Source organism: Loxodonta africana, chromosome 5 (assembly GCF_030014295.1).
Source record: "Loxodonta africana isolate mLoxAfr1 chromosome 5, mLoxAfr1.hap2, whole genome shotgun sequence".
Lineage (NCBI taxonomy): Eukaryota > Metazoa > Chordata > Mammalia > Proboscidea > Elephantidae > Loxodonta > Loxodonta africana.
The window spans coordinates 27944226-28016314 of NC_087346.1; the positions used below are offsets into that span (position 1 = coordinate 27944226).

A 72089-nucleotide genomic window follows, 5' to 3' on the forward strand; every position below is an offset into this window, starting at 1 on the left:
CTGAATTTCTGTTTCTCATAAATTTTCACATATCAACCCATTGAAAGATTTTTCACATCATTCCTGAGCTTGAACTATTTGTGTGGGTGTAATAGACTAGCAATTTCTGGATTACTGAGCTGCTTTAGTTAGAATGAGTCACTATTGTAGCCAACTCTGGCTTTTTCTGCTTTACTCTTTTAGAAAAACACGTTATTATACATCTTCCATTACTATGTCCTCCTTCACTTTAGGTTTCTCCATTTTGGGAGAATTTCAGAATGGAGATAATAATATAGTGCCACATAAAACTACTTCTTCAGCTGCCAATGACCTCACCTCTGTCTGTAGAACAGGAAGGGAGGAGGCAGGTGAACGCAGGCCAGGTCTGGAACAATGTTGGCTCAGGACTATACATCAAGCACCTTAATAACTTAAAAGGGAATGAAAAGTACAGCAACATTAATGTTTGAAAATGGCATTGTATCAAAAGTGGGGATAATGTTGCCATCCTAAATCTATCAGATTTTGGGTTACAAAAAAAAATCTCTGTAATTAATCCTTTGAAGAAAGAACACAACATTGAAGGAAAAGAGTAGCCAGTGCTCATTCCGGCTTTACCCCTCCTGTATTTGGTTACATGGTCTCTAGTTTCCCGTCCAGTTTTAACAGTCTGTGTGTTTAAAAACCTACCAAAAGAAGTTCCGATTTGAGTTCTTAATCTTTTAAAAATAATTTTCGGTACCAAAGCGTTTTTGTGGCATATTTAATTTTAAATTCTTTAGAGTCAAGATTAGCTAGTAAAGGCTAAAATCTTAGATTATGGGGTAGGAAAAGCAGCTGATCATTTCACTTTTCTGAGGCTATATTACTTCATCTGCCAAATGCAAATTCCAAAAAAAAAAAAGACTAATATTCCTGTCAACCGGAAAATAAACTTTCTAAAGATTGTAACCACATCTGTTACTTGTATTGACAGCTTGGAGTAACAACAAGGTCAATCCTAATGGTCAGTCAGCCTTCAGTCTTCCCAGGATTGGGGGAAGTGGGACTGCTGTGGGTCACCATTTCAGCACAATTGCCTCCTGTCTGTTCTGAGGAAAGAGTTTTAAGGATGTGACCAGTTGGCAACCATGGTGTGTGTTTGGGGAGGCGGGAATGAGAAAAGGAGAAGGGCAAAGTGGGAGGAGAAAGCCTAGTGGCAGAAAGGTACAGTAATGGGAGGACGAAAAGACAGTTTAGGAATATCCTGGTGTTGACTGATTTATGAGAGTGTGTTCTAGGAGGCAAAACACGCCCACCTTTTCACATGGAAAGGATCCGACAGCTTTCTGTGGCCTCTCTTCCTCTTGTCCTATCTTCTCAAAACTGTCTTCCACAGTGCTGCCAGAGTGAACTTCCTACAACAAGGCCTTGATCATGCCAATTTCCTGTTTAAAATCACCACAGCCAAACCTGTGGTGTTGATTATGACTCATAGTGAGCCTACAGGACAGAGCAGAACTGCCCCATAGGGTTTCCTAAGGCTATAATCTTTACAGAAGCAGACTGCCACATTTTTCTCCCAAGAAGCTGCTGGTGGGTTAGAACTGCTGACTTTTCAGTTAACAGCCAAGCACTTTAACCACTGCACCACCAGGGTTCCTCCTACCCTACAGTAGAGATGGTCAAGGGTCAATTCGCCCCATGCCTGTGTTTGTACTCATGGCGAGTTACAAATGGTTTTTCCATTAAAAAAAAAAAAAAAATGGAAATAGTTGAAAGAACCAAAAGAACAATATTTCATGACATGTGAAAATTACATGAAATTTAGGTATCAATGTACATAAATGAAGTTTTATTGAAGCACGCAACATTCGTTTTTGTATTGTCCATGGCTGCTTTCGTGCTACAACAGCAGAGTTGAGTTGAGATCATATGGATCTCTAAACCTGAAGAGTTTACTGCCTGGCCCTTTACAGAAAAATTTACCCGCTCCTGCCATATAGGATAAAATCCACTATTCTTTAATATTCTAAATATAGGGCCTCTCCTTGTCTCTCTCCCATTAGTTTCTGATTCTCACTTTATTACCTAATAACACAGAGCTGCCTGGAGTTTATTGGCACTGTGCTGTTCCTTTGGTCTGGAATGGCCTCCCTCTTGGCTATATCCACCTCTATCAGCTACTCTTACTCAGCCTTTAAGAATCAACCGTGCCATAAATTCTTCCAAAAAGTCTTCTTCAATGACGCTTCCACCCTTTATGCACCAATCCTCCCACCCTTAAGGCTGGGTGTTTTTTCTGCTATGTTCTCATAATACCCTATAATAATCCTATTCTTGCTTCCTCACACTGTACCCTCCCTTAGAACTATGAGCTCCTTGGAGACAGAGGCCACATTTACTCACTAATATATCCCTGATGTTGAATAGACACATGATAAAGGATTGCTGACTGACTGAATAAATGAATGAACCAATCTCCCTCCGGACTGCCACCAAAAGGGTTCTATTGAGCCCTTGTCAAAAGTGACAGATCCAAAAGGAATTACTAAGTGTTCATAGACTGGCATTCGATTCCCCTTCCTAGGGCTTATTCTTAAGCTCTACCACAGAGTGTATACCCATGGCCTGTGTGAAGCACATTTATATTAGCTTTCCGCTCTGGGGAAAGATTTGGGTTTGTTGTCATATTAAATCCAATTTCAGGTATATTCATTATGACATATTCATTCATATAATCATTATGACATATTATTAGGAGGGATCAGTCCCTGGAGAAGGACATCATGCTTGGTAAAGTAGAGAGTCAGCCAAAGAGAGGAAGACCCTCAATAAAATGTATTGACACAGCAGCTGCACAATAGGCTGAAGCATAACAACGATTTTGAGGATGGCACAAGACCAGGCAGCGTTTCGTTCTGTTGTACTGAGGGTCACTATGGGTCAGAACTGACTGCACAGCACCTAACAACAAGAACAAAAAAAAAGTCTAGGGCAGCAAAAAGAAAATATATATATATATATATATAATTTAATCGTTATTAAACCTACCAACCACTCATGCTGATAACGTTTCATGTCTCGCTTTGCCAGAGAAATTAAAAATAAGGGTGAGCATTACCTGTGAACTTTCATTCTGATGCCTTCACGAAAGCCCCAGTTTTCTCAGATTAAAATCAAATCTTTCCATAAAAATCTTTCCATAGATAACTTCAAATGATAAAAATTTGGGGAAAATGCTAAGTTCTGGCCATTTTTGCCTGAAATAAGATTTCTTAAAGTGAATGCAATGCACAGGTTTTATGAAAATATTCGTGCTACAGATATCAATGTCTTCATGATAGTAAAAATATTTGTTTTATATTTCCAGCAAAAATTCACTCTTTCTCAGCCCTTCCTGCCCCCTCCAATTTTTTTGATCTTCAAATGACCCTCTTTTAATGTGCTTTGTTTTAACAACCCTTTTCATAGCAGTGTAATGGTGAAATAAAAACACTTTATAAAGTCACACGAGACTTATTTTTGAGAAAAATATTTATACATACTATAAAATGTGAAAGCTAAATGCATTCTTTCGTGGCTTCCTCAGGCAAAATATTTGTAGAATTTCTTCACCCACGTGGTTTTTTTTTTTCCTGGGTGATAACATTTCAGACCTCGAACTGTTTAATTCTTCAGGTAATTTTTTTCATGTCTTCCTTTTCATGCAAAATGAGCAATTCAGATACATTGCTTATTCAAACATATTTTGGAAGAACCAGCTGAGTCTCTATTACAAATACAAGATTTTCAAACACTGCAACCTGGGAACACCACAGGACATGAACCCTCTGTCCCCTTTTTCCGGATGTGGATTTGGCTTAGCTGTGCAGTGAACTTTGGCTCTTTTATGATAAGATCAGTGTTCTTTTTCCTCTTCTCAACCCTCTAGTAAGTAGCAGCTTTAATAAATCATAGTATTGTGTAATAATCATAGCCATAAGAGCTGTAGAGAGAAACCAGAGTGATCATCTGAATTTAAGGATAAAGAGGTGTTTAGCTGGCATTAAGGTCCAAATAATACCAAGTTCTGGGTAAATACATGCTTCCCCCCTTATTCTTTTTAATATTCTTCTCCTTGTCTTATGTACTGGTCTGGCAGAAAACTGTGGTATGAATGACATGTGGGTCAACAGGAAAAGCTACCAAACCAACCTCTTGAAATGAGGCTAGTCTTGACGGGTCAGGGGTTAGCCTTGGCTGCTGCAAAGTTTCAGCAGACTCCTGTATCATGACTCCCCATGCTGCTGAAAATGGTGGCTCCATCCAAGTGGGTGGGGTTGGAGTGAAGGTGGGGTACAAACAGTGCACCTTCCCTAGTTTAAGGATGGCACTTCACTTTCTAACGTATGTACTATTCCTGGGTTGAAGAAATCTCTCTTAAGAATACACCTATAGTTTGTCTCAGTGAATACATTTTTCTAGAAAATGTGATGCTAAATAAAGAAAGGGTAAGCAGGAGATCCTGTCTCTACTTTTATATGTTCATAGTAACATAGACCAGGATCTTCAGGGGGAATTTGGACTTGAATAAGATTGTGCCTTTGTCTACATATGTTATTGTTGTTAGGTGCTGTTGAGTTGATTTCCACACTTAGTGACCCCATTTGACAGTACAACTGCCCCATGGGTTTTCTAGGGTATAATCTTTACGGGAGTGGATTACCAGGTCTTCCTCTCACAGAACTGCTGGGTGGGTTCTAACCACCAACCTTTTGGTTAGCAGCCGAGTGCTTAACTATTGTCCCACCCTGGCTCTTTTTGCCTACATATACCCTGTTATAATTTACTCGGTTATTTAGAGTAAACATCACACTTATTCAAATCATCATGGTTAGGCAGTCCTTCTTCATGATGTCTTTTCAGACACTCAACTAAAAAATATAAATCTCAAAATGCTGAAGAAATGAGTGAAGCTTTTTCCTCTTGGTGAGGGGTGGAGGAGGTGGGAGTGGAGGAAAGTTTATGAAGGAGGGTGACAGAAAAGTCAAGGAAAGTATAATATAGCAAACCTTTGCTACAATTTTAGAGATGAACACGCACGTCAGAGAAAGATACACGGGAGGCATTTCCTCTTTAAGTATGATTCATAATATTACTTTGTTTTTGTGAGGGGGGATTGCCAAATCCTTTCTGGAAATATAAACTGTTACATTTCAAAAGGGTATAAATAATGAAATGCCCCTTCATGAAAAATACTACTCTATTAAGTTTGAGAAGTCACAGATCTTGTGATTTTCCAAAGCTGCTGAGGAAAAAGGAGCACTCTGTACTAAATACTTCTTTTATTATTTGAACTAGGGAAACACTGGCTGGTCTTCTAGCGTTTCTGTTACTGTCTTCCTGGGTGACTAGCCAGGGAATTGAACTCTCCTTGACTCAGGGTGCCTGTTAGCTACGTGTAGGGATAACACTACCTACCTCTCAGTGTGTTTTAACATTTACTGTTTTACCAAACCAAACCCGTTGCCATCTAGTTGATTTCAACTCGTAGTGACCCTATAAAACAGAGTAGAACTGACCCATAGTGTTTCCAAGGAGTGCCTGGTGGAGTTGAACTGCGGACCTTTTGGTTAGCAGCCCTGGGACTTAACCATTATGCCATCAGGGTTTCCTACTGTTTACTAAGCACTAGGAATTCCTCAGAGGAAAGGTGCTTTTTATACAGCATTAATACCTTAAGACAGTATAGTGCTATTATTTCTTAAGTCGTTTTAACCTTTGAAACAGTCTTCATCTTTGAAGTATGCTCTTAAGTGTTGGCCATTAAAAAAAAAAATCTTTTTCATCAGAATGCCAGAAACAGTCATTTAAACACAGTTTTTTTTTTTTTAAGTGTCAAATAGCTATGCAGCATGTTATAGAGGAAACAACCTATCAATTGATTAGGGAGCTCACATTCCAGCTGATAGTTTTAATTTTTTTTTTTTATGGACAAAGTCTTTTCTTTCTTTCTTTTTTTTTTTTTTTTTTAAGTTTCACTTAAATATCCATTGCCATGGAGTCACTTCTGACTCATGGCAACCCCACGTGTTTACTATGCCTTATTATAACCAAGACTTCTTTAACAGAGGTCAGCTCTGGACCAATCTAAAAAAGACAAGTAATTGGAAGTACTAGAATGACAGACATAGCAGATTAGAGTGAGAGTCCAGAATGGTTTTAGAAAGTCAACCAACATAATGTTAATTCATATCACCACTGGACGAACTTGTGTTTAGGGCTAATTTTCAATATACCAAAATGGAAAGAATTAAAAAAGAATAATATTAAAATATAAGTGTATCCCAAACTTCTTAACTTATATGTGACATGATCGTATTTTTAGGTAAGTAAATAAAAATATTTTAAATGCTACAGTTAAAATGTTGCTATTCAGCATGAAATTCTTTTGATGTGGCTGAAAGCTGATCTCATGGAAAATAAAAATTAAAAAATATGTAGTAGGTAAGATTTCATCTTCTTTGGGGGAAAGAGTAACTCAAAACAATTTTTATAAGGAAAAATCAAAAGGCTCTTCAACTTGATTTTCAAGTTATTTTATTCCTAATACAATTTTGATTTTCAGTATGCATCTTTCAAATACAGTCTTGGAAGGAGCACAGGTGGAAATGTTAATCTGACTGGCAAGAGAAAATAGTCTTTTTTCCCTTTGTTTTTAATAGAAAGGTGTGGCAAGGGGAGATACTTCACTTTTAATAGAACTAAATGTGAAAATCTACTTTTTCTTTAAAAACATCTCTGCAGTTCCTGTCTAATAACTAAGCCTATTTATTCAAAGTTTCATTTCATAAATATATATACATGAATTTATATGTTGTTAGGTGCCGGTGAGTTGATTCTGATCCATGGTGACCCCATGTTTGCAGAGTAGAACTGCTCCATAAGGTTTTCAAGGCTGTGACCTTCCAAAAGCAGATCGTCAGGCTGTCTTACAAGGCACCTCCTGGTAGGTTCCAACTGCCAAGCTTAAGGCTACGAGCGCATAACTGTTTGTGCCACCCAGGGACTCATATGTATATATATAGAGAGAGAGAGAGACCTGATAGGGTAGCCCTTTTCAATATGAGTAATGGCGCCAAAATATAAGAGACCCATTTAGAGAGAGATAAACGGAATAGAATCTGTGCATTTAAAAAACTTAAAATACAAGACAGAATTGAAAGTAACTTAATAATGGACAGTTCACACACATGCAGTGATTTTGGTTTTTAAATTCAAGATGGAAGAAAGGTGTCAAATTAGCGTTCCTATACCTGGCGTACGAAACTTTTAGACAATGCTTAGTAATCCAGAGTAAAACAGAAACGCTTCCTATCCACGTGATTTCTACTAGTACAAAAATTTCTTACAACAAATGTGGTATGTATTTATAAAGCAACAGTTTTCCCTAAACAGGCTATTACTTGCTTTATGAGTCCAACTCATTTTATTTTTGCGAGAACAATAGTTTCTAGACCGTCTCATCCATAGCAACCATACTTCAGGGGCCGGGCATCCTGTCTCAATCATTAGCTTGAATGTAAGCAATCTAACGTTTTCATTTCCAGGTAAATGAAGTTAAATACTCATAACACACTTTGTGAAGATTTGACTATGGCACTCTTGCTTTCAGAACCATCTGCAAAGTATGACTTCCTGAAACATTCATTGCCATTAAAAACACAAGACGCTTTCATTTCCTCCTGAGTAAAAAAAAAAATGTACAATTTTCCTACATTATCTTTGTCTTGATGTCTAGAATAAATCCAGAGAGCATGCTTCAAACAATAAATTTGATCTAGTACATGAAAAGGTGACGAAGTCTGTTTTATGATGATAGTATTTAAGTTTAAAATGTCTGCTTTTCTCTATTTTGAGTCTAGTGAAAATTTCAGTGAATAATATAATGTTATTATGTGATGAAAATAACTCCTAGCACTTATAAAGGAAAGCAACAAAACAGGATATGATCTCAACAGGCATGGTATTTCTACTAAATTCCTCATATCTTAAAACATCCAAATCTAGGATGATTTAATCACTGTAATAAACTTTGAATCATGCAAATATATTATGTGTGGAATTCCTGAGAATTTGTTGACAGAATAATCAATATGCCAGACATTACTTTTTAACATGCCATAGGAAGTCTTAGAAGTCATTGATTGTATCTTATGATTTCAGAGAGTTAAGATTATATCAATTGAAAAAATGATTTAAAAATATGATTTTGGAACATATTCATCATTTAGTTTCTCCATAACTGAACAAATTTTCTGGGTAGTTCCATCAGTAATAGAACTTACTTTAATATCTCTAATTTTTTATTTATTTCTAAGATGAGAGCTCCTTATGCCCTGGTATTTTTTTCTTTAAAGTTTTATTCTTTGAAAGAGACCATCATAATGATAAATTTAAGAGTTAAAAAGTAAAACAAAACAAAAATAGGCACATTTTTAAAACTAGCAGTTTTGAATACTCAAGTTCTTTTTTTTTATTCTCACTACTCACTTATCACGTAAAATACTTGGAATTCCCTTTTATTTAACACTCTGTGGGCATGGCAGTAAGTAGTATAGTTGTGTTTGACCCGTTTCCTGGTCGTACTAATAAGGCATGGGTCATGGGATTGATGAAGCAACTATTTCACTTCCTCTGAACATCCTAATGATGGCTATCTAAAGAAGCACCACTAGGTGTGTAGGCTCCTGTGGCATGTTTTCTATAGCTACATAAATGGCTGTGACCAACAGTTGCATAAGACACATCCATCTACCACTTCCTCAACCCTCACTCCATGTAACACGTAACACAAAACCTGCCACCCAACAATTCCCTTTGAGACCTTTAATGATACATGCAGTGATACCAATTACCTAATCCACTTCTAAACTTAATCTGATATTTACATGATGAGCAACAAACATTAGCAATGCAGCAAACGGTCATTCTACTGAAGAGAGAATTTTAGAATATCAGAGCTGTTAAGGATCTAAGAGATTAGATAACTCAATCTTCTCATTTGACAAATGAGGACACCTGAACCCAGGCTCTATTTCTGTCTTTGTGTACCAGCTTTAAATAGATTAGGAATAAATCCTGTACTGAAATCTTTCTACTCCCTACACATCACACCATTTACCTCAAAATCCTTCTGAAACGTATAACTATCTTATTCTCACACATTGTTCCTTTCTGGGAACTCCTATATTTTACTTTCAAAAAAAAAAAAAAAATCTGAACTTTAATAGGTTTATTTTTAACATTTCGGAGAAATACTTAAAATAACACCAAGGAAATTCCTTTCTAGATAATCATTATGCACTGGTTTGGTCCTACTGAACACTTCTCTGGTGTTATATTCTTTGCTATTACCGCAAATGACAATTAGCACATCATATCTCATTTCTTCCTTCCTGAACTAAGGCACATGCAGAAAAAACAGTTTTATCTTAACTGAGCAGAGTTTAGTTGTCTAGACTACCCCATATAAAGGACATTAAGAATATGAACTACATATAAGTGTCAACACATCAATGCAGAAAATGAAAGTTTTCTTCAAATATATTCTCTGTGTATCAGCGGACAAGGCAGTGATTCACACTCATGCGTGCACATGTACACACACACTCAGATAAATGACCTTTGAGAACAGGCCAAGACCAAAAGTGAATCTATTAGAAAAATCAAAAACCTTACAAAGGAGCATTTTCTTTTGTTGTTGTTGCTCTTATGCGTAATACATAATCAGGTTCTTTTAACTTTCATGTTTGGCGCCTCCACCCCCTAGGGTGTGGGTTATAGTTGCAATCTCTGACTGACAAACAGTAATCAGACCTGGTTTCCATGGACATTATCTCAGAATCATTTCTGGAAGGCTGCCTATAATATGCATATTGTAACTGTGAACCATATTGGGAGTTGGTGGACATACTATTATCGGGTAGGGATGTGACACTATACTCTTGCCTTCCAGATGAGCTCATGTTGGCCTTCTGGGTTTGAGGGACGTAAGACACTTTCTCTTTCCAACTCTCTGAGGGCCCTGAGAGCACCTTCCTCCGAGCTGCTGAGACCACGTTTGCCACGATGGATTCCTGGATGTTTCTGGGTCTGAAAGCATCATCCACTAGGCCAAGAGGAGACTTTGCTGCTGCTTCCCAAGGAGTTAGTCTCTTGTTTGCTTTCTCTAGCCCATCAGTTGATTTGCTAGAGTAGCTATAAGCAGGCTGGAACATCCAAGGAGGTATTGTGGAGATGGTGGGTGGGATTGATCTTCCAGGAAGAGAAAGGGAGCGTCCACTCTCCTGGAAACAAAGAAAATGTTAATATAACTCATTCGTTTTCCCTTGTGTCTATTACTGCAATTTTCATGGCATCTTGGGTGGTACAAATAATTAACATGCTTAGATGCTCACCAAAAGTTGGTTGGAGGTTCCAGTCCACCCAGAGATGATTCACAAGGAAAGCCTGGCAATCTACTTCCAAAACTTCAGCCATTGAAAAACCTATGGAGCACAGTTCTACTCTGACATACATGGGGTTACCATAAGCCGGAGCTGACTTGACAGCAAAAACAAAAACCCCACAATGCTTAGTTGTAGAGCCCAGACCATCAGCCTGTTGTATTATTAGCACTGGGCTGCCACTTGGCCCTCACTTAGGATCTCCTTGTTGCCCACCCCTCTCTGAGCCCATAGTTCCAATTCCTATCATCTTTCTTATGCATAATCACCATGTCAGGAGTCCTGCCATCATTGGGAACCACTCTTACTTTTATCACCCCTCCACACATTCATATCTACATCCAAAGCTCAACCTAGAAAATAAACAAAACACGTTGATAACCCTAAAAACAGATCATATGCTACTGATTTTTTTTTTTTTTTTTACTTTTCTCAAGTCACTTTTAATCTACCCTCTCATTTTGGTCTACTGAGAATAGCAAAAACACATAAGAACTATTTAGGTGTACTTAGCATTGCTTGTGTTAGGGAGTGAATGGGATTTAGGCCCTTTTTCCTCTCAAAATCTATTTAGAGTGGTGATAATCACATGAATCTTTATTTTCTAAGTGTGGTATATTGCCCATGTCTCTGAGGGAAACACTCCTGTGACTTGTTTCATTTGAGTTTTGTTTCCTTTTCTATGTATGCTTTCCTTTTATCCTTCAGAGTTTGTGTCCCTGCAGCAATCTCTTGTGTATGCGGGAAGTTCCACCTGTCTAATATGCAGGAACATAATTTATTGAAGCCCCACACATTCTCTCCTTATACCTCTTCAGCATTTCCAGGGATCTTGATGACTGGGTATCTATCTTACTTTCTCACAAATTCCCATTTGTACCACGCTCCCTTAGAACAAGCTCCTGGGAAAAAGTAGCCAAGGTACACCAAGAGGAAATGAGTCAACTTTGAAAGGATCATCCATTGTGTTTCTTAAACAAAAGGCACTGACATGCTTAATAATGTGTTCAAATTTTATAAATCATTCCAACAACTTTAATTTTTTAAGTTCTTAACTTTAAAGTAAATAGCAACACCTGGGTTTGGGCAAAATACCTCTGGTTCAAATGTTTTGTTTTTTGTTAGGCACACAAAGAGGGTGGATGGTTCTTGGCTTACATATGAAGAATACCAAAGCCAGTTGCTCTCAAGTCATTTCTGACTAATGGTAAATCCATGTGTGTCAGGGCAGAACTGAGTGAGCTCCATAGGGTTTTCATGGCTTATTTTTGAGAAGTAGACCACCAGGCTTTTCTTCTGAGGTTCCTCTGGGTGGACGCAAACCTCCATTCAAACTTTTGGTTAGCAGCTGAGCATGTTAACCATTTGCACCACCCCGGGATTCCATATGAAGAATAAGGGGGATCAGTGTAATAGAAGATGGTCAATGAAATAGATCTCACTTCTCTCTTTTTAATCATTAAAACTTTAATGATAATGATTGAATCCCAGCAAAAACTTTCCATTAATCTGCTTATCTTCACTCCAAACTAGTAATAAACCCTTGTCATTATATAGTCACACATATACACACACACAAAGCCTTCCTTATAGCCAGCATTTAAGGACTTGGTTTCTATTCCACATTATTTTTATGTGGGTTTCATTGATCCATTTAAAAAAATTTTATTGAACATATAGTAGTTCCAGGCACACTGTGTTAAGGGCAGAAAGATGATTCAGATAGAGCCCTGCCTCAGGAATATTACAATCTAGTCCTGTCTTTAGCTTTGCAGTGACAAGTTAGCTATACATAGAAGGCCAGGTTAGAGAAATGTCTCTTTACTTATCTTGATAGGAGATATGGGAAAATTTCTGAACTATGAGAAGTGTTAAGCTCCAGTATGATAAAGAGAAATTTAGCCCTTGTCTCCTGTGGTTTATGTCTATGTTTTCCATTTGTCGTTTTTTTTAAGGAACCCTGGTAAAATAATAGTTAAGTGCTAGGCTCCTAACTAAAAGGTCTATGGTTCGAATGCACCAGTGGCTCTATGGGAGAAAAGACCTGGCAATCTGCTCCATAAAGATTACAGCCTAGGAAACCCTATGGGACAATTCTACTCTGTTGTATAGAACTTCTATGTGCTGGAATTGACTCAATGTCACACAACAATAGCAACATGGAAGGCAGAGAAAAACATTGGTTTGTACAGTCAGTGTGACAGCTTTCAGATACCAGTGATATCTGCCTTATGTGGTCTTTGATCAGATGTAACTCCTCAAGGGCCTCCTTTCATCAGGTGTTTAAATCAACAAAGAGTTGAAGGGATGTTTAGAGATAAAGGGATCCAAGATTGTACAGAAATATAGGTATATATAAACAGGTGACGGGTAGGTTTAATGTCACTGGATAGTAGGTTTAATGTCACTGGATAGTAACTGGAAAAAAAATCATTGAAATACACTTGGAAGTGTGAAGGACTATGTGAATGTATGCACTTCAGTGAGAGGATATCCAACACACTGGAACAAAGATAGAAATTTATTTTCTGGTATCCCTCCCACCAGCTTAATTTGAAAATCTTCAGAAGAATTGACACTTGGTAGAAACCAGGAAGTTCAAAACATTGCTAAATGTTCAAAGGGCGGGATGCAGAACAGATTTAAAATTCTCAATGGAATCCAGACTTTCTGGTTCCATTGAGGCTAGATGAGCCCCCAAAGCTATTGCCCTGAGATAATCGTTAAACTTTAAACCAAAACTATCCCCTGAAGTCTTCTTTGAACCACAAAATGGCTTATTTTAATGAATAAAGTATGTCTGCTTTGAGCATCGTGTTCTTTTAAAGAATCATCTTTGTGAGATCAAATTGACAACAGCAACACAAAAGGCTGGATAGGAAGCTTAGGGGGCAATGAGTTTAAGATAATGGTGGTGGAATAATGTGGCAAAGGAGAGTGAGAATGGTGTACAACTTGAAGAATGTAAGCACTGACACTGAATTGTACATGTAGAAATTGTTGAAATGGTGTCTCTTCGGCTGTGTATACTTTCACCAAAATTAAAAAACTCTGAAGCAAAGGAAACCCTAAAAATAAAAATAAATAAATAGCATTGAAGTTAAAAAAAAAAAAAAAAACTTCTTATGTAGAATAAACAGATGCCAAATATAGCAATAATACTGGTTGTGAGGAAAGAAGAGCAATTATCTCAACGAACAAAATGACTGTTGCTGTGTACATATACCGGAAACTGTCGAACATGCCTTCAAGTCTGTTCACATGTGAAGAGGATAAAATTATAAATTGACTCAGGTTAGCAATTCAACTGTGGTATAAATAAGTAGTTCTTTAAGTGCATTGTTGTTTCTGTTTATGCCAAAAATATTGCAGTCCTTTGGTTTCTGCCTGTACCCAAACCCCTAATTTTAACATATTTCCCCAAAGCAATTTTCACATCATGTTCTTTCGTGTTATTTCTTTCTGTCAATCTCTGACCCAACCAAGGCTCATGCTGTTCTCTGCTCGGTTAGCTAAATGGAGCCACATTACATAGCCTGAGCCAGAAACGACCAAAAAACCCAAACCCATCGCTGTCAAGTTGATCCTGACTCACAGTAACCCTACAGAACACAGTAGAGCTGCCCCAAAGGGTTCTCAGGACTGCGGTGTTTACAGAAGCAGACTGCCACATCTTTTTCCCTCAGAGCGTCTGGTGGGTTCAAATCACTGACCTTTTGGTTGGCAACTGAGTACTTAACTACTGTGCCACCAGGGCTTCTGAAATGACCAAAAAAGTGACCAAAGGGACCTGAGAATAACAGAGGTGTTTCTTTTATTTTGGAACTCGAATATCTGATGGCAGAATCGTAGCATAACAGGAGTTAGATCCTGGGTGGTAGTTCCATCATGGATTTTATCATTATTAAAGGAGTTAAAAATTTCAACATGTGAGAGCTTAACTTTAGCCAATTGTTAAATTGACATTATGCGTGATGTGCCATTATATTCCCTCTTTCTTTGTGTTTCCTTACTCAAACTCAAACCCACTGCTGTGGAGTCAATTCTGACTCACAGCAATCCTATAGGACAGAGTAGAACTGCCCCATAGGGTTTCCAAGACTGTAAATCTTTACAGACGCAGACTGCCACATCTTGCTCCCATGGAGTGGCTGGTGGGTTTGAACTGCTGAACTTTTGGTTAGCAGCTTAGCACTTAACCATTGTGCCACCAGGGTTCCTGTCTCCTTACTATTTCTTTAAAAGTTATTGAATGAAATAAGCTTTTCCTTGCCGCTGGATGAAAACGTAGCAAATTCTTTGACTGTCTCTTCACTCTTAAGTAATAATCCACTGCTGTTGAGTCGATTCCGACTCAGAGTCGATTCCGACTCATAGCGACCCTATAGGACAGAGTAGAACTGCCCCATCGAGTTTCCAGGGAGTGCCTGGGGGATTTGAACTGCCGACTTTTGGTTAGCAGCCGTAACTCTTGACCACTACGCCACCAGTGTTTCCGTAATAGTTCTTCCTTAAATTACCCAAACCAGTCTTATGCTCCGCTCCTGTAATAACAAGCTCCAATCTCAACTTAGAGTTGAAGCTGTTCCCCTACCCTAGCTGTACCGTTTCAGGAGGATCCCCTTCCTCAGGGAATGAACTGTGGTCAGTTTCTTCACTCTTTTCTCTCCCTTCCCCCTTGCTAACTGTGACATCTGGCTCCTCTGAAGTCGGATCATGAAGACGGAGAAATAAAAAGAACGTAAAAATGCTTTTACTTGACTTGGTAACATCATATTCTGGATTCTAGATCTCGGGGCCAGGCAGAGCCAGAGGAAGACACTTTGGTGGGTTTTTGGGTTCTTATCACTGGGGAGATCTTGCCTGCAGTCCTCGATTTGCACCAATTCATTCTATTGTAGAGAATAGCTTGTGATCCCTTCTGCACTCCTTTAGGAAGTTGTTACCTGCCTACAGCCTATAGCTGCTAGGGTCCATTAGGGCCCTTGGAGAGGCCCCAAGACCACCCCATCCAGCCCTCCCTTACTCATGGTCTGCCTCTGGTCCATGGGAAACACTCATTCACCTGTGAGGGTACAACAGCACCTTTCCCGACTACTTGACAAAACAGGTTGCCAGCCCATCTCTCGCTCTCTAGATTTCCTGGGAAGGAGTCAGAACCTGGTCCACTCTGACTCCCATCCACCCCCATGCAGGTATCTCACATCAAGTTCCCTAAGCAGATGCTTTGAAACTCTTTTCTTACTAGGTGTTAGGTGGGGGGACAGGGACTCATGTTCCTCCTTGAGCTCCCGCCCCCTACACACAAACAGCGATCTGCCACACTCCAAAATTCCTCCTCACAAAATCCACTCTCCTTGCCATACTCTGAATCCCTTTAAATAACCTCGACCTGACTGAGGAGTTCAAGAATGTGATAATAGTTTACTATCATTTTCTTTGTAAAGTCTGTATTTTAATCTGGAACCTAACTTCATTCAGCGTGTAGCACCTCTTATATCTGGGGGTCTTGGATGAAACGTCAACTTGAATATCCTGTTATATAACATTATCATCTTCAGTAGAGCACAAAGCTCTCTCTCATATTTCCCTTTTTAAAATGAAATATAGGCTAAACATAGAATGGGAAGTGTTTTTTCTAGTAATTAACTTCAAGGAATTTCCATAATAACTTCAAATAGCATTAAAGAGTTCAAACACTATTCCTTACTAAGGCCTTGCTGTGGAGAAGGGGGTTTACTTGCTTTCAGGGCATCTCGGTCAATCCTCAAACTGTAGTTGGGAATTTCGTCTTACATTGAACCAAACTTGCCACCCATAGCTTTACCCCAGTGAGCTTGGCTACAGAGACTACATCTACTTCTACTTCTATACAGCAATTTCTTTATATGTTCTAGTTTCTTCCACTCTGTTTGAACACCTTCACCATCCTGTTGCTACCCTTTGTTTTTTGAACTAAGGAGAAATAATATCTACAGTGTTCATTCGCTCAAGTTTTCTACATCCTTATTCTGCCAGCTTGTTAGGTTAGGCTAACACAGTATAATATCTTGATCTTCTTAAGCAGATACATATACAAAAACACAAACACCAGAAACAAACCCATGTCCTGACATCATTTAAACTAACGGAGGGACAGTGTCACCTGGAAGATGGCATAGTTAATATTGCATGTGGAACATTCTGCCTGTATGTATTTAGAGCAGTTTGTTCTTCAAGTGTTCAACCCATGACAGTACATGTCAGTCTTTAGCCAGTCCAATATAATGCATGCATTCAAGGCTGCAAATTACGTAGTGTCATATATTCCCACTAAAGGGCTAAACACTAACATTTTCTTATCTCTGCCTCTAATAAATAGCCAACATTAATGGATCACTTACTGTGTGTCAGGTGATGCTGGTTACTTTACATGGAATATTTCATATAATCCTTATAACAACCTCATAAAGTAGCTACTGTAATTATCCCTACGTTCCAGATGAAGACAGTGAGATTTATAGAATTTAAGTAACTTCCCCAATGATAGAAAGCTAATGAGTGCTGGAGTGGAGATTCAAACCCAGGCAGTCTCTTACTCAAGTTCTTAGTTTAATATTAGACTGTACTTTCAATGGGAGTCCTGCTGGCACAGTGGTTAAGTGTTCAGCTGCTAACCAAAAGGACAGCAGTTCAAATCCACCGGGTGCTCCTTGGAAACCCTATGGGGCAGTTCTACTCCATCCTGTAGGGTTGCCATGAGTCGGAATTGACTAGAGTGCAATGGGTTTGGTTTGGTTTTATACTTTCAATGAAACTATTTACAGAAAACATCTTTCTAAAAAAAGATCCAAACTCAACCAAAGTAAATAGAATACGATTTTATCAAATATTTTGGAAAGGTCATATAACTTTGGATTAAATTTGCATTAATTAATACTGGCATCTTGACATTTTTCACAAGAACAACTAGGTGACCAGTGTATGGGGAACACAGACATCACAATTAGATGCACTCATTCCCTCCATGTCAGGGTGAGACACACATGTGCCTCTGTGTTCGTGTCAACTGAAAAGTTCAGAGGAGCTGAGGGCCTTTCTCTGCTTAACAGAAGCCATTTTTTCATGTTAATTGAATGTTTATTTATCTGCAAACCTAGTTAATGAAGCAGCCTAGTTAACTTCCTTGTTAAACTGTCTGGTAACCAATTTAACTGGCAGGGAACATGACATTTAAAAAAGAAGTACACTTTGTGATTTACTTAGGACAAAGAAATGAATTCTAAAGCAAATATAAATAGTTCTAGAAGCCAAGGAAATTTAAGGTGATATATGTTTTGAAATTAAACTATTTCATACCATAAACTTTGAAAGCTAAAAATTTTTCTTGGCTGAAACCCTGCTTACACATGTAGAGAAAGGGTCTCCAGTTGACAAATATTATTTCATCTGTTTTGACTCCTTTCTCTCTTAGACGTGTGATTAATAAATATTCATCACAAACATATACTTTATCAGGAGCAGATTCCAGGAAGCCCAAGAAAAGCAAACAGGAATAAATGGCATTTCTTCTGCTTTTTAAATCACTGATTAAAACTTTTAGAAAGCAGAGGTCGATGAAGGGGCACATGAATAGAAAGAAGCAAGCATACAGGAAGCACAGTTTTCCAGTTGCTCAGGTCAAAAACTTTGGAGTCATTCTTGACTCCCTTCCTTCTCTCACACTCTACACCTGATGTCAGCATAAATTCTGTCAGCACGGACACCAAAATACACCCAGCATCCCAGTATTTCTTACCACCTCCACTGGTACCATCCTGGGCTGTTATCCCTGCCTGGGCTATTGCTATCATCTAACTGGTTGCCCCGGTACCTTGCTCCCTTCAGTTTATTCTCAACATGGTAGTGAGAATTAGCCTGTTAAAATTTAAGTCACCTCCAACCCTTAAGTCATCTGGTTTCACATTTCAAAAAAGGGAAAGCCAAAGCTCTTTCACTGACCTACAAGGATCTGCAAAATCTGCCGCCTTGCCCTTTCTTACATCTTGGATCTCATCACCTACTGCTCTCTCCTTCTCACTTGGCATTGAGGCCTCTTTGCTGTTCCTTTAACACACCAGGCACACTCATGCCTCAGGGCCTTTATACTTGCTGATGCCTCTGTCTGTAACACAATACCCCAGGTATCATCATGACTCCTTACCTCATTTCCTTCAGGCCTTACTTAAATATCATACCCATACCAGTACCAGTGGCTGTCAAGTCAATTCTGACTCATGGCTACCCCATGTGTGACAGAGGAACTGTGTTCCATAGGGTTTTCAATGGCTCTTGGAAGTAAATTACCAGTCTTTTCTTCCGAGGTGCCCTCCAGGGGGATGTGAACCTTCAACTGTTTGATTAGCAGGTGAGCACGTTAACTGTCTGCACCATACCTTTCTATTTGGCAGTTCCCTCCTTCCCTCAAAATTCCCCCTCTCCGTTCCCTGCTTTAAATCCCCCTTACACTTACAGCCATCTAACATATGTTTTACTTAATCTTTGTTATTTATCTACCTCTTCACACTAGAATGTAAGTGCCATCTAGGTGTAAGTGTGTTTGTTTTATTCACTGAGACAAGTCTACCTAGAATAGCACCTGACACCAGAATAGTAGGTGCTCAGTAACTATTTGTTGAATGAATGAAAGATAACTTCTGTATCAGAATGCTATAAGCAGAAAATTTGGTTATCTTCACCAAAATTTTTAGTCGGCTTCCAAGATGTAGCCCTCGTAACACATCAGTTACATACGGCGGGGGACTCACACCAACACATTTCTCCCACTCCCTATGTCCACACAACACTATGCATTCCAAGCCATGTTTGGTAGAATGAATAGAATTAGTCAATATTTACGTTAAAATCAATTTTTCTTAAACAGGTGGAAGATTTTAACTCGCAAGTAAAATGACTTGTGTTCAGGTCATTAGAAGATTGAAGGTTTTAAACTGCTTTGAGAAAGATCTTAGAAGATGAAGCATGAATCCTAGAGAGCTAAAATGTGTTTGCAGGTTTTAAAGAGTAAGGCCTAAGAAGAAAAAGACAACAGAGATTAGAATTACTCAGGGTTGGAGAAGAGACGGTTGACAGTTGGTTTACCATTTATCATGTGAGCCAGTGCTAGGAAATGGAAGCCTCTACTAATCTCTCAGGGTGACTTGCAGCTTGAACGAGTCTTCAGTGACAGTTTTATTGACCGTGGAAGCAGTTCCACATTGGAAGACATTTCCTAATAGAGGTATCTACCACTGCCACCACCAGTTGCCATCAAGTCGACTTTAATTCACGGTGACCCCATGTGCGTCAGAACAGAACTGTGCTCCACAGGGTGTTCAATGGCTGACTCTTCAGGAATAGATTGCCAGGCCGTTCTTTTGAGGCAACTTTGAATGGATTTGAACCTCCATCCTTTCGGTTAGCAGCCAAGCACATTAACTGTTTGCACCACCCAGGGACTCCAAATAGAGCTGCAGAATCTCTTTATCCAGAGGTCTTTAAATACCAAAACCAAAAACCCACTGTTGTTGAGTAGATTCCAACTCATAGTGACCCTGTAGGACAAAGTAGAACTGCACCCTGGGGTTTCTAAGGCTGTAAATCTTTACAGAAGCAGACTGCCATGTCTTTCTCCCATGGAGGTAGGTTGGAGCCACTGACTTCAGCACCCAAGCGCTTTAACCACTGTGCCACCAGGGCCCCTTTGATCTTTAAATATAGGACTTTAAATGCTTCCTTGAGGTGATTTAAATATAATCAAGCTTGAAATCAGGGGGATAAGAAGACTTTTAAGGTCATTTTTCTTCTAATCTCTTAATGAAACAATCTCTACCTCATATTTTCTAGGACCTGACTTCTTACATTGATTCCAAGTGGAGATTTTTGGAAATTCTGCAGTAGCACTCTCTTATCTAGGAAATAAAGGAGCGTGCTTGCTTCTTTAGGCAGAAGTTCCCAGTTTTATTTTGCTTGCCAAGATTAGAGCAGAGAATCAGGACTAATAAACGCTGTGCTTTAATAAAAATGTGGCCAAGTAACCACACATTGTTTGAACAGTTCCATGGATGAAATAAACAAATAGGTCCGTGAGAGGTACCCTCTTATGGCTAGAGCTTCTCATTTTGGCTGTGTCACTGAGTATTCATCTTCGATTAACTTTTAGAAGAGATTTTATGTTCTAAAAGAAAAGATTTTATTTTATGTTTGAAAGAAATTGCTTTGTGAGAAAAGGTAAGGGTTGTAAATGACCATGAAAGCCAGCATGTTATATAGGAAGCAGTGTGAGCATGGACATCACACTGACCTGGCAGTCCTTCCTTTGCCTCTTTTCACCTGTGTGATTCAACCACTCCAAGTTATACTTTCCTTAGTTGTAAAATAGAATAATGCTGGCAACGACTTCAAGATTAGATGTAGAAAGTGATCGTGTTTATACATTGACTGCCACGTGAAAGAAGCACAACAAATGGTGCTTATTGTTAAGAAGAGGCTGTGTGGCCCTCAAAGGTGTCACAGAGACCTGGCAGAACCTTTTGTTCAAGAGGCAACTGTATAGGCAGGCTGCCGATTCGGGATAAAAATAGGAGGGAGCCTTGCCTTTGAAGTGGCATTAACACTCACGCCTCAGATATTGCTGTGCCAACCACTGCCTTTCTTTTGCCAGAAGAACGCAAGCAGCAGGGCTGGCCAGACACGGCGCCACTGACGTCATTTCCCTGCTGGGTCTGAGTGGGCCAAAATATTTACTTCTACTTTTTTTTTTTAAACCTTCTGCTAATAAAAGCATAAAAATATTAATTTAAGTCCATGAAGACTGACATTAAGAAATAATCTGTGCACATACTTCTGTGGTCCTTTCTTCTTAGAAGCAATGCTAACAAGAATCACTAAAATGTGTAGATTTTTACTCTGCGCCCGCCACAGTTCTAAGCACTTTACGTCTATTAACGCATTTAACCCTCTCGCCAGCCCTAAGCCCTACGACCCCCATTTTGCAAAAAAAGGAAACTGAGGCACAGAAATTAGGTAACTTACTCAAGGTCACACAGCTACTACAAGTTTACCAAAACAACTCTTTGCCATTAAGTCGACTCCAGCTCAGAGCGACCTGTAGGATGGAGTAGAACTGTCCCATAGAGTTTCCAAGAAGCAGCTGGTGGATTTGAACTGCGGACCTTTTAGTTAGCAGCCAAATGTTCAACCACTGCGCAACCAGGGCTCCGCTATATGCTTATCTACGGAAATTGGAGAATTAAAGCTATAGGTAACAAAATTTCATTTGGATAATACATTTTAACCCATTCAATCTCTAAGTGGAAAGAAATTACTATAGCAACAGTTTTCACCCTCTCACCTTCCTTTATGCTAAAATAAGAAGTATGTAACTCTACAAATTTTAGCGTATGCAAATAGTTCTATTAATATAGACTATTCCATTTAAATGGAAACCCTGGTGGTGTACTGGTTAAGAGCTATGGCTGCTAACCAAAAGGTGGCCGTTGGAATCCTTCAGGCGCTCTTTGGTAATCCTGTAGGGCAGTTCTACTTGGTCCTTTAGGGTCGCTATGAGTTGGGATCGACTTGACAGCAACGGGTTTTTTTTTTTTTTTGGTTCTATTTAAGTAGCTGTAATTGCAATAATTGCAATTTATTTAACTTTTTTAATTTCTGGGGAAAAGGCTTACTTAAACATATTGTTATAAAAGCCTACTTTAGTTAGTTGAATATAAAATCTTTAAACACATTTCCAAGTATCCTTGAAAAGATTTCTCTCTCAAAAGATTTAAACAGAAAAAAGGGGTGTAGATTCTCATCATAGAAAAAAATGAATAGTAGATATAAAAAGATCAGATTTCATCAATTCCTATAGAGAAAAAAAGTAAATTTCACAATAAACAAAGGATGTTGATCCTGTATGAAATAAACTTTTGACTTTGTGGGAGGTTTTCATAGAGAAAAATGTCAGTGCCTGGCACATAGTAAGCACTTAATATAAGAGTCATCATTATTCTTATAAAATTAACTTGTGGTTAACTTGTGATATCTACCTTGTTAGAAACTGAATTATGATAAATTATAAAACCTACTTAAAAGTGTGTTTAATTAATGTGAGTATGACTTTAGCTGTCTATAATATCTAAATACTCTTTTCTAAAACAAATTCAAACAACCATCTCCTCCCTCCCTAAATCACAAAAACAAAAGCCACCATGAATATGATTTTACTTCTAGAAGGAAAGTGGGGTTAAAAAACGGCTCCTTACAGGTTATCTGCCTGCTGTTTAAAGTAGAGATAATACCCTTCAATCGAGCTCATATCTCACAGAATGGCTTCTGCTTTCTCAGAGGAAAATGTTATCAGTTAAGACTTTAAGAACAAGAATTCTTAAGAAATTCAAACATACCATCTGACTGATAACCTTGATGTGGCCCTTTTGCATGACATTCTCAAAACTTCTACTCTGGCCTATAGGGTCGCTATGAGTCGGAATCGACTCGAAGGCACTGGGTTTTCTCTGTCACTACTTCTAATTGCACTTATAAACTGACGAAGCTGGTTAATAGGAACGATCAAGACATATCAACAATTATACAACAATGGGTGATGGTATTTCTCAAAGATGCAGAGAATACAGTTTGAGGAGAAAGATTTTACGAATCTATTTTTCTGTCCTTTGATTCATATCCTGGACCCTGGGGAAAATATTTAAACTACCATTCTTTGAGAAATTTATGATGTACTGCCAAATCATACTTATGCTTTCCTGGTCAAAAAAAAAAAAAAAAAAAGATCCCAGAGTGATGTTTAAAATTAGGAATAATAACTCATAAATAAAGTCCTCATCCGGGAAGGCACCCGGATGTTTTCTTAAGTATAGAATAAGAAAAAAAATTTCCTAATTCTTCTACCCCACCTCTCTGGTCCAATTAGTAAATTTTATTTAATGATAGCTTTCTTGTTTGGGAGAATGCATGTCACCTCATTTTAGAAACACAAGAACATGCTAAGGTGTTCAAATGATATGAGGTGAGGTTTTCAAATGAATGTATGTTTTTCTGGAATAGACTGAAAACCATGAAGAAAAAAAGAAGATTATACAATGAAAGTTATGATCATGTGCTTTTTTGTTTGTTTTCTGTTTCTCTTCCTTTTTCTTTTCTTGATCATGTGCTTTTGAAGTACAAATGAGAAACTTAGAAACATTTTTTATCAGCAGTTTCCCAGATACACTTCCTCAAATAAGAAGTGTTTACTTCACTTGAAAACACTAATCTCAGATCTATCTGTATACTGTTGTTAATGGTTCAAGAGGATGTTTTATGGAATATTAGTATGCTTGTTTACTTGTAAAACTTTTATAATAAGAGATCAAATATTTATTTTTGCTCATGGCATTAGCTGTTATTACAGCTGTTTCGTATTGCCAGAACCTTCTAAATACACTCACAAAAATACAACGTACAATTATCTACCCATAACATTGCAGATTAATTCTATTGCAAATTTTGCTGTGTGGGCCACATATTTTTTTTTAAAGTATCTATTCCTTGTTATTCCATGGACTACTTCTCAACTCCAAATTTGCCTTCATTTTAATATGATATTATGTAGTTACTGACTATTCCAATTGGTAAACATTTTTTCACTTCTAGTGTTGATTTATGCAAATGCAAAGATGAATTAACAAGAACCTTGTGAATCAGCTACAAAAACTACATCAGCCCTCTAAGTGACTTTGGATGTATATTCTTAGTCTAAGATGGGAGATCAATTCTTCCAGAGGTATCAAAATATCTAAGCCCTCATGAATCAGCATTTGAGAGAGAAAGAGTCTTCTGTCTGAAGTTTTTAGTTTACTATCCATTTAAAAAAGAAATGCTAGGGAAGGGGTAGAAAGAAATGCCCAGAGCTTATCTCTTTGTAAAATGATACCCAACTGATATCAGTCAGAATGTTGCTTTCAAATTTTTTTGATCTGTTTCTTAAATATGATGAGACACTGGATGGTACTGGAGTTCAGGTTACCTAGTTGATGGTTGTTTTCCCCAGTTGATTAATCTTGCCTACTTTAGAACTGAAAAGTCTAATGAAGGTAAGTTCCTTTTAAAATGTAATTAGCAGATCAGTAATACACTAACCACCTGAAACCACACATGCACAGGGACCTCAACCCCAACATCGTGTGTGTTTTTGTTGAATAGTAATTCAAGGCTGGGAGGAAAGTTATCCATTCCCCAGCTCCTTAATTTACAGGATTTAAAGGAGGCAGGGAAGAAGAATCTCCTATAATTTATCTCCTCGGACCAGATCTTTCCAGATGAAATGCAACTTTGATATCATAACTAGTTGCTAAATTCAGGTCAGTCTATAACCTGTACATTTTTTTTTTTTCAATAAAAGAAAACTGGATCAGGCAAAATGAAGACTGACAATGCAGTGCATCTTCATAATACATTGATAATTAAATACTGAATTTTTTCACAATATAGAATTTTGACTTTGACTATGGTTGGCAATGCTAGGAAGACTATTAATACAGAAGTTTAAAATACAAAAGAAAACTACAACAACAAAAAACAGAGGTTAAGTAGTGAAAATGAAGAGGATAATACCAAAATGGCTTTTCTTTGTGAAATATTGTTCTCTGTATGAACCCAGCATGCATTTGGCATAATTTTATAAAATGGAGCAACTGCATTTTAACAGCAAAAGATAGAACTCTAGGGCTCCAAGTGGAATGAGTCACTTCATATCTTAATCCAGGATGTTGGGTGACTGCCCTAGGATCAGAGGTCCTTTGGAGCTTTAGAACTCTCCCCATTCTCGGGAAGTGTCTGTGTCTATCTCAAGAATATTTGGGAGGAATTACAACTACACTTGACAGGTGCTAGAAATGAAGCAAATCCTTCTAGTTCATGACTTTGAAAAAAAAAAAAATATAGTGCTCATCTCCTGCTTCCTAATCTCTGCTTTTTCTCTCATTAGAAAAGATAAAAAACAGTTAAAAAGCCAGTTGCCATTGAATTGATTCCAACTCAGGGTATCTCCATTTGTGTCAGGGTAGAACTGTGCTCCATTGGGTTTTTGTTCTGTATGTTTCTATGATGACCTCAAATCCTATAAGGTATAAGTCATTATTATGCTTTTGAAATATATATGGATAAGCACTCATAATATGAACTTAGAAATAGAAATATGTCTACCTTTGTGAGGTCATTTAACATTAACTGTAAGTCATTGGAAACTGTAAGTCATTGGAAACTGTAAGTCATTGGAAACTGTAAGTCATGAGAAAGTTATTTCGTAAATTTCTGAGCTTAGGCATAGAACCATGGAAGTACGTGAAGAATGCAGTAAACAACTTTTAAGTTGACTTTGACCTGACATGCTATGATAAAACAAAATACATCATAGTTAATCTTTGTAAACTAGCCTTGAGATACAAGTCTTCTCTCAGGAAAAAAAAACAAAAAACAAAAAACAGAAAATCTCCAGGCAGTCAGTGAGACAGAGGCATAATATCTCACCATGCTATCTAATTTTAATCTGGATTTCCAGACTAACAGCTACGTTTTTGAGAAAAACATGTTTGTCCTTGGTGGTTAAAACCAGGATGTGAAACCATATGCCCTAACGGGTCTTAACCACCCACCGATCTGTACCCCTCAAAATAAACATACTTTACGGACTCAGGAAGAGTGTAGTCTGGGTGCTGTAGCCAGCAAAATATTTTCAAAAGATAAAGAAAATACATGTAAGCATCTTGTGGCCACTATCTAAGCTTCCTGTGAAACTATAATTATAGCTATTAATAATTGGTAACCAATCAGTGTTTTGTAGCTATGTCCTCTGAACTAATAAGGTACCTTTTCCCCCAACCTTGAAAGATCCCACCTCCCACTTCCCTAATCGGAGATGTACCAATAAAGAATAACCTGCAGCTGATGCCTGCTGCGAAAGTATAATAATATATCCCTGACTCAGACCCCTCTTTGGACGACACCACTGTCTCACCTCAATGAGCTGTGCTGCTCCCAGTTCAAACTGTAATCCTTGACACTTTAAATCCTTAATAAACCTCTCTGTTTTAGTCTGAAACAGCATTCAATTTTTTTTGGCCAGAGTCTAAACAACCTCCCTAATCTCTAACCTTGACCCTGGAGAAAAGACATAACATACTGGTCTTTGATGTCACACTGGCCTTTGTTTTGTGGAGCCAAGATGACAAATTCACATATAAACCCTAAATTTCTGTTCACTCACTGAGAGAAGGCAGAGCTAGAACTGAGATTCTGTCTGCCACCGCCAACCTTAAACTCCAGCTGTAAGAGACCTCTGCCATGTTAGAGCCATGGTTAAGCCTCCCTCCGGAGACCTCTCATTAAAGGTAAAAGCCTAAAGATTTAGACTCTAAACATTGAACCAACATTGTAATTGTAACTGTTAATTGCGAGATCTTAATTGCATGCCTTGCCATGATAAACTAAGTGAGTTCATGCATGTCAAACCTGTGTATCTCTCTATCACTTTTTTTAGATAAGTCCTACACAACAATTTTCAATGGCTGATTTTTTTCTAAGTAGATATCGCCAGGCCTCTCTTCCCAGGTATCTATGATTGGACTTGAACTTCCAACTTTTCAGTTTGCAGCTTTGCATGTAAAAACCGTTTGTACCACCCAGGAACTCATTAGAAAAAAAAAAGCATTTAATTTTAAGATATATTTCCCTCAAATATCCTGGAATAAAAGTGTAAGGAACAAATAAATCTTATCTTAAGTCAGGTTTTAAATGACTTTTTTTTTTTTTCATATTAGACCTCATCAAAACATTTACAAAACTTAAAAAAAAAAAAAAAAAAGCAATGTCTGTTAGAAGACATTTATATACAGCATTATAAATCTTATGGATGTAAGGAGTTTTGCTGTAGTTGTTAGGTATCCTTGAGTCGGTTCCAACTCATGGCAACCCTATGTACAACAGAATGAAACACGGCCCGGTTCTGCATCATCCTCACAATCTTTGCTATGCTTGAGCCCATCATTGCAGCCACTGCATCAATCCATCTCGTTGAGGGTCTTCCTCTTTTTCAATGGCCCTCTACTTTACCAAGCATGATGTCTTTCTCCAGGGGCAGGTCCCTCCTGATAACAAGTCCAAAGGACATGAGATGATGTCTCGCCATCCTTCTAAGGAGCATTCTGGCTGTACTTCTTCCAAGACAGATTTGTTCATTCTTGTGGCAGTCCCGTGGTATATTCAATATTCTTCGGCAACACCATAATTCAAATGCATCAATTCTTCATCAGTCTTCCTTATTCATTACCCAGCTTTTGCATGCACATGAAGCAATTGAAAATATCATGGCTTGGGTCAAACGCATCTTAGCCCTCAAAGTGACATCTTTGCTTTTTTACACTTTAAAGAGGTCTTTTTGCAGCAGATTTGCCCAATGCAATATGTTATTTGATTTTCTGAATGCTACTTCCATGGGTGTTGATTGTAGATCCAATTAAATGAAATCCTTTACAACTTCAATCTTTTCTCCACTTGTTATGATGTTGCTTATTGGTCCAGTTGTGAGGATTTTTGTTTTCTTTGTGTTGAGGTGCAATCCATACTGAAGGCTGTAGTCTTTGATCTTCATCAGAAATGCTTAAAGTCTTCTTCAATTTCAGCAAGCAAGGTTGCGTCATCTGCATATCACAAGTTGTTAATGAGTTTTCCTCAAATCCTGATGTGGTGTTCTTCTTCATATAGTCCAGCTTCTTTGATTATTTCCTCAGCATACACATTGAATAAGTATGGTGAAATGATACAACGCTGATGCACACCTTTCCTGATTTTAAACCGTGCAGTATCCCTTTGTTCTATTCCAACAACTGCCTCTTGGTCTATGTACAGGTTCCTCATGAGCACAATTAAGTGCTCTGGAATTCCCACTCTTAGCAAAGTTATTGATGATTTGTTATGATCCACACAGTTGAATGCCTTTGCATAGTCAATAAAACACATGTAAAGGTCTTTCTGATACTCTCTGCTTTCAGAAGATCCATCTGGCAAAAGATGACCTTCTGGCAGTTCCTTGTCAATGTATTGCTGCAACCACTTGTGAATGATCTTCAGCAAAATTTTACTTGTGTGTGATATTAATGATATTATTTGATAATTTCTGCATTTACCTTTCTTTGAAATGGGCACAAATATGGATCTCTTCCAGTCGGTTGGCCAGGTAGCTGTCTTCCAAATTGCTTGATGTAGATGAGTAAGCAACTCCAGCATTGTATCTCTTTGTTGAAACATCTCAATTGGTATTCCATCAATTCCTGGAGCCTTGTTTTCCTTCAGTACCATTGGTTCTTGATCATACACTACCTCCTGAAATGGTTGAATGTCAACCAATTCTTTTTGGTACAGGGACTCTGTATATTCCTTCCATGTTCTTTTGATGTTTCTTGCGTTGTTTAATATTTTCCCCACAGAATCTGTCAATATTGCAACTTGAGGCTTAAATTTTTTCTTCAGTCCTTTCAGCTTCAGAAATGCTGAGTGAGTTCTTTCCTTTTGGTTTTCTAACTCCATGGCTTTGCACATTTCATTGTAATACTTTACCAACAGTCCTTAGCAGTACTCTAATCAAGGCTTCATGAAGTGTAGAAATTTCTTTTACAACATACTTGAGAGTCTTCATAGTGGGAAAAACACAAGATATGAAAACAGATTAACCTGGATTCAACTGCTGGATCTGCCACCTTACTAGCTGTAGAGGTAATTTTTTAAACTCTCTGAGCTATGGATTCCTTATAAATTAAAAAAAAAAAAGAGGATATTCTCCACCAAATAAGGTTGTTGTGAGAATTAAATGAGGTACTTGTATTAAAGGCGTTGACACATTGTATGAATACAATATACACGTTAGTTCCTTCTCTCTCTCTTCTCCACAAAGCTTTGGAAATTTTTCTTAAGTTGAACTGATATTTACTACCTTGTAACTTCTATTCATTAAACCCAGTGCGAGTCTATTAAAAAAAAAAAAATTCATTAGTCCTAGTTTTTTCCTTTTTTTTTTTTTTTTTACCAGTGGAGACCTTTCCTCTCTCATCCACACCACTTCTTCAAATACCCAGCTCTCCTATCTCCTCCTAGTTTTTTTCCCCATTGGTAAATGTACACACATATATCTCATATTACAGATCTTCCAGGCATGTCATCACCCTTTTGTCTTAGAAATAAGTTTTAGCACATCAAAGATTTAAAAATACTCTTGTTGGGAACAAAGCTGCTAGAGTAGGTTTACTTGTTTCTTTGCTCTGTACACTCGTCCAATATTTTAGCAGACTAATTTTGCACTTTGTCAATTCACTGCACTATTTTGTTCATATTAATGTTAAGGTTACACAAAAATATCGGGATTTTTCGCTGTGGTCCACAAGGTACATGAACTTCGTTTTGTTGTTGTTAGGTGCTGTCCAGTGGTTCCAACTCATAGCAACTCCATGTACAACAGAAGTAAATGCTGCCCAGTCCTGAGTCATCCTCACAATCATTGCTATGTCTGAGGCCATTGTTGGAGCCACTGTGTCAATCCATCTCATTGAAGGTCTTCCTCTCTTTCATTGCCCCTCTACTTGACCAAGCATGACATCCTTCTCCAGGGACTGGACCCTCCTGATAACATGTCCAAATTACCTGAGACAAAGTCTTGCCATTCTCACTTCTAAGAGCCTTCTGGTTGTACTTCTCACAAGACAGATTTGTTCATTCTCCCGGTAGTCCGTGGTATCTTCAATATTCTTCTCCCACACCATAATTTAAACATGTAAATTCTTCTGTCATCTTCCTTATTCATTTTCCAGGTTTTGCATGCATATGAAGGGAATGAAAATACCATGACTGGGGTCAGGGCACCTTAATTCTCAAGGTAACATCTTTGCTTTTTAACTCTCTAAAGGTGTCTTTTGGAGCAGATTTGCCCAATGCAATACGTTGTTTGATTTCTTGATTGCTGCATCCTGGGTGTTGATTGTGGATTCAAATAAAATGAAATCTTTGGCAACTTCAGTATTTTTTGTTTATCATGATGTTGCTTATTGGTTCAGTTGTAAGGATTTTTTTTTTTATTAACTTTTATTGAGCTTCAAGTGAACGTTTACAAATCAAGTCAGACTGTCACATATAAGTTTAAATACATCTTACTCCGTACTCCCACTTGCTCTCCCCCTAATGAGTCAGCCCTTCCAGTCTCTCCTTTCGTGACAATTTTGCCAGCTTCCAACTCTCTCTATCCTCCCATCACCCCTCCAGACAGGAGATGCTAACACAGTCTCAAGTGTCCACCTGATATAATTAGCTCACTCTTCATCAGCATCTCTCTCCTACCCACTGTCCAGTCCCTTTCATGTCTGATGAGTTGTCTTCGGGGATGGTTCCTGTCCTGTACCAACAGAAGGTTTGGGGATCATGACCGCCGGGATTCCTCTAGTCTCAGTCAGACCATTAAGTTAAGTATGGTCTTTTTATGAGAATTTGGGGTCTGCATCCCACTTATCTCCTGCTCCCTGTCAGGGCAGTCATCGATTGTGGCCGGGCACCAACTAGTTCTTCTGGTCTCAGGATGATGTAGGTCTCTGTTTCATGTGGCCCTTTCTGTCTCTTGGGCTCTTAGTTGTCGTGTGACCTTGGTGTTCTTCATTTTCCTTTGCTCCAGGTGGGTTGAGACCAATTGATGCATCTTAGATGGCCGCTTGTTAGCATTTAAGACCCCAGACGCCACATTTCAAAGTGGGATGCAGAATGTTTTCATAATAGAATTATTTTGCCAATTGACTTAGAAGTCCCCTTAAACCATGGTCTCCAAACCCCCGCCCTTGCTCCGCTGACCTTTGAAGCATTCATTTTATCCCGGAAACTTGTTTGCTTTTGGTCCAGTCCAACTGAGCTGACCTTCCATGTATTGAGTGTTGTCCTTCCCTTCACCTAAAGCAGTTCTTATCTACTAATAATCAGTAAAAAAACCCTCTCCCACCCTCCCTGCCTCCCCCCCTCATAACCACGAAAGTATGTGTTCTTCTCAGTTTATACTATTTCTCAAGATCTTATAATAGTGGTCTTATACAATATTTGTCCTTTTGCCTCTGACTAATTTCGCTCAGCATAATGCCTTCCAGGTTCCTCCATGTTATGAAATGTTTCACAGATTCATCACTGTTCTTTATCGATGCGTAGTATTCCATTGTGTGAGTATACCACAATTTATTTACCCATTCATCCGTTGATGGACACCTTGGTTGCTTCCAGCTTTTTGCTATTGTAAACAGAACTGCAATAAACATGGGTGTGCATATATCTGTTTGTGTGAAGGCTCTTATTTCTCTAGGGTATATTCCGAGGAGTGGGATTTCTGGGGTGTATGGTAGTTCTATTTCTAACTGTTTAAGATAACGCCAGATAGATTTCCAAAGTGGTTGTACCATTTTACATTCCCACCAGCAGTGTATAAGAGTTCCAATCTCTCCGCAGCCTCTTCAATATTTATTATTTTGTGTTTTTTGGATTAATGCCAGCCTCGTTGGAGTGAGATGGAATCTCATCGTGGTTTTAATTTGCATTTCTCTAATGACTAATGATCGAGAGCATTTTCTCATGTATCTGTTAGCTGCCTGAATATCTTCTTTAGTGAAGTGTGTGTTCATATCCTTTGCCCACTTCTTGATTGGGTTGTTTGTCTTTTTGTGGTTGAGTTTTGACAGAATCATATAGATTTTAGAGATCAGGCGCTGGTCTGAGATGTCATAGCTGAAAATTCTTTCCCAGTCTGTAGGTGGTCTTTTTACTCTTTTGGTTAAGTCTTTAGATGAGCACAGGTGTTTGATTTTTAGGAGCTCCCAGTTATCTGGTTTCTCTTCGTCATTTTTGGTAATGTTTTGTATTCTGTTTATGCCTTGTATTAGGGCTCCTAAGGTTGTCCCTATTTTTTCTTCCATGATCTTTATCGTTTTAGTCTTTATGTTTAGGTCTTTGATCCACTTGGAGTTAGTTTTTGTGCTTGGTGTGAGGTATGGGTCCTGTTTCATTTTTTTTTGCAAATGGATATCCAGTTATGCCAGCACCATTTGTTAAAAAGACTATCTTTTCCCCAATTAACTGACACTGGACATTTGTCAAATATCAGCTGCTCATATGTGGATGGATTTATATCTGGGTTCTCAATTCTTTTCCATTGGTCTATGTGCCTGTTGTTGTACCAGTACCAGGCTGTTTTGACTACTGTGGCTGTATAATAGGTTCTGAAATCAGGTAGAGTGAGGCCTCCCACTTTCTTCTTCTTTTTCAGTAACGCTTTGCTTATCCGAGGCTTCTTTCCCTTCATATGAAGTTGGTGATTTGTATCTCTATCACCTTAAAAAATGACATTGGAATTTGGATCGGAAGTGCATTGTATGTATAGATGGCTTTTGGTAGAATAGACATTTTTACTACGTTAAGTCTTCCTACCCATGAGCAAGGTATGTTTTTCCACTTAAGTATGTCCTTTTTAATTTCTTGTAGTAGAGCTTTGTAGTTTTCTTTGTATAGGTCTTTTACATCCTTGGTAAGATTTATTCCTAAGTATTTTATCTTCTTGGGGGCTACTGTGAATGGTATTGATTTGGTTATTTCCTCTTCGATGTTCTTTTTGTTGATGTAGAGGAATACAAGTGATTTTTGTATGTTTATTTTATAACCTGAGACTCTGCCAAACTCTTCTATTAGTTTCAGTAGTTTTCTGGAGGATTCCTTAGGGTTTTCTGTGTATAAGATCATGTCATCTGCAAATAGAGATAATTAGTTGTAAGGATTTTTATCTTCTTTATGTTAAGTAATCCATACTGAAGGCTGTAGTCTTCTATCTTTATCAGTAAGTGCTTCAAGTTCTCTTTGCTTTTAGCAAGCAAGGTTGTGTCATCTGCATATCACAGGTTGTTAATGAGTCTTCCTTCAATCCTGATGTCCTGTTCTTCTTCATATAGTCCAGCTTCTCAAATTATTTGCTCAGTGTATAGACTGAAACTTCTTTCTAGTTTTAGGATTTTTACAATCGTATTTGTTTTCATTCTAAAAAGCTAGTTAGTATTCCAAGTGCTTTCAGAGTTCTCCTTTAGCCTAGATTCCAAAATAAGAATGTTTTGATTACTGTCAGATGGATTTAAGTTAGCTATTAATGAGAACATTTTTGATTGGAGATAACAGACTCTAGAGCCTTACGGTCAAGGGAAGTCAAACAATTCCTTTTCCCAAAGAAAAGAAAAACAGCCAAGGAGCTTTGTACAAACCCTTCTCTAGATTATAAATTTGTATCATTCTATCCTTAGAAATATTTATGCTGAGCTTTGATTAGAAGCAGGGGCTGAGATAAAATCATGCCTCAAAGCCTCCTTTATTCTTCTATTAAACAAACAAACAAACAAACAAACAAACAAACAAAATGTTCAAAGCAAATTATATCCAACAAGCTTTAGAATGGGTGCCTGCAGAGCACTTTAAGGGGAAGAGGGTTTGCTGCCATCTCCTGGACACTTGTAGTAAGGTCAGTCTGGCCCGTGCTTTAATGCCTGCTCACAGTTCAGACAGGACACCAAGATCATTTGAAAGCAGGTGCACGTTACAAGCCTAGCTGTCCCTGACTGGATGAACTGGAGAACTATTTATGGGTTCTAAAGAATAAAGTTGGCTTAAGTGTTTTGTGTGTTAGAAAAGTGTTTTTCAAAGTGTGGTTCACAGTCTATTAGCATGAAAGTCACCTGGGGTGTAAGTTACAAATTCCTCGGCTTCCCCAAGATCTATTAAATCAAAGTGGGGCCAAAAAAACCTGTTGCCCTGGAGTTGATTCTGAGTCATAGAGACCCTATAGGACAGAGCAGAACTGCCGCATAGAGTTTCCAAGCCTGTAATCTTTAGGGAAGCAGACTGCCGATTCTTTCTCCTGTCGGAGTGGCTCCTAGGTGTTTTAACCACTCTACCATTAGGGTTCCTTGAATTGGGGCCCAAACCAAACCCACTGCCGCGGAGTTGATTCTGACTCATAGCGACCCCATAGGGTTTCCAAGATTGTAAATCTTTAGAGAAGCAGACTGCCACGTCTTTTTCCCAGTAGCTGCTGGTAATTTCGAACTGCCAATCTCTCGGCTAGTAGTTGGATGCTTTAGCCACTGTACCACCAGGGCTCTTAATTTTCCTCTAGAATTTCTAAGGTGGGACAGGGATCTTAATTTTCCAACAAAAGTTAGAAAAGCTATGTGGTAGAACACTTGAGACAACAGTTTGCTGAATATAAAGGAAATCAAAATATCTGATAAATTGAAGTGTAAAATTCAAATCAAGAGGTCTAAATGATGTATTTTGCTTTGCTTTTTATTTTAGTAATACTAAAAAAAAACAAATAACCAAACCGGTTGCCATGGAGTCAATTCTGATTCATGGTGACCCCATTTGTGTCAGGGTGGAACTATGCTCCACTGGGTTTTCAGTGGCTGATTTTTCTTTGAAGTAGATTGCTAGGCCTTTCAATATTACTGCCCACAAGGAATTGTGACTTTTCAGTTGATATTTCATAATATACAATTCAAAATCTACTTAGCCCATGTTTTAGCCCATGTTGGGTTTCTATGGGAACCCTGGTGGTGCAGTAGTTAAGCATTGGGCTACTGACGAAAAGGTTGGCAGTTCGAATCCACCATCCTCTCTTTGGAAATCCTATAGGGCAGTTCTACCCTGTCCTATAGGGTTGCTATGAGTCAGAATCAACTTGACAACAATGGGTTTGGAACGAGTTTTTTGGTCTTATATGAAGAATTATAATCAGCACCATCTGATAAGCATTATTAAATAGTCTAAATGGACCCAAACATCAATAGACTGAGTATAATTTAAAAAGAGGAGCTCTAATTGTGGAAGGATTGGGCATGATATCTTAAATCAACATTTTGTTTATAATAGCCCAGCCTATTCCTTAGTGATTCTTAGCACTAGAGGTTGGCTTGTGAGCATTTATCAATCTGAGATATGCTATGAGAAAAAGAATTAAGAAGTATGCAATGCAAGAAAGAGAACTACTTTTTTTTTTTTTTTTTTAAGAAAAATGTAATTACATGGCACAAAAGGAAAACTAACCTAAATTAATGGAACTATATTTGAAATAAGAGCTATTTTGGATTTAGGAAAATTTTAGAATCTCAGCTTGTTTTGGTTTTGTTCTCTTAAAGACCAGTCCTGACTTCTGTTTCTGATTCAGAAGGATTCTAGAAGTACCAGCAAACCCACAAAAATTCCCTGGGTTTGAAAGGAAGCTGGAATTTTAGGTTCCTCCCTACAGCACTCACACAGTTTCTAAGAATACGGTTTTTCATCATTTGCCCTAAGGGCTGGAGGTTTGCTCTGCTCAGACCGAGGTTTTGTTCTTTCTGCTTTTGGAAAGTAATCACGCTTCTCAGGCAAGGGGATCAATTACTCTAAAAAGGCCAGGTTGCTGACCCTTTGTCATAGGACAGTGTTGGAGTGGAAGGAGTAGAGCAGCTGTGTGCTGAGCCATTCAGAGGTCAGCCAGGTTCTGTCAGCACCCCAACTGTTGCAGGTCTGAATTGGGGTAGTCTCGGGGGTAGGGTTGCCAGCTGTTCCACTTCCTGCATGATAGGCCTACTTAAGCGTCAACTATCCCACTAGAACCTTGCTCAAGATACCAACTACCCTATTTTGAGAATATTATTTAATTTACAAGCATTTCCCCATAAGACTTTTTCATCATTAAGCACACCACACTTGTTCTGTTTAATAGTGGTCCTTTGAATTGAATACAATGCCTTTGTACTTGAATCTCAAAGCTGATGCTGAGTTTACTTTTTAAAATACTGAATGCTATCCTTAACCTGTCTTTTTGAATCCTGGCCTCAGCTTTTAGTACCCCTACAGCAATGCTTTGAAGACAAAGCAGAAAGAAAAATGGGCAAACAGGCTGGATAGTGAGGAATATAGACATATAAAACTTCAGTAAGAAGAAAAAAGTAAAGGAAAAAAAAAAAGTCTCAGTGAAACTCCTGGGGACAGATTCCTTAAGCCACTATGAGATTTAGCTCAATGCTGCTTCCACATTTTCTATGTTAGTTGTGGTAAAGTTCTCTTAAAATGGGATTCATATGAACAGAAAACACAGTTTAATTGTTGTGCATATGTGTGTGTTTCCACCTTGGAAGTTTTTGAAACAGTACCTTTTACTGAGCACCCATTATAATAATATTGATAGGTAACTTATGTTGAATGCTTCTTAACTATCAGGTATTATTCTGTAAGTAATAACACACTGATTCATTTAATCTTCATAAGAACCATGAGCTAGGCCTACTACCATCTCCAATTTACAACTGAGGCTTCTAAGGCACAGGGAGGCTGAATAACTTACCTCAAGTCTCCCAGCTAGCAAGAGGCAGACCTGGGATTCAGATGCATGCAATATGGCCCCCCAGTCCATGATCTTGAGCACTCCAAACATACATCTGTATGCTCAGTGTTTACATGCACTGTCTCACCTAAGAATACATGAATTTTGTTTAAGAAATGGTTGCCTTTTGCTTTCACTAAATAAAATCATGGCTTCTTAAAATTTAACTTAAAATTCTTGGGAACGTTTTTTCTGCGTTATTTTTATTCTAATTTGAGGGCTTTCTTCTCATCACCATCTCTTTTTCCTTAATTTATCTGGTGTAAATTAGTACAGATTTAATAATAGATTATATTAGTGGGTTGGAAGTGGTGGGTGTTTGTGGTCTTCAATCTAGTGCATTGTGAATATTCAGTCAATGTTGTTTGTTGCTGACTCATGGCGACCCCATGTATGCAGAGTAGAACTGCTCTATAGGGTTTTCAAGGCTGTGACTTTTCAGAAGCCGATTGACAGGCTTATCTTCTGAGGTGCCTCCAGGTGGGTCTGTACTGCCAACCTTTTGGCTAGTAGTTGAGTTTGAACCACCTAGGGACCCAATAGTAAGCAGCAAAGTGATGAGATTTGCCATACCATTTATGGAGTTGTAAGCAGTCAGTGAAAACCCTATAGACAGCAACAGTCCAATCCGCAGCCAATCAAGGGGATGACACAGGACCCGGCAGCGTTTTGTTTCATCGTGCAAGTGATGGGCACGAGTCAGGGGCAGACTTGAGAGCAGCTAACAACATCACTTGGAGCTACCAAATCCTAAGAAGATTTTCCAATATTTCTCACTTTGATTTAGAAGGTTTAAACTAACTTTTGAATTATTCCTAAGAATAAAGCTTATTACCTCTGATAAACAATGCCTTTCATCTGTGACTTGAGTCTTCTTGTGGTTAAGAGAGGCAGTGTGGCCTTGTGATTAGAGCATGGCTCTGTATCTTGACTGTTAAGCCTTGAGTCTTTGTCACTTTAGACAAGTTCCTTAACTTTTCTTTACCTCAATTTCCTCATTTGTAAATCAGGATGTTAAGAATGCTGATCCCAGAGTGTTTTGTGATGACTAAAAGAGATACTTGTGAAGTGCTTAGAGCGGTACCTAGCACGTAAAAATAGTAAGCCCCAAAATCCACTGCTGCCAATTCGCTTCTGACTCATAGCCACCCTATAGGACAGAGTAGAACTGCCTCATAGGGTCTCCAAAGCTGTAAATCTTTACAGAAGCAGACTGCCACATCTTTCTCCCTCTGAGCAGCTGGTGGACTCAAATCGCCAATCTTTCTGTTAGCAGCCAAGTGCTTTAACCACTGTGCTACAGGGGCTCCTTAGCACATAGTAAGTCCCCCGTAATGTTCACCTCATTAGTATCTCTAATTTTAATTCAAGGCAATGAAGCTCTGCAAATACAATAAGTTTTTTGGGATGGGAATGTTCAAAACCCATGGTTAGATCCATTATACTATTTCCTCAGGAGATGTTTTCAAAATAACAATGTGATGTATTTAAACCTAAGGTGTAAAAATGTCCTTGCTGGGAAGTCTTTGATGGAAATAACTGTTGAGAAATTGTCCACTGAGGAGAGTCTGGAGCAGGAAAGGTTTGCTGCCTTAGGACCAAGATGAATATAGCTCAACTGGGAAAGACTCCAGGGAATGCTACGCATCAGCTACTTCTTATAGTTAGAAAGGCTCAAAACTTGTAACTCCCTCAGCATTTTTTGGTTTAGAATTATTCTTTTTGAAATGCCTGAAGTTGTTATTCACTTAGTAGCAAACCGAGCTAGATGCTGATCTACTAATTAATGAGAGAGTTCCTTGAATTTACACCTAGAATGGCATAATGCCATGGGGAGCACGTTCTTTTACGCAGAGACTTAGATTTGCTTTATTTTTTTAAATGACATTCAACCTATTCAACCTGAATTCAAAAATGAAAGAATTTTGGAAACTCACAGAAATTTACTTTCAAATTAATCTTTTTTAACTTATAAAACAGATGATGCTTCTTTTTCAGAGACTGATTTTTACTTCCAAAATACTGTCAGAGTGTCTGATTTATAAGCCATCTTAAGAAAGTGGAGTCAAAGCCAGCTCCAAGGCACAAACTAAGTGGTCTCTGGGTGAATCAGTTTATTGGATATATTATTAACAGGCCCCAGGGTGGGATCCTGGGGTCTAATGAGACGGTGGACACCATGTGGTACTTATATGGAGAGCACGGGCTTGGATGTCAGACAAATATCTAGGTCTAACCCTTGCCCACTACTTATGAGCTTAATGATTCTTGGGTAAATTGTTTAGCCCCTCTGAGCTTGAGATACCTCGTATTTTTAAATGGAAATAACAGTATCTTCCTTTATAGGGTAGTTCTGAGGAGAGAACTGAAATCACGGTGTGATTGGTTAGGAGTGCAGGTTCCGAACTGTATCCAGAATCTACTACTTAACATTGTGTGATCTTGGGCAAGTTATTCAGCGTCTTTGTGCCTCAGGATCCCATCTATAACCTATAAAATGGAGAAGACGACAGGACATATCTCATAGGGCAACTGAATAAAAGAAATAATCTATGAAAGATACTTGGCACAGTTCAAGACTCATCATTTGACCTCAATTAATGCTCGCTATTATTAGATCTTATGTAATTAACACAGTGCCTGGTATCTAGTAGAAACCTAATATATTAACCACCTCCTCTCCCACAACACCCACCCGCCTTTTCTTCAGGACCCATGAGGTTGTTTGAAGGGCTGTCACAGCTTCCATTCCCACCTATGTCATCTTGACTTGGACCATAATGCTTGACTCAGGGATTTTGGGTAGCTTTGAAAACTGATCGTTTCCGTAAATAAAACTATCAAAGATTACCTGACATAAAATGTCTCCTAAAGGAAAGAAAACAAAACAAAAACACTTAGATTTATGTTATTCACTTTCTAGAAGAAAATGTTTCTAAGTTCTAGAATGTGCACTTCTTTTAAACTCAGGGCCAGTTGCAATTCTTGGAAATTTTTTGTTCATGAGCAAACAATCTTTATCAAGGAGCTCAAGAAGTGAGAGCTGTGAAAACAAGATCCCTCCACAGCACGTTTGAATGTTATTATGAGTGTTATTATCAGATAGAAGGAGAAGCAGCCCATGTGGCACAGTGGTTAAGCACTCGGCTGCTAACCAAAAGGTCAGTGGTTTGAACCCACAAGCTGCTCCCAAGGAGGAAGATATGGCAGTCTGTTTTCGTAAAGATTACAGCCTTGGAAACCCTGTGAGGCAGTTCTACACTGTCCTATAGGGTCACTATGAGACAGAATCGACTCAACAGCAACAGGTTTTTAGAGAAAGGAGAGTAGGCTGGAAAGTAGGTCCATTGTAATACATTAATTGTTGTTGTTAGTTGTGTCAAATTGGCCTCCAACTCATGGAGACCCCATCTACCATTGTGATCCACAGAGTTCACTGACTAATTTTCAGAAGTAGGTCACCAGGCCTTAGTCCGGAAGCTCTGCTGAAACCTGTTCAGCATCATCGCAACGTGCAAATACCACTAACAGATGGGTGGTGGCGGCACAAGAGATGCATTGGCTGGGAGTCAAACTTGGGTCTCCCACACAAAAGGCAAGAATTCCACCACTGAACCATGACTGCCCCCTATATTTTAATTAGGAACTAAAAAATGAAAACTTTAAAGGTTATGTGTATATATATATATATATCAGTAACAAAAAAATGTTTTAAAACTGTGACCAAAAAACACACCTGTTACCATCAAGTCAATTCCAACTCACAGGGACCCTACAGAACAGAGTAGAACTGCCCCCATATACTTTCCAAGAAGTAGTTGGTGGATTCAAACTGCCAGCCTTTTAGTTAGCAGCTGAGCTTTTTACCACTGCACCACCAGGGCTCCGTTTAAAATTGTAGGGCCCTGTAAAAGCCTAACTTTCTCCCCTTAAAAAGTTGTGCTTTATTAGCTTACAAACCTTTGATGAAATCAGGAGACAGAAATGTCTGACACAATTTGATGTTTTTTAATTAAATTCTTCACCATTTAGTGGCCTCTGAGTAGTAAGTTCTGTGATTTCCAAGTGCCAACTGATAATTTCGGGTACAAATATCCATCCTAGTGACATAGATTTTTGAAAGATTGCTGGACCTGACAAAATCAAGGAAAGGATGTTTCCGATGTGGGCTTCTCCAGAGGACTGGTTTTTATTGGCCTGATGCTCCATAGGGTGACCTATAATTTTTGTCCTTGTTTTTTAGAACGGTGGAGGGGCAGAGTTTGGCCTCTTTTGGCAATTTTCCTGATATTTGGGTCTTGTGGGAAATACTAGCCTGCTTTATGGCACAAGGCCAACTCTGGTGGGAAGTCTAGAGAAGAATTCAATTCTGCATTTTCCCAGAATACTTGTTGACAAACTCAACAGCACTGAAGTGTTACATGTGTCTTTGTGTCCCCCAGAGTCCAGTGATATGGGGACATGAGACCAGCAAGGGTCAGTGTTTCTGGGAAGATAATGTTGGTTCTTAGAATTTACATATTTTTCTCATGAATTTATACAACTTTTTTAAAACAAACTCTCCAACCCTCATTTTAGGAAGGCATGAATGCATACCCCACCTCTTCCCTCTGGAAGCATGTAGCTTTTCAGAAGACAATCACTTCTTTTTGATGACCATGACTTCAAATACCCTTCCTGCCAGGCTGGTGGTGACTCATGAAATAGCAACTGATTTCAGGGACGTTCCCTGAGACTGTGAGTTCCTGCACGTTCTCTGTTTTATAAGAGGATGAAATTAGACACAGAAAGGGGCTTTTATTTGATAGATTATATCAAAAGTCAGACACTAATTACCATGTATCTTCTTGTGCTCTCAAGAGACTTTACCGTGAAATCGCCACACAGTCAGGATATTTGACACGCTGTTTGGCAGGAAGTGACCTTCAAAATTCTTTAACTTAGTAACTGCAAATAAGAAAATGGTCCCAGATATGTGAGTCCACACCCTTTAGATATAGACCACTTGTTCTTGACGTCTCAGATGTGACTCTTACTGCCAGGCTAGAATTTAGGCTGTTGATAATACTCAGCTGTTCTACAATACCTACTTCTTGAAAGAAGTCAGAGCTATCCAGAAGAGCTAAATAACCCTGGCTTGCTTTGAAGAACTATTTGTAACTCGGATTGGTTTTCCTAAGGTTAAAATGAGTTGCCTTTTGTGAAGGTTAAATGAAAGAGTTCATGCAAAGGCTGGATACAGGTTTTCATTAACAGTCATACTAGATAATATTTTGAAATACAAACTTCTACATGCTCTAGAATGACAACCCAAATGTGTCTTATAAAACATATTCCTAAATATTTATGTCTTATACTATTGATGAATAGTCCAAATGCAGAAAACTGTGTTTTTCCCCTCCCTTAGAACAGAATGTGTCTATTATTGAAATATTAGAAGTAAAATTGTGTTCTAAGATTAAAGCAGCAATGCTCAGATTCCCAATTTTACCAGTTCTGTGTGATTCAATCTGTGATCCTGTAAGACCGAGAAAGATAACGAATGCTGTAGTTATATCTACATAGCAGCTTTCTTCCTAAAATCTCAAGTGTTGTGCATACTCCATATGGGCACAGCCTTACTACCAGGAAAAGAGGTTTGGGACATTATTAAGGGAAAGCTCATAGAAAGAGAGGTTTGCTTAAAGACTTGCAGTAAGTCAGTGACCGTGATGACATTTTAGTTTATGTTCCGGTGCTTGCAAACCATGCAGTGAATTCTTTGGGATAATGTACACAGGCACCTAACATAACATAGGCCCTCAGTATATGATCATGGCTATTACGGTGATGATGTGCACTTAACTTCATAGGTGCTCTGCCTAGAAATTAAGCTAACAAAGGGCAAAGGAAGAGATAAGGTGCTAAAAACTATACAAAATTGCCTCCCCAAACCATACAACCAGTCAACCAATTGCCACCACAACAAAGCCAGCAACACCCACATTGCACACGGTGACCAGTGGGAGGAAAGCTGATGTCATGAGTTCTAACTCTCCCATCTACCACACTGACATCACGTCCATAGTCCCAATGTGAATGGTACATAAAATTTAATCTGCATGCAAGCTCCCAGAAGGCTCCCTGATGGGGAAGAAGAGGCAAAGGAAATCCCTATTACTCCTGGGAGCTATCTTAGTCCTTCTCTCTCCTACTCCCCATATCCCTCAGGGTGAGGTCACACTCTCTGTTGTGGGTAGAGTTTTGGAAGAGTCCCATCCCTCTTCTATAAAGTGGGACTGTATGGTCCAAGCTAAGACCTATGCTACCAATTCTCAGTCTAAGCTGTAGATACTTTGCATGCGTGGCATGTCCCCTAGAAGCTTTTTGGGAACCCCAAACAGTCCCAAATGACTAGAAGACACAGTTATACTAGCTGTGTCTTTAGTCATCAACTCTAAATAGTGGCTCAGTCAAGATCACCACCTGTCTGACAGGAAATGGACTGAAAACACGTCTCATTCCTACATACCACAAACCACTGGACAACTGGGAATACTTCTGGGTCATTACCATACTCGTCTACATTTGAATGGATGATCTCAGATGGACTACCTGTGTATTCCATTATCTTTTCTCTAACACATGCCATGATTTACATGCTATGTTAAGAATTCAAAGGTATCAAAATTAGCTTTCTTGCTTCTCCTCAAGAAGCCTTTTATGGTTGTTCTGTTTGAAAAGAATGCAAAATGCACAGCATTCAATGGACTTCCTTTGTGGAGAGCACTTAAAAAAATTCTGTTATATAATGGATAGATTGCTTTTTCCGTTATCCTGCATTAATCTTCCTAATTTGATTTCCCAAAAGTCAACAACTAGTAGGCCGAGCTACATCCTGTGGTTGTGACCTTTAGGTAAATTGCTACCAAAGGCCATGGGAGATTTTCTAGAGAAAAGCATAAAAATCAGCCCCATTGTTCTGTAGGAAACTTACTTCTCTTTGTCCGTTGTTTTAGAAGTACCTAAGGCTTGAATTTTTACAAGGTACAGAGAAATGGAAATACTCACAAAAGAAATTTCAGATATGATGGGAAGGAACATAAGAGAAATATCAGAGAAATGACCTAGGGCAGAACAGCTCACACAGGGAAGGTTTAAAAAATACATACATTCAACAGATAAAGAAGACAGTAATATTTTAATAGGATAGTGAAAAATATAGCCGATTGACAGTGACAGCAGAAAAGGACAGGAATACAGATATTTTCAAAGAATTAAAGTGGTACCATGTACCTTCAAACCTGGCAAGTTTTTTAATGATAGGTCTCTAAAGATATTTCTTATATAGAGTAGATGGTTTTCCTTGGAGCTGTCATAAATTCTTTGTAGTTTTCTACATTAATTCATGTCAAATATTTTCCATGGCTGCTCAGATTCGGACTTAAAATAGATATGAACGAGGTCTTCAGGTTTACTCTGAGTAACATTAATACCTTCACAGCCAGCTGGATGATGGCATGGTGTGTAACCAATCCAAATTTACAAGGTAACCTTGCCTGGGTCCTCCTGGTCCATCAAATATAAATAACAAAGCGAAGGTGCAAGAATAGAATTGAAAGGAAGAGTGGAAGAAGCAGTCACCAAAAGGCAAAACAAACATGAGACAAAATCTGTGAGGTCACTCAGAAATGATGTTAGTAATTCTGTGTTCTCACCCTCCAGCCTCCACACACATGGGTTCCTTGTGCTTCACAATCAGCCCCTGTAGTCAGTAACCCTTCAGGCCCCAATCGTTTGGTTTCCCAAGGTACAGTAATAGTCATGCATATCTTAACAGGCATCCTGTTCACCTTTCCATATGCTACTCCCTGGTACTGTACTCTACTGCTTGCCTCAGCTGAGGAAAACAAACTAATGCTTTCATGGGCAATTGGAGATGTACTTACTCACTTAGTTCCTATGGAAGTGGAGGAGGAAGATGGGAATCAATCTCTGAGGATAACTGTCCTTCTTACCCTACCCCACTTACTTTAAACAAGTCTTCTGAAAAGAGTTAATACACATAAAACATCTGGCCAAAAACCTAATATATAATAACCAAGCTAGTTGCCATTGAGCCGCCTGCGACTCATGGCTACCCCGTGTGTGTCAGAGTAGAACTTTGCTCCACAGGGTTTTTAATGGCTGCTTTTCGGGAAGTCGATCACCAGGCCTTTCTTCTGAGGTGCCTCTCAGTGGACCAGAACTGCCAACCTTTAGGTTAGTAGCCCAGCACATTAACCATTTGTACCACCCAAGGGCTCTAATAGATAAGTGCTCAGTAATTATTAATACCCTCCTTCTTACCCACCTCTTACTAAACTACGTACATTGCAACAATCCTTCGGGTATCTTCTTGGCAATATCAAATAGGTGGCTGAGGTTGACAGACCAGAGCTGATCCCTGTACTTGACAAACTTCCTATTCCTTTAATACTAATAATTTGGACAAAGCACTATTTAAAAAAAGAAACCTTAGTCAATGCATGTTATATTTTCACTACATTTGAACCTTTTCATCATAGGCACACAGATGTTATGTTATATAAAGGCTGCATCCTAATGTTTGGTAACACCTCATCACTGTCTGTCTTGTGGCTAACACATAAACCCTAAGGATCCTGCTTGCTTAATATAATGGCACATGTCTCTTTTGGGGTGCCCCCAAATTCTTTAAGTGTGCAAAGAAGTTAAATGTATTCTAAGTCAATCTGAGTTAGATTTTTGACTCATTAAAAATATTACGCTCCTTGGACCCAGATTGGGAGGTGACATATCTGAAATTAAGTAAATTAAGGACTGGCTAGGCATTCTTGGGGAGTCAAGTAACACTGCAAACAATTCATTTCAAGAAAAGTGGACACTCAGCTTCAGCTACTCGATTACTCTTCCACAATAGATGGTTTCCACACCTGAACTGCGACACCACTTTTCTTGGCTGAGAACTTCGGCCTTGGTGCCACAAAATATGGTGATGAGGCGGATTCTTGCTTTGGAGAGGTGGGAATGGCCACAGGCACTGGGGACGCGCTGACTGGTGAAGTGGCCTCTGCAAAGAAGGTAGGCTGAGAGCTGTAGGCTGGGACTGAGTACACCGACGAAGGCTGCACGTTAGTAGGAGAGCTAGCATTCACTGGCCGGGGAGGAAGTGCTTGCTTCAAGGCTGGAGCTGAACTGATCTTGACTGCTGACTTTTTGGGGAGGCCATCCTTTGCATCTGGAGGTTGGAAAGTAAACAAGGATGCATTGAGCTGATATGGTTGGTGCTTCATCACCTCCAAGGCATTGAGGGGTTTCTTGCCCTTTTTCTTGCTTGTTTTGGAGGGCTGAGGGGCTGAAGACTGGGACTTGGCAGCAGCCAGTGGGTAGGAGGGGGAGTGGATAGGGTTGTAGGCCACAGGAGGAGGTGCTCGGACATTGGAGGAATACTTCCAACTGGCCGGTAGAGACGGAGTGGGAGACTGAGCACGGGCAGCACGGGCCTGCACGGTATCTGAATCAACCACATACTTCTCCATTCTCGACTGCCTTTTGGCAAAGAGCTGGGCTCCTTTCCCACTCATTCCTGGAAGCTCATTGGATGGTCCCACTGCACCAGCATGAGCAGTGTTCACAGTCGGTGTGGGAGCTGTAGGCTTGGGTGTAACACTCTGACTGGCTACTGCTGCCTGTGGGCCTTTGAAGGGACCAGCCACGTGCACAGCACTTGTGGACCGGGCAGGAGGGTAAGAAGGCTGGGCTATTTTGATGGAGGAGACAACGGTGCCCTGGGATGGGTTTGACACGGGGAAGGCAGGAGGTTGGGTTGGAGCCACTCCTGGAGACCAGACTGGAGAAACTGGAGTTACTGGTTGGGAGGATGAGGACTTGACCGCAGGTTTTGGAGCAACAGGCGGTGGGGTCTTTTGTTTACCAGAGGAGCCTTGCATGAAATTGCAAGCCTCTGCCCCTAAGCTGAGGTAGTCTTCTTCGGGTCCAGAATCACCTCCAGCTCCAGTGCCCCGCTTGCCTTCTGAATTTTGAAGAAGCGACAAGAGTTCAGGATTTGGGCTTACTTTGGGCTCCTTGAAGGTGAACATGGGTTTTGTTGTGCTTCTCCTTTTGGCTTCCTGCAATATCCCTGTTCTTTTTGCTGGCACTGCAATCCTCTCGTCCCGGGAAGCTATTCGCTCAGATGAATCGTAAAAGGCTGGCTGGGACCATGGGGCAGGCTGAGGCCATGGAGGTGGCTGTGTTGGGCCAGCTGTTGGACTTGATACTCCTCTGGAGAAGGCTTCAGGTGGAGGAGTGACTGCAGAGTAAGGGGGAGGCGCAGGAAAGTCAGCAGTAGGACTCATCACATTTCGGGCTGGGGAGAAGGGAGTTGCTGGCTGGTTCACAGACCCTGGGAAAGGCTTTGCCGTCCTGTTCATAGGGATCATCCTCTGGGCCTCGGCTGTCTCAGGTGCCCCACTGAAGCCATTCTGTTGGGGTACATTGCCAAGGCCTTGGTTCACTTCGATGTAACTTCTGCTCACAGAACTCTGCGTTCTCACTGATTCTTCTTCTTTCCTTTGGTAGGAAGTCATGGTTCTCACACCGTCTGTCTGGGCAGCATCTGGTTCTCTGCGTGGCATTCCGCTCACCCTCTCCTCCTCTTTTTGGGCTGTGATCTGATCCATTCTCTCCCTCCTCTTAGCAAACATGAGGGCCCCCTTGCCGGTGGTGTCTGGCAGCATCTCCATCTTGTCCCCTCTGTTCAGTTTCTTTTCGATGTCCACCAGTCCAGAATCCCAGTCAAAGTTCACAACTTGTGTGTTGTCGTCAGCGTCAGACAATAACTCTTCATCCACCTCTGACTCGCTCGTGCCCAGAAATGCTACTTCACAGGTATCCTCTTTGTCGCCTTCTTCCTCCTCGTCTGCCTCTCGCTCAAGCTCTCCAGTACCGTAGCTGACTAGGGTGTATTTCCTGGCCCTTCGACGACGCTTCTTAAACATCAACACCCCCTTGGAGTTGGGGTTGGGGGCATCTGTTAGAAGGAGGGCAATACTTTTGCATTTAGATTTAGCTTCTTTCACCTGCTTTTCTGACAGGCTTTCGCTCCTTCTGAGACCTAGGGAAGATACCAAAACTATATTGAGTTGGTTAGTTCAGAGATGACTCCACAGCAACCCAGAAATTGACTTCCTTTTTGCTATAACTCTTTTTCTCTATCTAAGGGGAAAATGAGTATGGAAAAAACATTCTTATAATTGGGAACTGGATTTTGAAGGGATTCATTTCTCTTTCTTATTTCTTTTAAAATTTATACTCGTATAATAAATAGGTTTATAATAATATATAATTATAAATATGTAACATTATATAATATCCCATCTCATTTGTTTATGTAAATATGTTTTTATGTACTTATTAGACTGTTTAATACATTTGTTTCTCTACGGATCCTTATACTTTAACAATAAAATTGGCTAGTAAATGCCAGTTAATAGGGTGTAATTAAAATTAAAAAGGAAATAATTCAAGGACTTAATATTTTTGAAAAACAAGTTAAGGCACACCTTGTACTGTGAAGTAAAAGTAGATTTTTCATTTCTACATTGGGATAATAAAGTGTCAATATAAAACTGTTAGCAAGCATCTCCAGAAGGGAGGGGGGTCCCAAGAAAATTGTATTTACCTAAATGTTTTGATGTAAATTGACTTAGATATTTAGTTTCTTTTTTTCTTTTTACTTTCACATCCCTCCATAATCTTTGCATTCGTAGTTACCAAATTAATATAAGTTAAAAAACAGTGAATTAGTAATAACTGAAGGTACTAAATCAATAATTAGTCATAATTCAGGGCTCCAGTAATTCAGAATAGTAGGTCATTGTGAATACATTTAAGAAATTTTAGCTACAAATGGTCTAGAGAAATTGGTTTCTAAACGTATTGCTGTCTTAGAAATATAATAGTAGTAGATAACAGCAAACCAAAAAAAAAACAAACCAAACCCATTGCCATCAAGTCAACCCTGATTCATAGCGACCCTATGGGACAGAGTAGAACTGCCCCATAGGGTTTCGAAGGCTGTAAATCGTGGAAGCAGACTGCCACACCTTTCTCCCATGGAGCAGCTGGTGGGTTCAAACCGCCCAACTTTTGGTTAGCAGCCAAGTGCTTTACCCACTGTGCCACCAGGGTTCCTGAATTGCAGCAAGAGTAGTTGCAAATCTTGGGGAAATTTAAAAAATATATGATGACTAGGGACTATGTGCAAAAACTGATGCAGAAATTATAAAGTCATTTAAAACTACAGTTCAGCAGTTTTAAAAAATGTACTTAAAATTTTTATTACATGATTATTGTTATCAAAATAAATCGGTGGTAAATTAATTTATAACATCAGTTAATTATAATCATGGCTTCAATAATGGGCCTGATTCACAAATCGTTTTGCATTCCTCAAAATAGTTATAAAAAAATTTCAAAAAAAAAAATTCCTTGAATATTTTAAAACAGAAAACTAGCTCTTTTTGTCACTGGGGGAAAAAAAAATATCAGATTTGCTCATTTAAAAATATAATATAATCAAAGAAAATAATTGTATCACGAAATTTCAGATCCTCAATGGTGATCAAGATTTTTAACAGAGAAAATGGTAAAAAATGTAGCCATTCCTAAATGTAATTGCTTTTCTGACTAGTGTTATACAACTTATTGTTAAACTGACAGTCACAGTTGCACAGTTGTTGCTAACTTCACTTGCCAAAACGTAAAATATGCGAATGCTGCTTTAAGGCACTTGTTTAATATGCTATAAATGTGAAGATGGCATACGGATGCTTAAAGTATAAGGAATGATTAAGAACACTTGTCAATAAAGCTACAAATGGTTATGCTAAAAATACGCTTTGAAAGGAATAACAATAGGCTAAGAGACTTCTTGCACTACTTGGAATCACCGAGTTCCTTGCTGTTGTGTATCAGTCGTACATCCAAGTGCCTTTGCCAGTCAGACTTTACATCCTCAAATGAAATTCCTGAATTTGTTTAAATACATATATATATATATATACACATATATGTACACATGTGAGGAAATAACAAAAAGCATCAAAGCTAGCAGCAATCCTTCACCTCATGCTCCTTTCTGTCCTTGCTCCCCTGGGTAAAACAAAATCCCTAAACAGCCTTGAATTGAAATATATTTTTATGTTTGGGGACCCTGAAATGCCTCCACATAGATCTGGAGACTGACTTCTGTGTCTAGAAGGTAGATGAAACCCTTTGCCGTCTAGTGAAGACTCACAAAACTGAGAGGATCATGTAACCGCTCGGTATTACACGTGTCCTTGTCTGTCAAACTCACTTCTGCAAGCATCATCAAGCTGCACAATGAGTTTTTTCAAAACAAGGATCTGCTTTTAATATCAGTGGTGGAGGCTGTATTTTAAAGACACCTTTCGGTAGCCGACTCAACAGTTTTTGACATTTAAACTCAGAAATCCATGTGACTCTTTTAGGTTCTTTTAACATGGAACATTAAAATAGTCTAAAACAAATTTAAAAAGTCACGCTGACAGTATTATTTTCTTTAAAAGTTCCCATGCTTTGGGGGAAGGGGTAAAAAGAAGTTCATTAAAAACATTTGGATCTATTATCAAGTTCAACCATATTGCTTCCAATTCAGAAACTGGTATTCCCTATTATTATCTTGTGCATTAACTAAAATAAAGGAAAAAAAAAATAGGCAGTGAGAGACCTAAGACAAATCATAGAGTATAAATTTAGAAAAAATTTCATTTAGCAAAGCAGCAGCCAAACGCCCTAAGCTCCCGAGCCCCTTCCATAGCCCAGCCAGGAGGACTTACGTGCGTGCCGCGCTCTGTGCTTGTGAGGTCTGCTGTGATCCCTTTCCGAGCGTGGATCTTCCCCCTGCTCTGTGCCTTCTGATGAGACTGCAAAGAATACCAGAGAAGGAGGTGCTTCTGACTGCCCTCCTTCCACTGAAGAATCCACATACCCCTTTCCTGCCTGAAGCCTGCACCCTTCCGTCTTCTGCCTGTCAGAGCAGTCGAGGATCACTTCCACTCGGGGCAGTCCTGGGTCTCCTGCTTCCCTCCCTGGGATCACTCTCAACTCTTTGCTGCTGGAGATCTGAATTATCTTGCTGGACCTCAGAGAAGGGTCCCCTTTCTCATCAGTGGGGACTGAATTTATGTGGACGGTCTCATCATGTTGTAAATTAGTGTCCGCCTCAGGAGACTCAGATTTTTCAGCTCCCAGGGGAGCCACTTGTGGGGCACTAGTGGCTTTGGGTTCCTCCTGTGAAAGGGACAGTTGTAGCTCCACCATAGGCCCTGTTTCTGCCTTCTCCCTTAAGATAACCTCATCTGTCATGCATCCACTTTGGGAGGCAGGCATTTGGGGAGCCATCTGGTAACTCAGGACTGTTTCTTCTTTGATGTTCCCTGAACAATTGAGACCGTTTCCTTCGTCCTCAATGAGGGAAACGCCGCTCTTGACTGGGGCGACATAGAACTCTCTGTACTGGGTCTTTGTGGCCGGTCGAATTTGCAGGGTGGTGCTTTCCACGTACCCCTCATGTGTGAGGTGCTCATGGTTTTTGTTTTCAGTTTCAGAGATCAAAGTCTCATTTATTCCACTGGATGGTCTGCACACAGAAAAATAATTCCAGACAGTTAAATCAAAGTATGTTACACCTGCCAAAGAATTTCCTGACACTTTTATGATGTCTAATACACGACACAGTCAAAATATTTCCTCCTAAATTTCAACTGCAACATATTTAAAAGCAGAAATTGGCCATGTGTTCATATTATTATTTACCAATCTTCCAAATAAACTTTGCTTTAAAACGCAACAAAAAAGGCTTACAAAAGCTTATGAAACCTAAATCCATCCTCAAATTCAGCTTTTATTTTTAAAAGGCACATGATGTGCTCTATCTGTAAGTTATTTGGGTGTTTTTAAGAAGCCATGTTTGTTGCAATATGACAAAGCATTTCTACGTCTTATTGACTAACTCTTTGAATTCTGGTCTGGAGATTATAAAGTCCCATAAACACATTCAGCAGCTTCATAACAGTCTTAGCATACAGATAATTCAAGTGATCCTTTTAGAGGCTGTACTTTCTTGAAAGGAATGAAATAGAAGCTGTTTTTAAAGCTCCGCTGAGCATGTGTTTTGTAATAAGTGGACCCAAGCCCAGTACTCTTGTGTAAAGAGAAATCTTTTCCATGCTGCAATGAATCATTAAGTCATGGAGTATTTATAATCTCAGATCTCTCCCTTTCTCCTATTCGAACTCGTCTCTTGGAGCAGTTTCCTTTTAGGATCCCTGAAGTCAAACTGTTCCTTTATCTCTCAGCTAAGAAGCTACAGCTGCTCCCCACCATCCTTTGTTTTTGGCATTTCCAGTTAGGAGCCCTGCTGGTGCAGTGGTTAAGCATTCAGCTGCTAACCAAAAGGTTGGCAGTTCAAATCCACCAGCTGCTCCTTGGAAATACTATGGGGCAGTTGTACTCTGTCCTACAGGGTCGCTACGAGTCGGAATTGCCTTGATGACAATGGGTACTCCCAGTTGGTTTTGTGAATTTGGGTTTGGAAGAAAAGGAAATGTCAGTGTAGGGGTCAAGAACTTCTATCTGAAACTCTAATTTAAACTGTAAATGCTTTTGGAAGAGGACCATCATTTGTAGAATAGCTGTGGGAGATGGCTTACATTTATAAGTTTGTTTTTTTCTTTTTTTAGAAGCAGCAATGTCTGTCTCTGCTCCTATCCTCCTACCTCAAAATGTACCCTGACCAACGCATGAATCATCGGCCTAAGGGAGTGAGCCCTCACTTCTGTTCTACGTAGAGGAACTCACCTTAGAATTTATGTGGTAGCAGAATTTCAGACCAATGTTCAAAATATTTACTCCTAATTTGGCTTTTGACTACATTTTGCAAAAACAAAAAACACACGCAACAAAAAACTAAACAAAGCAAAAATCCGACGCTCAAATAAAAGGCAACTTTCCTTATGCAAGTAACCTGTAAAGATTCCTGGTAATATAGTATTTAAAAATCATAGATATTCCTCAAGGCATAGGTGATGACAACAAATTAGATCTTTCTTACATAAGAAATGTATGAATTTGAGGGTACCAAAAGGTCAGAGAGTTTTGATTTAGGAAGGCCTTGGAATGGAAGTGGATTAAATCACTTTGAATTATGTTAGCAATCAATTATGAAGCTGAGAAGAGAGCAGTCTGAATTCAATCCAGTCTTATAAACTGGAATACAGGCAAATGGACCAGATAAATGTTAACATTTCTTAAGTTACCAAAGTAGAAAATAGTCCATATACATGAATAATGTAGTGGTTAAGTGCTTGCTTTTTTTTTTAAGTGCTACAGCTGCTAACCAAAGGGTCGGCAGTTCAAATCCGCCAGGCGCTCCTTGGAAACTCTATGGGACAGTTCTACTCTGTCCTGTAGGGTCACTATGAGTCAGAATCAACTTGATGGCACTCGGTGTTGGTTTGGTGGGTAATGATCATTAAGGCACTAGAGAGAGTGGGGGCGGGGGCAGGGGTGAGGGCGAGGGTGAGGGCGAGGGTGAGGGCGAGGGTGAGGGCGAGGGTGAGGGCGAGGGCGAGGTTAAAGCTTTATACCTTAAAAAGCTCATTTCTTGTCAGTCTATGTACAGTACTCGATACCTCCACAGCTATGTGCCCTAATTACATTATCTTTTATTCTTCTATCTTACAATTTTACTGATATTTAAAATAAGAGGAAATGTTCAAAGATTCTTTTAAAATAGTTTTATCCCAGTTATCTCTGGGCAATAGCCCATCCACCCAAAAAAGGAATAGCCCAGGAAAAGTAAAATGCTTGTTCTCTACTGATAGATGACAGTTATGAGAATGAATGAAATATTTAATTCTAGGAAACATTGTTCAGATATCCAGAGTGAAGACGGCAGTAATGATAATGATGATTGTCTTTGGGCTGATTTTAATTTGCAATTCCATTTTGAATACCACAAAAAATTTATTTTGCAAAAGGTCAAAATTAAATACTTAAGAGAAAAAAATAATGACCATGATTCTAGTAATAAAATAGCAGAAAATTAGTTTATTTATTAAAGTAAATATGTACCTAAGACTCAGATTTAAACCAACCAAAAAAAAAAAAAAGAAGATGCAAAGAAACCCAAACCTGTTGCATCAAGTGGATTCCAACTCATAGTGACCCTACACAACAGAGTAGAACTGCCCCATAAGTTTTCCAAAGAGCAGCTGATGGATTTGAACTGCCAACCTTTTGATTAGCAACCAAGCTGTTAATCACTGCACAGATTTAAATTAGCAAGGATTTTCTCATAAACAAGAACTGGATGTCCCAGATGATAAATGTATTCCAAAAAAGTTGGCCTCATTAAATCAGAAAAGACACTAACAAAGAAAATTCAGAAAAGGTGCTTCCCTCCAATTTGGGTATCATTAAATGTTTACAAAGATGGAAGCCTTCAAATACTTCAGAGATGTACAGCTGATCATAGCAAATACTGATTACACTTGTCATATTCCTGTTAGGTCCGTTTTAAAAACAAGTAACAGCTTCATAAATAAGTAGGAATTTAAGACCTTCAACATTGGACTCAGTGAGTAAATACATGGCTGGGAGAGCCTAACATAGATTTCCTCTATTTTCATAAGATGTTGACCATAGTCAGTTCACGTTTATATAAAAATGGAATCATACTACTGATTATCAGAAGAGTAATGTTGCAGGTAAGGAGTGCTGGTGGTGCAAAGGTTAAGCGCTCAGCTGCTAACCAAAAAGTTAGTGGTTAGAACCCACCCTGAGGCTCCGCAGGAGAAAGACGTAGTGATCAGCCTCTGTGTAGATGACATTAACAGGCAGTTCTACTCTATCACATGGAGTCACCATGAGTCGAAATTGACTTGATGGCATCCAACAGCAACAACAACAACAACGCTGCAGGTAGCATTTCTGCAGAGTTAAGGCAAGTCTCTGTAGCCTGGAGATGGCTTTGAGATTCTGTCGGAGATGTCCTCTGACATCCTCCTGAAGGCTGTTCTCTAGGAAGCCAGAGCTTTCTTTTCTGGATTCATTATAATGCAATGATCAGGGCCTCATTCGTAAAGCCAGTATGGACTGTACTGGGATTTGTACTGTAAACATGCTGATGTTAACAGTTTTTTGTTGTTGCCCGCATTGTTTTTTCTTTTCATGTTTAAAGTCTACTTTTGCATTTTGAAATAATCAGGTAGGGAAGGTGGCATTTGGAGAGACTGAATTGACAAATGACTTGCACTGATAATCCAAAAATTTTATTCTAACCATCTGCTTCTGCTCATTCCTGAATACTGGTTTTAGTGGAAATCTTGGCAAAGAGGTTTTTTTTTTTCCTTTTCCAAGGCATCATTTTTCTATGAAAAAATCATTGTACAGTGTAATAGTGTAGGATTTAAACATTTTTAATTCACCCGTGAATCTGAAAATTGTAATTAGTCATCCTGATCCACCACAAAATCTTGACCCATCAAAGAAGTATTAAATTACGCTCAATACACTGAGCCTTCTAAACAACTAGTCTGAAATATTTTACTAAGATTTTCAAAGATGTGCTTGAAATAAAGATTTTCAAGTTAGTTCTCAATGAATCAGGATGTTCAACTGACGAGAACTGCCCGTTCTTTAAACACTGCATTGTTGATGTTTAAGTATCGCTGTTCCTATCTATCAACATGAGAAAATATATATTCTGACAAATCTCTTGTACCTTTTGATGAGCATTTGGAGAGAGTCTGTTATACTTTCCATGAGCTTGATGACTTCAGGGTAGGTGAGGTCTGCACAAGGGTTGCCATTGATAGAGATCACTTCATCCCCCTCACAGAGCCCAGATCCAGAGGCTTTGCTCTGGCTTCGAATCTGAGTGGAGTAAAAAAGGAGGCAATAATTAGAATCATATAACTTGGCAAAAATCATACCACCATCTCTGAGAAACTTTTATCTGAGAGAGGTAAAGAGAACTTCAGGCTATAAAATCATCCCTAACGGTTTACTTTTTTTGTTGTTGTTGTTCAATTGAATTTTTTTCTTTTTGCAGTTTTTTTAATTGTGGGAAAAATATAAACATACATATATTAAATATTAGCCATTTCAATACTTTTTTTGCATGTGTAATTCCTTATTTTTGATTCACCCATTAACCTTTAAGACCATCTTCAACATTTCTCTCCTCTGTCTCTCTGTCACACATAATTTATTATTTCCCATAACCTCAAAATTTAATTTGTCATATTGTGATAAAATAGAAAAACAGAAAGTAAATTAATAGTAAATGAATCAGAAGAAAGAATAGAGAAAAAAAAGGGAAGACATCAAATGTTTGAATTGTTTGTACATTTAAAATAATTATTTCACATCAATTTTGACATTTGGCCCAATCAGAAAATGACTTCTTCCATAAAAAATAAATTTTAAAACCTCTCCCATTGCCAAGGTGAGTAGAGCACTGTGATTGTAAGACAGAGATGTGGGACAAAGTTTAGGGATAAACTGTAAAGCTTTATGAACAAGTCATCCCATTATAATGAGGAAAGCAGACAGCTAGGGTATTAGAGAGTACGTCAAAGGGGAAAAAAAATACTTATCTGAAATGAACTACCAAAGACTTGGTACTAGGCAAACTTTAGCAAAAATGCAGAGAGGGAGGGAGAGCTGCGTAAAAAATAAAAACAGCCTTGCTATAAGGACAGCATCATTCCAGCACAGACCAATGTGGAACAACTGGATAAACTCCTAGAAGAGAACCTTCAGACCACGGAAGAAGAGACAGAATAATGGCAGAAGGCTCCTGCCAGCTTCTTAGTGAGGAATAAGTAGGTGTTTATATCCCTTATAGTCTATGTTTTTCCTTGAGTTAGTTATGACAAACGTTGTGCTAGTTACTCTCCATCGACCCTTCCAGGTCATCCTCTGGTCAGCTTTCTTCTGGGAGGACTAATTTCTACAGAGTTAATCAGCTGGGCTCCCTTGTACTCTGGCTTCTGGTTGGATCTGGTCAATGGGAAGCACAAGTAAGAGATCTAAGAACAAAGGATAGGAGAGATCAAGGTATGCTCTCCTTGTTGAACCTGCTGGACTATGGTTTGGCAATGGCTGTGTTCCTCCATCTAAAAAGTCACAACTCCTGTTAGTCCACTCCTCTCCCACTGCCTTAACTCCTTTTAGGTTCCAACAACCTATGCTTATCCTCTTGCATCTTCAGGCCTTAGGGTAATTATACCTTCCTGCTCTGAATCTCTGGGCGCGTCCCCATCTCTTGTTGATTCCTTCAATGCTGCCTTTAGTCCCTGCATTAAATTATCTTCAGTTACTTTTTTGATAATGCCATCTATTTCCTGTCACGAGGCTAAGTTACTGATGTATTTAGACTTCATTTTTTAATGTGAGTTAAACAGTTCTCAAAAAGATCATACAATGAGATTTCAAATTAAAAAATACTAAGATACTATTCCAGATATTTTCTACCAAGGGTGCAGACCCTCTCTGGTTATTAAAATCGAGGTTCTGAATCCAGAGAGGTCAGAATCAGGCAATGGGCACTTCTTAAAAAGGTTTTCGGAGCCAGGCTCATTTCTGATTGGGGATGAACCATATTTCAGTTTATCTCTAATAGCTGCCAACTTAATTCCTGACTAGGTCTTAAATGATAATTAATATGCTAACTAATACAGGTTTAAAGTTTATATCTCCAAATGTGTTTACATTTGAGATGTTACTCTTGAAAATAAAGAATCCGTTTAAGACCCAATGTAATGATTCTCTTGTGAAATTAGAAGAGGTTCATTTCGTTTTAGTCTGGGAGAGTCCTTCCTTTTATTACCGTGAATAATCTATAGGAGACCTTCTCCTTTTCTGATAAATTAATCTCATTACCTTTTTGTGGAAGAACATACCTGTGTATTGCAAAATATCAAATGAAGTCAATATTTTCAATGGTATAATGAAGCAACAAAAACAATGAGGAAGAGAGTATGCACCTAATTTTGAAAAAATACATTTAACTGCCAAATATACTTGTTTTATCTTGCAAGAAATATTTAAAATAAAGGATCAAGAGAGAGTTATTAATAAGTTAAGGATAAAATGGTACCCAACAACAACATTTAATTAGGCTTAGAGTTATTTGTATACTTTTCATGTATTTAAATTTATTTTCTTTCATAAAATAAGATTTGGTCGATAATATAGTATATTTTTCTGCAGCATAAATCCATTCATTTAATGGGGTCAATTAGAACTCAAACTAGAAATTCATCCTTTGGAGGACCAAAGAGGTTATTATGTGAATAAAACAAATGTGTCATTATACTCCGTATCCCCCAAGACCCAGTCTCGAGTGGGGGTTCCCTTTATGAGCAATATGTTGTCTGAGTTTTAAGCAGCTCCATGGGTTTGTAGAGCTAAGATGAAATTCCGTTCTTGGAAAATAAACAAATCCCCAACTTAACAGAGCTGTCTATCATCCGAACTTGTGTTGCTTGATGGGAAAAATGCAGCTCATCATTATGCTTGTCAAGCAGAGCTTTCAATGGTATCCAGATAAGCAAAGGCATCATGGTAAGAGTTGTTAGCATTCCTTCAGAGCATACACTCTGAGGTCAACATTCAAAACCAACTCCTGTGAATGTGTTTTGCTGACCTTTACATTTGACTGATTAGCAGAGAACAGTTTCCCTTAAAGAACCGTGTTAAACACGCTGGTACTTTCCTTGCTACAAAAGTTTTTCCGGAAAACTAGTCTTTCTCCATTTTTAAGAAGATAACTAAACCAAATAAAGATGGTATGAGAGCGTCTAAAGGCCTACACAGATCCCTTGCAATCACCAACCACCAATATGGTTCTGTTCATAGGTGTATTATGGATGAACATTTATTAATGTTCATAAAATCCTGACCTTATATTGTGTATAAGTATATATTTTTATAATTTGTATAATTGTGCATTATTATGTATATGAGTACAGGAGCCTTGGTGGTGCAATTGTTAAGCGCTCAGCTGTTAACTGAAATGGTGGCAGTTCGAACCCACTAGTGTCAATCTACTTGGGTAAAGATTACAGCCTAGGAAGCCCTGTGAGGCAGTCACATAGGATTGCTATGAGTCAAAATCGACTCAACAGCACCTCACAGCATAACAGCAACATGTATAGGAGTAAAAATTCTAACTTCTGAAAATGTTCTTATTTGTGAAAATGAAATATGTTGTCAGTAACAAGGGGAAGTTGGTCACATAAATCATTACTATTGACAATTTCGAATCTCGGTCAGTGACCTGGGCTTCGATTGTGTGGCTCCGTTGCCTACTAGCTATCTGACTTTTAGATGAGTTATGATATCACCCTGAGCTTTAGTTTTCTAAAATGTAAAATTGAGACCAATTGATTTAAACTATCAAGATGGCTGGGGGTTGTGGCAGTTCAGTGGTAGAATTTTTGCCTTCCATGCAGGAGACCTGGTTCAATTCCTGCCAACGCAATTTAAGTGCAGCCACCACCCTTCTGTCAGTGGGGGCTTGTGTGTTGGCATCATGCTGAACAGGTTTTATCAATGCATTCAAAATAAAACAGACTAGGGAGAAAGGCCTGGCAGTCTACTCCCCAAAAATCAGCCATTGAAAACCCTCCGGATCACAATGGTCTGATTCCACTGTGTGTGGGGTAACCACGAATCAGGGGCCGAATCGATGGCAGCTAACAACAACAACATCAAGATGGTTAACGACAATTAGAAAAAATGTGTAAAAGTCTCCTTGCACGATACACACACAGTACAGCTAGGTGCTCAAGAAAGGACTAGTTAATACAAATGCCTGTATTTCCTATGCGTATTCATACACAAACATATGTATTTGAAGGGATCATGCTAAATGAAAAGAAAAGATGTAAAATATTGGTGGTGCTTGTCTACTAGATATTTAAAAACATCTGGATTTATTTTCAATTTTTATCCAGATATTTGGCATTATCTCATCATAATCTAAGAGAATGTTATTTGCTTTTTCTTCAGTAAGTATACATTTCTTAACTGAAAAAAGGAAGAAGATAGGCCTGTTTATTATGCGTCCCAGCATAAATAATACTACAAATAATTAAATATTAGCAGCTTGTTTTTATTGAGCTCTTACTATGCTAAATCTTTTATAGCCTTATATCATTTAATCCCTACAGTACCTCAGTGAGAATATGACTGCACTTCCATTTGTACATGTACCAGTGTATTGCCATTACTTTCATTTTATAGGTAAGGAAACTGAGACTCAGAAAAGTTAAGCATTTTGTCTAAAACCATACAGCTAAGACCAGAATTTGAACCGGGGGAGTCTGATTCCAGAGCCTGTGCTTTTAGCCACTACATAAACTGCTTTCCTGGTCAATAGTCTACATTTCCTATCATAAACCCTACGGTGAGGAGAGAAAGGAAAAAGAATAGTTCAGCTACAATTGGCATCAACCAGTTGCCATGGAGTTGACTCACTCATAGAGATCCCAAGTGTGTCAGAGTAGAACTGTGCTCCGTAGGGACCTCAATGGCTGCTTTTTCAGAAGTAGTTCACCAGACTGTTCTTCCGAGGTACCTCTGGGCGGACTCAAACCTCCAACCTTTAGGTTAGCAGCCTAGCACATTAACTGTTTGCACCACCCAGGACTCCACAATTAGCATAATGATGCGTACAGTTGGAGGGGGAATGGAAAGGACTAGTCAGAAGTGGTGGAGCCCTGGTGGTTCAGTGGTTAAGAGCTCAGGCTGCTAACCAAAAGGTTGGCAGTTCGGATCCACCAGCCGCTCCTTGGAAACCCTGCGGGGCAGTTGTCCTATAGGGTCTCTACGGGTCGGAATCGACTCGATGGCACATAACAACAGCAACAACAGTCAGAGGTGACAAAAATTTGCCTTATCGGTCCATAGACCAGCGGTTGGGAAACACAGGTTTTGTTTTGTTTTGCTTTATTTGTTTTCCTTCTTCATCTCCCTCATTTATTATTTTCTAGAGTCATATAAAAATATTCTTTAAAATTAGAAAACTGTCAATATTATGACCCAGTGTGTTACAAATTCAAAACTGAGTGTAATTATCTTTTGACACAGCATACTTACGAGAGGATACAGTGTAACCGCTTTCCTTTGAGAACGTTCCCTTAGAGACCTCATTCCACTCCTAATACATTAGACACATGAGTGACTTTCTACTCATAAAATATTCCATTCCCTTCCAGTGTCTTTCAATTTAACCAGACCATATAACTAGAGATATTGGTAATGTAGATATTTACCAAATCCTATGCCCTGTATGTTTCTTGATCCATGCAAAAAAAAAAAAAAGATTTATGTTACTATAACCAAGAGAAAATGGAAAGTTCAGATTTACCTGGGAAAATCAGTAGTAGTATTTGCATTTCATAGAATTAATCAGAGAAGAGTTTCAGGGAAGAATAATTCCCTGGCGAAATGAAAAGAGCTCCTTTTTCTCTTCTCTTACTGTCTCTTTGTTTCCTAGTCTTCCACAGCTGACTAGAAAGTATCAGACTTGAATTCTCGTAAAACTTTGTCTTTAAACAATTTTGTATTGTTTATATGGCATCTCAGTTGTATCAGCTTATTGTCAGTGGAACTAACTCTTATATCATGAGCTGCATTGTAACATATAACTCATTGACAAGTCATGCAAGATGTTAGAAAAAGCGATAAAACCAAGACAATCTCCTCAAATTCCATCTATTAGAATATTTGAAAAAGGAGAAAATTGACATATACCTAGCCTATCACACGTACGGCTACTCTTATCAACCCATAAAACAGTCTTAGGGGCCTGAAGATAACTAAGTGAGGGAGAGAGAAATGATCTCAGACAACCATTAAAGTTTGAGAGATTAAAACAATTTGACTGAAACTGGAAAGTAGCCTATGATCTAGCAGCACTTTCTGAAGCTTCAGCCTGTCTTCAATTTTCTACTTCAAGCCTTTGGCAAAATTTCCCTCATACATCTGAGATAAGCATCCTCCAACCCCAACTAGCTCGTAAATCAAACCCCTGGCAGGTCTATATTCTTCAACAGATACTAGAGAAATGATCAGAATGGTCATTGGGAGGCACAGCAAGAGCAAAGATGATGGTAACTAAACTTTTAGAAATAAGTGAATAATTCTACTTTCAAAGGGTTTGTTATCCAGATCCTGAACTCTAACCTCAACTCCAGGCCAAGCAGATTCCTAGTGCCAAAGCTGAGTTCACCGGTTGTTGGGAGTTGAGGTTTACGGTAGTCTAATATTTCTGGAAATCAATAGCAAATAGCAATAGAACAGTTTAAAGATGAGGAAGCAAAAAATAATAAAGACTAGAATTTGTATTCTGGGATAAAATAATAATAAGGATGATTATTATTAAATATAATACTAATAATAGTATTAAATATAATACTAATTCCTTGAGAGTGCAGAAATTCAAACAGCAAAATGAAAAAAAGATTTGAGAAAACAGAATGTGGAATAAATAAATAAGAAATTTAATAGTTGAGTAAATTAACTGTCAGCAGAGAAAATCATGGCAAAAGAGTAGGTTAGATTGCTCGACTTCTGTTCCAAGCTCCTTCTAACGCGCCTCGTGTATTGGAGAGGCTGAGAAGATAAAAACACATTTCCCAGACTCTCCTTCAGCTAGGGTTTTGGGCGTGACATAGTTTCAACAAACAGGAGCACTGGCATGAAACTTGGAACTGAGCTTAACGGAGAGAGGCATTGGGGTGTGAAGCATCCTTTTTGTGGGCACAGATCTGGGAGGTGTTTTTATATCGAATTTAACAGTTCTGCTGGTAGCTTCTTAATCCCACATCATGGCTGGGATGTGTAACCCTGGACCCAGCAGTGGGCCAGTGGCTTCCTGGCTCCCCAGCAACCTGACTGTGGCAAAGGTAGCCATTCCCTTGGGTACCCAGTTCTGCAGTGTTGTTTGAAGCCATTCCTGGAGGCCCAGCCTAAGGCTTGTCTTTCCAGATCTTCCAACAATTCTGTAAGCACCAATTAAATTCCTTTCTGATTAAAATAACTACAGAGGTGTCTATTTTCTGCAAATGAACCCTGACTGATACAGAATGATAGAATTAAGGGGAAACATAGAAGGTAAGAGAGGAGGGGCAACTTTTTCTCAAATAAAGGCAAAAAAAAAAAAAAAAGACGAAGCGCAGACATTGATATATCAAGACAGACAGGACAGAAGATGAAGGAACTTAACACCAGATATTCGTATGAGTTCATCATCTATTAAGGAAGAAGGCAGATGGAGACTGAAAACATGAGGACAAAGAAGGAAGTTTAGAAAAGCCATTGCAGAAGCATAGGCTAGGAAATCAATATGAAAGAAATAACAGCTTTCCCAAGAACTTATAAGGAAGAAAGTGAGATGATTATCTACGAGCCTAGCTGTCTTAGACCAGTGTTCTAAAAGGAAGAGTACATGATTCCTAAAAGGAAGTGGGGCTTTTCTCCATTAAAGCATTGATAAACGTATAGATAATTGAATACGAGATTCAATTCTAGAAATTATTTGTCTAAATAATGAAAACAAATCTTAGAGTGTATATTCAAATCAGATGATGGCAAATTCAAATGGACAGTAAGATTTTTTGGTTATTCTATATTCAATATCTCAATTTAAGTGCAATGGCCTATTCTCTTATTGGGTATTGGTTTGAAGACTATCAACATCTTGCTCTTGCCCAGATCTTGGGTGAAATGTTTTCCTTTGGATGACTATCCTTACCCTTAGAGACCAAGTCACCATAAAAGTAAAAAGCATTCCTAGTGGCAACCTTGGAAACGTTCCTGGAGAAATAACTGTCTTTGACAAGAACGAGGGCCCTCATCCACGGGGCTGCATACTTAAGAATGTGCATACCGATGGGATTCCACTGGCAGAAGTGATGCCGCAATATAACTGCTATGAGCTGTTGTAAAGCAGCCACCATGATTCAAGAGAACTAACATGTACAAATATGGAATGGTATTCTCCCTTTTCTTCTTTTTATAAGAATGTAAACATCCCAGCTCTTTCAAAAAAATGCCGATGGAACAGAGCCTAACCCCCCACTTTTTAAAGAACTCACACAAAGGCACAATTTATCAGGATTACTCAGAAAAGAAAGCAGAGCTAGAACCCACTATTTGGGCTTCCCAAATCTGTTTATATATTATATTGATTAACTGCACTTACAACTGTTCACTAAATTTTTATTCTGTAATACCTCAGAGGGTAGCTCTAAGTCAGTATCAACTCAATGGCAACGGGGATTTTGTAGTCAGAATTATCTGAAAAACCTATAAGTAAGCTCCTAATGGTCTTTTTTTTTTTTTTTATTAACTTTTATTGAGCTTCAAGTGAACGTTTACAAATCAAGTCAGTCTGTCACCTATAAGTTTATATACATCTTACTCCTTACTCCCACTTACTCTCCCCCTAATGAGTCAGCCCTTCCAGACTCTCCTTTCATGACAATTTTGCCAGCTTCCAACTCTCTCTATCCTCCCATCCCCCCTCCAGACAGGAGATGCCAACACAGTCTCAAGTGTCCACCTGATATAATTAGCTCACTCTTCATTAGCATCTCTCTCCTACCCGCTGTCCAGTCCCTTTCATGTCTGATGAGTTGTCTTCGGGGATGGTTCCTGTCCTGTGCCAACATAAGGTTTGGGGACCATGCCCGCCGGGATTCCTCTAGTCACAGTCAGACCATTAAGTATGGTCTTTTTATGAGAATTTGGGGTCTGCATCCCACTGATCTCCTGGTCCCTCAGGGGTTCTCTGTTGTGCTCCCTGTCAGGGCAGTCATCGATTGTGGCCAGGCACCAACTAGTTCTTCTGGTCTCAGGATAATGTAGGTCCTGGTTCATGTGGCCCTTTCTGTCTCTTGGGCTCTTAGTTGTCGTGTGACCTTGGTGTTCTTCATTCTCCTTTGCTCCAGGTGGGTTGAGACCAATTGATGCATCTTAGATGGCCGCTTGTTAGCATTTAAGACCCCAGACACCACATTTCAAAGTGGGATGCAGAATGTTTTCATAACAGAATTATTTTGCCAATTGACTTAGAAGTCCCCTTAGAGCATGGTTCCCAAACCCCGACCCTTGCTCCGCTGACCTTTGAAGCATTCATTTTATCCCGGAAACTTCTTTGCTTTTGGTCCAGCCCAATTGAGCTGACCTTCCATGTATTGAGTGTTGTCCTTCCCTTCACCTAAAGCAGTTCTTATCTACTAATTAATCAGTAAAAAACCCTCTCCCTCCCTCCCTCCCTCCCCCCCTCGTAACCACAAAAGTATATGTTCTTCTCAGTTTATACTATTTCTCAAGATCTTATAATAGTGGTCTTATACAATATTTGTCCTTTTGCCTCTGACTGATTTCGCTCAGCATAATGCCTTCCAGGTTCCTCCATGTTATAAAATGTTTCACAGATTCGTCACTGTTCTTTTTCGATGCGTAGTATTCCATTGTGTGAATATACCACAATTTATTTACCCATTCATCCGTTGATGGACACCTTGGTTGCTTCCAGCTTTTTGCTATTGTAAACAGTGCTGCAATAAACATGGGTGTGCATATATCTGCTTGTGTGAAGGCTCTTGTTTCTCTAATGTATATTCCGAGGAGTGGGATTTCTGGGTTGTATGGTAGTTCTACTTCTGTTTAAGATAATGCCAGATAGATTTCCAAAGTGGTTGTACCATTTTACATTCCCACCAGCAGTGTATAAGAGTTCCAATCTCTCCGCAGCCTCTCCAACATTTATTATTTTGTGTTTTTTGGATTAATGCCAGCCTTGTTGGAGTGAGATGGAATCTCATCGTGGTTTTAATTTGCATTTCTCTAATGGCTAATGATGGAGAACATTTTCTCATGTGTCTGTCAGCTGTCTTTTGAATGGTCAAAATACAGTAAAAATAAAGTTCACTAAAACTTCTGTACACTACTGAAAGCATCTTAGACCCTTTCTCAGAGTCTGTTTGCTCGGTTTTATGTAATTCTAACAAGCTTTGTTATTTGGCTTATAGAAAATTAGTAATGGGAAGACAAACAGGCATCCTGTATAAAGGAAGATGTTATAGATGATACAATGCCAAGGCAGAAGTGGTAGGGCGGAGGGGAAGCCAAAATTTAAATACACCCAGAAGTCTGAAAAAGAAAGAAAGGCTCAGGATTCTTGGGCCATTTAACGAAAGTGTAAAAAAACTCTGATATGCCCAATAGGACTTAATGCCTCTACTATATTCAAGTAAATAAAGGGTATTAATAATAATGATCTCAGGTCATTAAAAATGACCTAAGATCATCTTTAGTAGACTAGTTAGATGCAGAAAAACAGATGAGCTTTTAGAAAGAGTACCATTCCAAATAGCTAAAATAGAAGTTTTGATATCTAAAGGTATAATTAGATTTGAAACATTGCCACGTATAAGGTAAAGGAACTAACCTGATTAGAATTCGTAACTGGAGGACCTAAATATTTTCCTTGTATTCATATGCTTAATAAAAATTACCTCATGTACCAAGAATATTTTCCAGGAGCAGTGGTTAAGAGCTGTGGCTGCCAACCAAAAGGTCAGCAGTTCGAATCCACCAGCCGCTCCTTGGAAACCCTATTGGGGCAGTTCTACTCTGTCCTACAGAGTCACTATGAGTTGGAATCAATTTGATAACAATGAGTTAATGGGGATCCTTTTTTGTTTTCCAACTTTTGCATTCCAATCACCAGTAATTATCAGTGTATATTGATTGCATGTTTGATCAATATTCAGACTGCAAAAGTTGGTAAAAGTCTCAATTTCTTCACCTTTGGCACTGTTGTTGTTGTTGTTAGGTGCCATCGAGTCGGTTCCGACTCACGGCAGCCCTATGCACAACAGGACAAAACACTGCCCGGTCCTGCGGCATCCTTACAATCATTGTTATGCTTGAGCTCATTGTTGCAGCCATTGTGTCAATCCATCTCGTTGAGGGTCTTCCTCTTTTCTGCTGACCCTGTACTTTGCCAAGCATGATGTCTTTCTCCAGGGACTGATCCCTCCTGACAACATGTCCAAAGTATGTAAGATGCAGTCTCGCCATCCTTGTTTCTAAGGAGCATTCTGGTTGTACTTCTTCCAAGACAGATTTGTTTGTTCTTTGGGTAGTCCGTGGTATAGTCAATATTCTTTGCCAACACCACAATTCAAAGGCGTCAACTCTTCTTCAGTCTTCCTTATTCATTGTCCAGCTTTCATATGCATATGATGTGATTGAAAATACCATGGCTTGGGTCAGGCGCACCTTTGACATTAGTGGTTTGGCATTTGAATAACAGTCGTATTAACCGGTCTTCCTTGTAGGTGTATGGGATAATCCTATCACTGACAGCGTTGTACTTCAGGATAGATCTTGAAATGTTCTTTTTGACAATGAATGGGATGTTGTTCTTCAATTTGTAGTTTCCAGCATAGTAGGCCATATAATTGTCTGATTCAAAATGGCCAATACCAGTCCATTTCAGTTCACTAATGCCTAGGATATCGATCTTCAAACGTTTCATTTCATTTTTGATGACTTTCAATTTTCCTTGATTCATACTTCGTATATTCCATGTTCCTGCTACTAATGGATGTTTGCAGCTGTTTCTTCTAATTTTGAGTCATGCCACATCAGCAAATGAAGGTCCCGAAAGCTTTACTTCAGCCACATCATTAAGGTTGACTCAAGCTTACTTGCCAAAAGTGAAGAGGATTTGATGCACTTACTGATGAAAATCAAAGACTATAGCCTCCGATATGGATTACATCTCAATGTAAAGAAAACAAAACTCATCACATCTGGACAAATAAGCAATATCATTGGTCCAATTGTTAAGCACTTCGCTGTTAACCGAAAGGTTGGCAATTAGAACCCACCCAGCAACTCTTCATGAGAAAGACCTGGTGATCGGCTTCCATAAATTTACAGCCAAGAAAACTGTATGGGGGCAGTTCTACTCTGTCACATGGTGTCACCATGAGTCAGAATTTACTGGACAGCATCTAACAACAACAGTGATCCAGAGGAGCAATTCTCAAACATTTTGGTCTTAGGATCTCTTTGTATTCTTAAAAATGATTGAGATCTTCAAAAATATTTTATGTGAGTTATTTATATTTACCATATTAGAAATTAAAAGTGAGAAATTTTTATTTTGGGTAATTCATTTTAAAATAGCAATAAATCCATTGCATGCTGACATAAATGTTTTCATGAAAACATATTTTCTAAAACAAAAATAATTTAGTGAGAATAGTGACATTGTTTTCCCTTTCTATAAATATCTTTAATGCTTGGGCTTAATAGAAGACAGTTGAATTCCATATGTATTCAGTCTATTGTGAGGTGTTGATTGAAGTGTATGAAAAAAATCAAGCCTTATACAGGTATGTAGTTGGAAAAGGGGAGAGTATTTTAATAGCCTTTTCAGATAATTTGGGGTATTATTCTTTGATAATACAAATGGTAGTTTCTTAAAGTCACAATGCGGAATCTGAAATCACAACAATGAATTTTTCATACTCTTTGACATTAAAATTCATTGGTCTATTTTGCACTTTGAATGGATTTTTTACCCATGCATGATTTTTTTTACATCATACATTGGCCATTTAGAAAATATTTTTTTCTTTGTTTTTATTTTATTTTTGGTGAAATTATGCATAACAAAACATACACCCATTCAACACTTTCTACGTGTACAGTTCGATGATGTTCGTTACATTCTTTGCATTGTGCCACTATTTTTTCTATCTCTACCCATATAGTTTCACCACCATTAATTTAGACTTTCTGTTCCCTAACAGAGTTTGAGAGTTACTATTACCAATTTGATTGCACGTAGATAATTCTTAAAAAAAAAAAAAAAAAAGGCAAGGTGAACAGTTTATTAGTTGCTCAAGGCAAACAGTCTTTATTAGTTGCTCAAGGCAAACATTCTTTACCATTTGAGCTAAACTGCTGTTTAGTTTAAAAATGACTTCAGGAATAGTTTAAGTTCAAGGCTTAAAGATTATCCCAGGGCAACAGATTCAGGGGTTCTCCCAGTCCCAGTGGATCGTTTCTATAAGAATTTGAAATTTTGCTCCACCATTTGGAAACTATTGATTGACTGAGTTATGCAGATCTTCCAAATGTTGACCTATTTCATTATGCAATATCAAAAAGCCACATTCATTAATAGCACCAATGAATCTCATTAGAGAAGTCCTTAATTACTGGGAAGCTGTCAACTTCACTGAGAGGATAGGGGTGAAATTTCTCAAAATTCTAGTTTTCGCTTGAAAGCTCCAACACTGCCAGTTGTTTTCCTTGAAGTGACAGGCTCACTTTGTTCATTTCCTAGAAAATACCTAACAAAGACTGAAGTCTGAACAACCATTGTTTGTCATCATTCTTTAAAGTAAAAATGATGTTTCATTTAAAAAAAAAGGCTAGTTCAGCTTGCAATTCAAACAACTGTACAAATTCTTCCTCAAGTTAAACATTGTACTTCAGCCAAAGTGCTTTCTGTGTACTTCTCGTTTTGTTACATGGAACGTTAAAAAGATGTATACTCAAGGATTGAAATTTAATAAAATTAAAACTTTTATTGCTAGATTCTTACATGAGATTGGCATCTTGTTTTTTATGTTAAAATCACGGCAGTGAAAAATACAATGGTCCTTAGCTCAGTTAGTTGTCACTGCCTTGATTCATGCTAAGGTGTACGTGGTTTTATCCGCATCAGTGCAAAGGTCAACATAGTGAAAAAACAAATGATGTTAATATTGTTACGAAATAGTTTTGACCTCATAAATCCCCATCAAAGCATGTCAGAGACCCCCAGGGATCTATAGACCATATTTTGAGAACCACTGATCTAAAGGGACAGAGATTCGATATAATAAACCATCTTGAGCTCTTAGGAGTCTGAGTTGGAGAGGAAGATGTTCCATTGAGGCAATGCAAGGGTGAGTAGAACTAAGGTCTGGCCTAGGGAAGAACAGATGACAGAACCAGCAGAAGATCCGTTTCGGAACCATATGCTGAGAGGGCACGCCTGAAGCCAACCATGAATTCGGACATAAAATCAATCTGGTGACCTGAGGTAAATGGAAAGGCAATTTTAGGCCAGTTCTGGAGATTCAACGTTGTTTATGGAGAAGACAGACAAAAAAGGAGAAGAAAAGCTTCACTGGGCTGGGACGTCAAGGTTACTTTGTAAATAGCTCCAGCTCAGTTTCCAAACTAGTGGCTAGTTGAAATTCCTTGAGAGCTGCAATTGCAACACAAAGATCTTTGTGTCTTCTACTACCCAAAGTATGCCTCTTTCATATAGGAGGCCTGCAAAAATATGTGCTAAATATTAGACAATATGAGAAAATGGAATTTATCCAAAAGTCTGTCTCAACACATTTTGAACCCCCCACTACCTAGGCCAATAGCCATTCTCAGACCTAGTACTTTCTATTTATTCTTTCTTCATAGTCTCCTTTAGGTTTGAGATTATTAGAAAAGCATCATGTAGTAAGTAGAGAATTCCCAGTTTATCTGTGGAAAGGAATTGGTCCTATTGAATATTAGACATCAGAGATGACTGAGTCTTCCTCAGCAAAGGCAACGGTCACTCCATGACTCAAAAGGCACTCCACAGCTGCTCCTGTACTGACTTCATTCCTGTGGCTCCATGAGAGCTATGGTCACAAGGCAATCACTATACCTTAAACATGTTTACTACATATAGCATTGGTTGCAATTTATGGAGAAAAACTCGTGAGTAGAAGAGCGAAGTGCTGGAGCTGAGGCACTGCCACAGGTGCCAATGTGGTTCTTTGTGCCCTGTTTGTCTTGGCAGGCCCGAGTGAGCTGAGCTGGGATGTGGGAGGGATTTCTAAATCCTGTACCTCAAGAAGGGAAATCAGGGTCATGCCAGGTGCCCTCTGTGTCCATGTAAGTGCTCTGTGGATGCATTTTAAAACCTGTCATGCTCCCTGCTGTGATTGACTCATCGTTCTTCTATTTATTTCTGATTGAGGAGAGCCCACATGAATGTCGTTATCTTGCCAAAATAATTCTGGGCCACAGCCTGCCATGGAGAGCCTTGCAGAGAGGCAGGCAAGAACCTCCAGCTCCTCTCTCCACTTAGCCAGGGGACTGTGTTGAATTTATGTAGGGGTGGAGGGTTGTAGCTTGAGGTTTTGCATATATTGCCTCATTTGACTGAATGGTTAAATAGGTGATTGTGCTACATATTTACATATTTTTTTTTTATGTGACAGACACAGTGTGGGCTCTGAAGTACAATAATGAATAATGTCCTCAAGACATATTCTAAGATAAGACAGGATATATTTTAAGATAACTACAACCCTATAAGATAACTCCTATGATTAAAGTAAACAGTATGCAGTGGGAGTACCCTGCAGGGCCATAGTAGGCAAGGCTCTTGGGGGAGGTAATGTCTCATGAGGAGGGGTAAGCAGAGTCCAAGATGCAAAGGCATAGAACCTAGCATACAGTGAGTTCTCAGTCAGTGCCTGTTGGATGAATTCTCTTTTCACAACACAATGCTGCCTCCCATTAACACTATGGCATCTATGCACAGCCGCCCCCTGTTTCTCTGTGGCAGTTTCTGTGTTACTATGATGCTGAGTAGGTTTCAGCAGAGCTTCCAGACTAAGACTAGGAAGAAAGGCCTGGTGGTCTATATATGAAAACCCTATGGATAAAGTCCAATCTGCAACCGATCATGTGGATGGCACCAGACTGGGCAACATTTTGTTCCCTTGTGCACGGGGTTGCTATGAGTTGAGATTGATTCAACAGCAGCTAACAATAACAATAGCAACATCTAAGAGAGTACTCTTACACCAAAACAATTACTATGTAGGTGAGCTGACAGGTGGCAGCCCTACAAGATGGCTAAGAAAAATACCCATCTTTGCCATTCAAGGTGAGGTTCACAGACCAGCAGCAGTGGAATCACCTGGGAACTTGTTAGAAATGGAGAATCCCGGACTCCAAAGCAGTCTTAC

At 38.9% G+C, this 72089-nt stretch overlaps 1 protein-coding gene across 1 annotated transcript; it reads right to left on the reverse strand.

Annotated features, from left to right (window-relative positions):
- Positions 1-9711: 9711 nt before the first annotated feature.
- Positions 9712-56357, reverse strand: SYNPO2 (synaptopodin 2). The gene is made up of 4 exons (XM_023548612.2): positions 55751-56357; positions 50802-51604; positions 45873-48055; positions 9712-10292 (listed from the first exon to the last, which is right to left on the reverse strand). The coding sequence occupies exons 1-4, from the start codon at positions 55957-55959 to the stop codon at positions 9750-9752; spliced, it is 3738 nt and encodes a 1245-aa protein (XP_023404380.2). The 5' UTR covers positions 55960-56357; the 3' UTR covers positions 9712-9749.
- Positions 56358-72089: the final 15732 nt, after the last annotated feature.

Bases quoted from the DNA above. Each gene is read 5' to 3' on its own strand.
- SYNPO2 (XM_023548612.2), bottom strand. From the start codon at position 55,959: ATGATTTTTGCCAAGTTATATGATTCTAATTATTGCCTCCTTTTTTAC. The intron at 51,605-55,750 runs GTACAAGAGATT...TTCTGTGTGCAG, and splicing joins CTCCAAATGCTCATCAAAAG to ACCATCCAGTGGAATAAATG. The intron at 10,293-45,872 runs GTGTGGAAACCA...CTTTGTTTCCAG, and splicing joins AAAGTGGTGTCGCAGTTCAG to GAGAGTGGACGCTCCCTTTC.